General features: G+C 52.6%; 1 protein-coding gene and 2 gene segments (V, D, J or C); 1 reads left to right on the forward strand and 2 right to left on the reverse strand.

Annotated features, from left to right (window-relative positions):
- Positions 1 to 502: 502 nt before the first annotated feature.
- Positions 503 to 49,969, reverse strand: LOC125622444 (uncharacterized). The gene is made up of 18 exons (XM_075118537.1): positions 49,921 to 49,969; positions 46,418 to 46,714; positions 45,639 to 45,956; positions 45,125 to 45,451; positions 44,470 to 44,802; positions 40,152 to 40,285; positions 39,840 to 39,919; positions 29,186 to 29,381; positions 28,393 to 28,529; positions 25,852 to 25,941; positions 22,052 to 22,220; positions 20,704 to 20,821; positions 16,980 to 17,276; positions 16,291 to 16,602; positions 12,917 to 13,243; positions 12,249 to 12,581; positions 8,728 to 8,861; positions 503 to 1,036 (listed from the first exon to the last, which is right to left on the reverse strand). The coding sequence occupies exons 1-18, from the start codon at positions 49,967 to 49,969 to the stop codon at positions 953 to 955; spliced, it is 3,735 nt and encodes a 1,244-aa protein (XP_074974638.1). The 3' UTR covers positions 503 to 952.
- Positions 49,970 to 50,094: 125 nt separating this feature from the next.
- On the forward strand, positions 50,095 to 56,323 carry LOC125629492 (Ig mu chain C region-like). The segment is given in 7 exon segments: positions 50,095 to 50,167; positions 50,819 to 51,130; positions 51,574 to 51,900; positions 52,495 to 52,812; positions 53,966 to 54,301; positions 55,183 to 55,512; positions 55,857 to 56,323. Coding segments are annotated over 7 exon segments (2,089 nt in total).
- An 8,019-nt stretch (positions 56,324 to 64,342) lies between these two features.
- LOC125629518 (immunoglobulin heavy constant gamma 2-like) overlaps positions 64,343 to 70,573 on the reverse strand; it is an 85,683-nt gene continuing 79,452 nt past the window's right edge. Inside the window, 2 exon segments of the C gene segment in view lie at positions 64,343 to 64,956; positions 65,189 to 65,322. Of these exon segments, the coding sequence occupies positions 64,873 to 64,956; positions 65,189 to 65,322 (218 nt within the window).

Consider the following 70,573-nt stretch of genomic DNA (forward strand, 5'->3'; position numbering starts at 1 on the left):
AATTGTGAGATTGATCGAAAATAAAAGGAGTTAAGAATTGGTGGCTGCATTTCAGGGTGGTTTGGGGGATTTAACCAAGGAGAAGGATACCCACTGTATGTCCCAGCCCCCCGGTGTCTCTCTACACATCCGTCCATTCTCAGACACGCACATATCTTTCTTTCTGTCTTTCTTTCTGTCTTTCTTGGCTGATCAGTGGTATTCCCTGCCCCAGAGATCTCCCCTTAGTGCCCCTCAGTCCCAGCTCTCTGGGTTCGTAGCTAGGCCCCCGTCTCCCATTGGGGCCAGTGCAGCGGGCATCCTTCATTTTATTCTCCATGCCGGAAGGCGCCCCCTACAGACACGACATGACCCTCTGGAGGGTGTCCGGGGTCCCTTAAAGTCGGGGGTGGAGGTTGTGAATGAGATGGAGCCTGATTTGTATATTTATTTATTTATTTATTTATGGTCACTCAGTGCACACAACAAAAGTCACACCCACACACACACCACCCATAAAAATCCCAATGAAGAGCTAAATATGCAACATACAGCACGACAGACACAACTCTGGCTATGGTCCTGCCCCAGGGCGGGGGACTGGCTGGCGCAGGGGGTGGGGAAGGGGATATGGGGCCTTTCCGCTCCAGGGGGCGCTGGCTCTGGTCCAGTCCCAGAGCAGGGGGCTGTTGGGCTCGGGAGGGTGGGAAGTGGGACTCGGGTTGTTTCCTCGCTAGGGGCGCTGGTTCCCTGCATGGTACGAGTTGTCTGGTCTCAGCCCAGCTCCCACCAGGGCAGCGTCCCCAGTGGCTGAGGGCGGATTAGGCCATGTGGGGTGAGCTCCTCGCTCCCCCCAGGGGGGTCTCCCAGGGGCACAGCGCTAGCGGGGGGCAGCTGTGGGACTCAGGGTGGTGTCACCAATAGAGCCGGGAGTCCCGGCCCCTTGTCTCCGGGTGGATGGGGGCAGCGGCCCCTACACCACGCGCTGGACAACGTTCTTGTACTCGGGGCCACTCGCCTGCTTCAGCTGCACCATGGCGGAGAACAGCCACTTCACCTGCACGGGGGCAGAGAGAGCAAGGGTGAGAGGGGTCAGGGCTGGGGGAACTGCTCGGTCTGTCTGTCTGTGTCATCCCTTCCTGCTTTTATGTCTGTGTCTCATTCACTCAGTCTCTGTCTTATTCACCTATTCTTCTTTCTCTTTCCTTCTTCTGTTCTTTCTTTCCCTTCCATGCTGCCCTCTGTGATGTTATTGACATGAACTGTGACGGCATGGATCATTGTTGCAACCACTGTTATGTATTTGCAGGAAATGTTGTACGAAGATTGTAGTATGAGGTGTCTATGACAAGGTTATGACTTGCTGGTTGTGATGATCCTGTCTGTGTGTGTGTGTATGATTTTTGTAGTTGAAGTTATGGATATTGGCTTTGGACTTGTATTTCAAAGTGTTTTGATTCTAAGTAGGCTCAGTCAAGCATTTGCTCAGCTTCCTGCGAAAGGACTATTCTCAGTAAGTGGCCAATCAAGAAACACTTAACTGACAATGAATTTGGGAGATGCCAATCCACGTCTGAGCTTTCCTGGAAACGTTCAAACTAACATGTAAACAATAGCATCGGCCTGCAAACTGAGCCATGCATGGACATGTGACTTGCCCATGTGACTCCAGACTCCATCTTGGTGCTGTGAGTTTCCACAGTAAGAAGAAAAGGATAGAGAATATAAAAGGCCCGGAAAACCCCTCCGTTTTGTCTTCAGTCCTGCTTCAGACCTCTGGAGGAACCTTGCTAGAAACTGAAGCTCTGAACAAAGGACTGAATAACCCATCCCCTCTGTGGATGTACTCCAGAGACTGGATTTGAACCTGTATCACTGGTACAAGCCTGGACCAAGAACTTTGCCATTACTCTCTGTGTCATAAATATAAAGGGAAGGGTTCCAACCTTTCTGTATGCAGTAACATAAAATCCCTCCTGGCCAGAGGTACAGAATCACTTACCTGTGAGGGATTAATCAGTGCAATTAACCTAGTTGACACCTGAGCAGAAGGACCAATGGGGAAAGAAGATACTTTCAGATTGTTTGTGCTCTCTTTGTTGTTCCCTCTCAGAACAAAGAGAGAGACGGAGCAGGTAATCCAGCTCCTAAAAAGATCCTGAAATAATATGTCTAAAATTACAGAAATTGTAAGTAATAGCAAGGAAATGCGTTGGATTATTTTTTGTTTTAGCTTGTAAATTTTCCCTATGCTAAGCGATAATTTTATTCCTGTTTTGTGTCTGAAAAGCAGAGTCAGAGGGGAATCCTCTGTGTTTTAAATCTTTTTATTTACCCTGTAAAGTTACCTTCCATCCCAATTTTGCAGGTGTGATTCTTTTACTTTTTTTTAAATAAAATTCTTCTTTTAAGAACCAGATTGATTTTCAGTCCCCTAAAAACCAGGGATTTGGTCTGTGCTCACTTTGGTAACCTATTGGTTGGTATATTATTCTCAAGCCCCCTCCAGGAAAGGGGGTGAAGGGGCTTGGGTGGATATTTTGGGAGGGAGACTAAGGGCTCCAAGTGGCCCCTCCCTGAATGTTTGTTTAAATCACTTGGTAGTGGCCGCGATACTGTCCAAGGACAAGGAAAGGAATTTGTGCCTTTTGGAAGTTTTTAACCTAAGCTGGTGGAGTATAATCTTCGAGGGTCTTTCATGCGGGTCCCCACAGCTGTACCCCAGAGTCCAGAGTGGGGAGGGAACCCTGATACTCTGGCTAGCTGGTTTGGTGCTTTAGAAGTGGAGAAACCCCAGCCTTGGGCTGTGACGGCCCTACTCTGAGCAATTTGTCCTGAATTGAGACTCTCAGAAGTGTCCCGCCAGAGGCAGCGTCGTTACGGTCGTGTAGTCGTGCTGGGATCCACAGAACCAGATCTGTTAAGCTTTGGACCAGAACCCCACACTATCCAAAGTTGAATTTTGGTGTTGAGAGTTTGGCTGGCTAAAGAGCAGTTGCAATGGGTGAGCAAAGAGCGTATGAGGGCTGTGAGAGAAAAGCCCTGGAAGATTTGTGTTCAGAAAAGGGGAAAAGCTTAAAAAAGAAAGCTACAAATGAAGGACTGGGAGATCTGTTCATGGGCAGTGATCAGGAGGCAGGAGCACAGCCCTTACCTGAGGCTACAGAAGCTGCAGAAGCAATTGGAATGCAAAAGGCAGGAAATCATAGAATCATAGAATATCAGGGTTGGAAGGGACCTCAGGAGGTCATCTAGTCCAACCCCCTGCTCAAAAGCAGGACCAATCCCCAATTAAATCATCCCAGCCAGGGCTTTGTCAAGCCTGACCTTAAAAACTTCTAAGGAAGGAGATTCTACCACCTCCCTAGGTAACGCATTCCAGTGTTTCACCACCCTCCTAGTGAAAAAGTTTTTCCTAATATCCAACCTAAACCTCCCCCACTGCAACTTGAGACCATTACTCCTTGTCCTGTCCTCTTCTACCACTGAGAATAGTCTAGAACCATCCTCTCTGGAACCACCTCTCAGGTAGTTGAAAGCAGCTATCAAATCCCCCCTCATTCTTCTCTTCTGCAGACTAAACAATCCCAGTTCCCTCAGCCTCTCCTCAGAAGTCATGTGTTCTAGACCCCTAATCATTTTTGTTGCCCTTTGCTGGACTCTTTCCAGTTTATCCACATCCTTCTTGTAGTGTGGGGCCCAAAACTGGACACAGTACTCCAGATGAGGCCTCACCAATGTCGAATAGAGGGGGACGATCACGTCCCTCGATCTGCTCGCTATGCCCCTACTTATACATCCCAAAATGCCATTGGCCTTCTTGGCAACAAGGGCACACTGCTGACTCATATCCAGCTTCTCGTCCACTATCACCCCTAGGTCCTTTTCTGCAGAACTGCTGCCTAGCCATTCGGTCCCTAGTCTGTAGCTGTGCATTGGGTTGTTCTGTCCTAAGTGCAGGACCCTGCACTTATCCTTATGGAACCTCATCAGATTTCTTTTGGCCCAATCCTCCAATTTGTCTAGGTCCCTCTGTATCCTATCCCTGCCCTCCAGCGTATCTATCACTCCTCCCAGTTTAGTATCATCCGCAAATTTGCTGAGAGTGCAATCCACACCATCCTCCAGATCATTTATGAAGATATTGAACAAAACCGGCCCCAGGACCGACCCCTGGGGCACTCCACTTGACACCGGCTGCCAACTAGACATGGAGCCATTGGTCACTACCCGTTGAGCCCGACAATCTAGCCAACTTTCTACCCACCTTATAGTGCATTCATCCAGCCCGTACTTCTTTAACTTGCTGACAAGAATACTGTGGGAGACCGTGTCAAAAGCTTTGCTAAAGTCAAGAAACAATACATCCACTGCTTTCCCTTCATCCACAGAACCAGTAATCTCATCATAGAAGGCGATTAGATTAGTCAGGCATGACCTTCCCTTGGTGAATCCATGCTGACTGTTCCTGATCACTTTCCTCTCATGTAAGTGCTTCAGGATTGATTCTTTGAGGACCTGCTCCATGATTTTTCCGGGGACTGAAGTGAGGCTGACTGGCCTGTAGTTCCCAGGATCCTCCTTCTTCCCTTTTTTAAAGATTGGCACTACATTAGCCTTTTTCCAGTCATCCGGGACTTCCCCCGTTCGCCACGAGTTTTCAAAGATAATGGCCAATGGCTCTGCAATCACAGCCGCCAATTCCTTCAGCACTCTCGAATGCAACTCATCCGGCCCCATGGACTTGTGCACATCCAGCTTTTCTAAATAGTCCCTAACCACCTCTTTCTCCACAGAGGGCTGGCCATCTATTCCCCATGTTGTGATGCCCAGCGCAGCAGTCTGGGAGCTGACCGTGTTCGTGAAGACAGAGGCAAAAAAAGCATTGAGTACATTAGCTTTTTCCACATCCTCTGTCACTAGGTTGCCTCCCTCATTCATTAAGGGGCCCACACTTTCCTTGGCTTTCTTCTTGTTGCCAACATACCTGAAGAAACCCTTCTTGTTACTCTTAACATCTCTCGCTAGCTGCAGCTCCAGGTGCGATTTGGCCCTCCTGATTTCATTCCTACATGCCCGAGCAGGATTTTTATACTCCTCCCTGGTCATATGTCCAGCCTTCCACTTCTTATAAGCTTCTTTTTTATGCTTAAGATCTGCTAGGATTTCACCGTTAAGCCAAGCTGGTCGCCTGCCATATTTACTATTCTTTCGACACATCGGGATGGTTTGTCCCTGTAACCTCAACAGGGATTCCTTGAAATACAGCCAGCTCTCCTGGACTCCTTTCCCCTTCATGTTAGTCCCCCAGGGGATCCTACCCATCCGTTCCCTGAGGGAGTCGAAGTCTGCTTTCCTGAAGTCCAGGGTCCGTATCCTGCTGCTTACCTTTCTTCCCTGTGTCAGGATCCTGAACTGAACCAACTCATGGTCACTGCCTCCCAGATTCCCATCCACTTTTGCTTCCCCTACTAATTCTTCCCAGTTTGTGAGCAGCAGGTCAAGAAAAGCTCCCCCCTGCTAGTTGGCTCCTCTAGCAATAAATAAAAATAGAAATAAACTGCAACTTGAGCATGAAGAGAAACGAGCAGACAGTCGATGGCTGGAAAAGCAGGAGAACGGCTGAAGTAGAGAAAGAAGCTGCTGAGGGAGAGAGAGAAGCCAAGGAAAGGAATGCTGAACGAGAAAGGGAAGCTGATGAAAGAAAGAAGGAGGCGGATGAGAGCGAGGAAAGGGCTCGTAGGGGGCGCAGGGAGCTGCTGGCTGCCGAGGAGAAGGTTCACCAACTTTAGCTCCAAGGAATGGAAGAGCAAAGAAAGTCCTCGCCCCCTGGTGCGCCGCTTCCTCGCCATAACGAGAGGAACTGGGAAAGGATCTGTCCCATTTACAAAGATCCTGATGGCCTAGAGGAGTTTCTGTCTGTATTCGACCGTCGATGCACTCTTCACGGGATCCCAGATGAGCAGCGAATGCCTGTTCTGCTGACCAGACAGATGGGAAAAGCCAGGGCACAAGGAGAGCAGAAAGGGGCTTTGATTGTGTTACCTACTGACAGTTTGACAACTTGTAGCAAGAAGGAAATAATTCCTAAACTTGTTTGTGTTGAGCCTGACAACTTCCATGTTGCCAGTGAGTGTGAGGAAAGTTGCAGAGGGAAAGAGAGTACCTCTGACCTTTTATCTAGCGAGTCTATGAGTTTGCCTGAAGGGGATTGTGTAGAAATCCGCCTGACGAGCCAAAGGTAATGCAGAAAGTGTCTGTTGTTGCTCAGGAGAGTGTTCCTCTAGAGCCAGCCCTAGGTGTAGAGGGCAGAATTTCTGTGAGGGGTGAATTTTGTTGCTTAGAGAAGCTCCTTGGGAAAGGAATCCTCAGGGTAATCTGTGCAAGGAGTTTGCTGTAGCTGAAGGGTGTGGAAGCGATTGAATCAAGAAAGTTTCAGGTCCTAACAGCCAGAAATTTTCTGTTGTGAATGGATCCACTGACTTTCCCTTTGAAAGATCCCATGTGGATAGCTTTGAGAAGGTCTCAGATGGAGGGAAAGCTGTTAAGAAAGTCGAGCAGCCCAAAAACACCAAGTGGCTGTGCTTGACCAGTTTGCTGGGGAGACGTTGAGAGAGGAATGTCTCTGTGCTGATTCTGTAAGTGAGCCGTCTGTGCTTCAGGGTCTGAGGACAGATTTGGCTACTAATGTTTTAGAGCCGAACAATTTTATGGCCAATGCAACCAGTGAATTCTGTTAAGCAAGAGAAATCAGGGTTTGATCCTTCAGGACAAGGAGGAAAAAGAGAACTTGATTTTGCAAAGGGTAACCCTGAAAGGCCCAAACCCCAGTGGTATTGAGCCAAAGGTGGGCAAAAATGATTGTAGATGGGCACTTGCAATGAATTTGTTGTTCTTGCTACTGGTAATTTTTGTAACGAATGTGTTGCTAGTACCAAGAACTGTAAAAATGTCCAATGTGCCTAATCTTTTGGAAGAGCCCTTGAACCTGTTAAAAGAAATACATGAGAACACACTTTATGTGAAAAGGCCTTGTGATGCCGATGGTTCACCGTTAATGCCTGTAAACTGTATTCGAACTTTTCACAGGGGAAAAGACATTCCAGACCGAATGTGCTGTATGAAAAGGGAAACTGAGGCACACTACCATATTGCTTTCACGGCTAAATGCCACGATTGATATAGTATGGACAACATTAATTTCTACATTCACTGGATATTAATTGGGTTCCAAACATTTGCCAGAGTTTGGATAAATAAAGTAGCTATTTTCTTTAGCTCTTGGCAAAATCACCTCAGACATACTGGAACCATGCTGCAAGAGCAGATCCAACCCACTATTGTTCAAACCACGTTTTCCCTTGAGTTTGTAAAGAGATTCAGTCAGGTCATTGAACATGACTTTGATAAACCATTTCTGTTACACACTGGTACAGCTTCTAACCCAATACTAGCTGTAGTAAGACAGAACCAAGGATTGGGGAGCTCTTGGGATGCAGTCAGTGATGTTTGTGTCATTCCTTCCTGCATCAATTTTGCGTTGGGGATGTGACATTATTGACATAAGCTATCACCGTATAGATCATTGTTGCAACCACTGTTCTATATTTGCAGCAAATAATATACAAAGGTTGTGGAGACAGGGTCTATGACAAGGTTCTGATTTGCTGGTTGTGATGATCCTGTCTGTGTGTGTGTATGATTTTTGTAGTTGAAGTTATGGATATTGGCTCTGGACTTGTTTCTAATGTGTTTTGATTCTAAGTAGCCTCAGTGAAGCATTTGCTCAGCTTCTTGAGAAAGGACAGTTCTCAGTGCCCAATCAAGAAACACTCATTTGACAATGAACTTTGGGAGACGCCAAACCACATCTGAACATTCCTGGGAACCTCCGAACTAACACGTGAACAATGGCGTCGGCCTGCAAACTGAGCCAGGCATGGACATGTGACTTGCCCATGTGACTCCAGACTCCATCTTGCTGCTGTGATTTTCCACAGTAAGAACAAAAGGCTGCTCTTCCACCAGCAGAGACTATAAAAGGCCCTGAAACCCCCCATTTTGTCTTCATAGCTCTGGAGGAACCTTGCCAGAAACTGAAGTGCTGACCCAAGGACTGAAGGACCCGTCCCAGCTGGGGATGTTCTCCAGAGACTGGATTTGAACCTGCCATTTCTTCCATCACCGCTACAAGCCTGATCCAAAAACTTTGCCATGACTGTATGTCATTGATTCCACGTAACCAATTCCAGCTCTCATCTCTATCATTTTCTTTTATGAATAAACCTTTAGATTTTAGATTCTAAAGGATCGGCAACAGCGGGATTTGTGGGTAAGATCTGATTTGTAGATTGACCTGGGTCTGGGGCTTGGTCCTCTGGGACTGTGAGAACTTTTTCTTTTTTACTGGGGTATTAGTTTTCATAACCATTTGTCCCCATAAGGAGGGGCACTAGTGGTGATACTGGGAAACTGGAGTGTCTAAGGGAATTGCTTGTGTGACTTGTGGTTAGCCAGTGCGGTAAAACCAAAGTCCTCTGTGTCTGGCTGGTTTGGTGTGCCTTAGAAGTGGAGAAACCCCAGCCTTGGGCTGTAACTGCCCTTCTCTAAGCAATTTGGCCTTAATTGATACTCTCAGAAGTGTCCCACCAAAGACAGCATCATTACAAGAGGCAGCATCGTTACACCCTCTACTGTGCTAAACTCGTTCATTCTTTCGTTCCTATGGTCGTTCTCTCTCTCTCTCACCTTGAACAGGGTCATGGTGGCGCTGTAGCAGACGCTCAAGAGGAAGAGGGTGATGAAGACCGAGATGGTGGACCAGAGGCCGTCTATCTCCTTGTCTCCATCCTCGCTGCAAAACTCACCTGACACGATCACCTCTGTTGGGGGAGAGAAAGAGACATCAACTCCAACTCAGCCACTGTGAGAGAGAGAGCTCGGACTGTGAGTCCAACACCAACCCGCCTATCCCCTTCTCTCTCCATCCTTCCATTCCTCCACTCATCTATCTCTGGATACATCCACCCATCCCTGACCACAAACCATCCATCATTCCATCCCTAGACACATGCCTCTTTCCATTTATCCATCTCTAGATGTATCCATCCATCTGCCCATCCCCATTCACTCCTCCATCCATCCATGACCACAAACCACCCATCGATCCATCAGTCAATCCTTAGATACCTGCATCCATCCAACCATTCCTAGATACACCCCTCCAGCCATCCACCTTTAGGTACATCCATCCATCCATGACCAAAACTCATCATCCCTAGACACACCCCTCTATCCATCCATCCATTCATGATAGCAACCCCCCCATCCAACCAGCAGTCCACCCCTAAGACGCACCCCTCCATCCATCCACCCACCCCTGCCCGTTGTGATGAAATGAAGGATGCAGAGCCTCCCAGGTCTCATCTCACTCGTCCCATGTGGCCATGGCCCTACACCCTGGCACTGAAGCTTGGCCACGTGTTGAATTTCTCTGTGCCTCAGTTTCTCTGCCTGTGAAAGGTGGCTCAGGATCCCTCTGAGGTGGGTGAGGTGCCGGGATGCTGCCATGGTGCAGGAGCTTCCGAAAGACCAGGATGGATGGATTTCACACGTGTGCCTCTATGACCCTGATCCCAATGTAACTATACACCCAGAAGCCACATCAGATGGAACACAGCCACCTCTGGGCCTGTTTATACAGGACTCTCTTGCCAACCTGGAGTTGCCTCGGCTGTGGGGATTTTGAACACTGTTGTTTTTAAGAACAGAGTCACAAGAATTTTAAGGACGGGATCTAATGTTTCTCTCTGACACATAACAGATGCTGCTCCCTGAAGCACGGTGCCCCCTACTGAGCCCCCTGCCCTAGAGATGTCTGGAGAACAGGTGCATGGATCTGTGTGGGTGCATGTTTGTCTCTCTCTGTGTTGTGTGTGTCTCTGTATGTAGAAACACGACAGCCCAGGTGGGAGGGTCCCTGGGTCATTCCATGTGACAGGTGTGTCCATCTGCCCTGGACTGAGCTCTCTCTCAGCCAAGCTGCACACGCTCTTTCTCTGTGTGCCCTTGCACGGCCCCCAGGATAACAGCCCTAACACTGCCGCTGCAGGCTACCCACTCTGTAATGCCAGGTGCGAGCTCTGTGCTCGGCACTGGTGGGTTTGAGCCCTGCGCTCGCCCATCCAGCCTTGGGGCTGATACACACATAGCGGGGAAGGTGTGTGAGTGAGGGGCTGGGTAGGAGACGGGGCTCATGTGGGGGGCCATAGGGGTATCTGCCTCATCTGTCCCACCCCACTGCCTGGGCCCCCTATGTCACCAGAGCTAGTGAGACTTTAACTGAGTCCCTGCTAAGTGTCCTCTCCAGATAACAGCCCTACTACTGCTGCTACTTTGTGGGGACTGAGTCCCAGCAGCTGATCCTTTCTGTGAGGTGTTTGCCTGACGTTGTCCTATCTCCCCGTCCCCAGCTGCCTCTGAGGGTAAGGGGTGGAGGGAAACCCCTTAGCCTCCTAGCCAGCAGAGGAGGTGGGTGTGGGGGTCACGGTATTTTAATTACCTTCCCACCCTGACTCTGTCTGGAAAATCCCCATGGGGCATCTGCTCCTCTCTGACGTGGACGGGGGTGTAGGGTAAATTCTGATCCTGATACGGTGCCCCTCTGGGTATGCATGGGTTGTAGCCTAGAGGGGATCTTGCCTCAATGAGATGCCAGGGATGGCTTGGCCATCCACCGATATACCTACTCACCCAGCCATCCCACACTCCATCCATCCTTATCTCTAACCATTATCCATATCTTCCACCCATCCATATAGATCTATACCCATCCATTCCCCTACCTCCACATCCATCCACATCCATCATCATCCCTACCCATCTATCCATTCATCCTCACCCATGTCTTCCATCCATCCACGCAACCCCATCCACTTATCTATCATCCCTTTATATATTATCCATCTCCAACCATCCATCACCATATGTCTCTATTAACACACTCAGTCGTCCATCCATCCATTGCCACATTCACCCATCCTCGTCTATCTGTCACTATCTGTACCAGCCCATCCATCCATCTGTCCATCACCATCCATCCACATCGGTACTGATCCATTACCATATGCACCCACCTACCCATTCATTTATCCATCCGTCCCCACCTATCCCCATCTCTAGCCTTCCATCTATCGCAGTCCATCCACGGCCATCCATTTATCCATCCCTTCATCCTTCAGAAGGGGTACCCCTCCTACCTTCACCATAGATTTATCCATCTATCCCCATCCACTTATCCATTGGCACCCCACCCGGGAACCATCCACCCATCATTCCCGCAGTGCAGCAGAGTCTAGTGGGACTGGGTGAGACTCTGAGAACACCTGGGTTCTGTTTCGAGCTCAGTAACGGATGTGACCTTGGGCAGGTCCCTTCCCCTCTTGGTGTCTCTGTCTCTTCTCCCTCCTTCTCCGTTTAGGTGTGAGCCCTTTGACACAGGGACAGTCTCCCACTGTGTCTGTGCCATACCCAGCCCATCAGGGCCCTCTCTGAGTTGGGGGTGGAAGTGCTACTTTAATCCAAATAATAATCTCTCTCTCTCCTTCTCTCTGTGATATCTGTTGGTCTATTAGTCCTTCCCTCTGAAGTATGTAGGTATCCATCTAACCATCTCTCTGAACACTGGGCCTTCCTACTGACCTGGGTTTGGTCATGGGCTCTTTAGTATGTGTGTGTGTAACTGTCCATCTACCCCCCTCTCCATCACTGCTTCTGTGTTGTTTTTGTATCCATGTATGTACCCATCCTTCCTTCCTATGGCACCAACCCGTCCTTCCTTCTATGGCATCAACCCATGTATCTACCAGTCCTTCCTTCCATGGTATCTACCAATCCTTCCTTCGATGGCATCAACCCATGTATCTACCAGTCCTTCCTTCCATGGCGTCAACCCATCCTTCCTTCCATGGCCTTTACCCATGGATCTACCCATCCATCCATGGTGTATATGTATCCACCCATTCAGGATCTGGGAATTGGCATCCCCAGACTTGTAGCATCTCGGCTTCTCCCAGCCTGCAACCTGGGACCTCGTCCACCTTGGGCGACCTGCAGATTTCACCCAGTGACACCACAACAAGGAGACCTGGGGGTGAGCACAGACTAGTTCCGTTTATTCACTTGTCATCATTGCGGGCACAGAGATTATTTACAAGAAGCTGTTCTGGACAATACTAACAGTGGGGCTGGGAGGAGACGTCTTCATTTACCAGAGACTTTGCTGATGCTGCGTTGGGTGAACTTCATCTGCAGGGCTTCGTGGATGACCATGCAGGTGTAGGTGTCCCCGCTGTTCCAGCTGGCCTTGCTGACTTTCAGCTTGCTGTAGAGGAAGAAGTTCGAGTCGCCGGCTCCGTCCTTGATGGGCTGGGTGGTGATGTATTCCATGCTCTCGTCGGGTTTGTGGTTCTTCATCCACTGCACCGAGATGTCCTCAGGGAAGAAGCCCCGCACCAGGCAGGTGAGGCTGACGGAGTCTTCAGAGCTGCTCAGCTCATCGTTGTGGGGGTGCAGGAGGTAGATGCCTGGGCCAGAGCGCCTGCCTTCGGTGCGTGGGGATGGAGGACACAGGGGAGCCATGCACATCACTCAGCTGGGCCACGTGGGGAGAAGGAATGTATGTGTGTGTGTGTGTGGGTGTGGGGATAGAAACATCCCCTCTCTCCTCCAGGATGGAGGGGCTGGGGACTGGGAGCTGGTAGTCCTGGAGAGCAGGATGGGGGATAGGATGGTCTCCATCTCACGTGGGGATGCAAAGGGACCCAAGGCTGGGATCCCAGGTTGTTGGGGGTTGGGGCTTCCCCTTAAGGAGCATCCCTCCCTGCTGGGGGTGGGGATAGGGGAGTCTCTCCCCTTAGGGACCCTGCTCTCCTCCTACCTGGCTTCTTGGAGATGGATTTGATGAGGGGCGAGGGCAGCTCTGAGTGCTCCACTTTGCAGGTGAAGGTCTCTCCGGCATCCCAGTCGCGGGTGAAGATGGGCATGGAGCTGGAGGCGGTGAAGGTGCCATTGAACTGCTCAACGATGTCCAGGCGATCAGAGCTAATGGACTCTGGCTTCTCCCCTGACCAGACCACCCGGAGGCTGGAGTTGCTAGGCAGGTTGACCACCAGGCAGGTGAGCATGGGGCTCTGGGCCACATACAGGGCGGCGGGAGATGGGGGCACGAGGAAGACCTGGATGTTGCTGGGAGATGTTGTTTCTTCTGGGGATGGGAGAGCCCAGGTCAGCCACTAGCCCTGGGTTCCCCTGCCCAAGCCCATCCCAGTCTCCCCCGCAGTCCTCTCCCCCGTCGAGCCCAGCCCGGCCTCCACCTCCCCAGAGGCAGATTTCCAGTAAAACACAGGGTGCCCTGGCACAGGGCCCCCCAATGACAGGGGCCCCAGGGCCAGGCAGATGCGAGGGCAGAAGCTTGGTCTTGCCCAGTGGGAGATTTAGAGTTAGTGGGTGCCTGGGCTCAGTTTCATTTTTGGGGCCCCTCCTTGGGACCCAGCCAAGAAAAAGATCATTCTCTCTTCTCCCCCCCCGCCCCCATTTCTCTCTCTTGTTTTCTTCATCCTCCTCCTGTAATTAATAGGAAGTAAATGAAAACAAAAGGAGGTACCTTGACTGTTGTTGTCGTCAAACTTATTTTCCCACAGACCACTTGAAAATCGCTGGGGGTCTCGGCAGACATGTAATGATCTTTCCAAATATTGCGTGTACCGTTCGCTAACGATTGTAAAGCGCTTCGGATAAGAGCCCTTTGTAGAAAAATGTTAGAAAAGGTGGGGTGAGGGGTGTGGCCAGGAGTTAGGGTGAGGGAGGGGGCTCAGGCAGGGGGTGCAGGGTCTGGGAGGGAGTTAGGGTGGGGGAGGGGGCTCAGGGCTGGGGCAGGAGGTTGAGGTGTGGAGCGCTTAGCTGAGGCAGGTCTGTTTGGTGCTCGGGGTGCAGGTGGGGATGTGGGGGGGTGCAGGAATCAGGGAGGGCAGGGGGTTTGAGGGCTGTGAGGGGGCGCAGGAGTCAGGGCTGGGGGTGCAAGGTCTGGGAGGTAGTTAGGGTGCAGAAGTGGGCTGGGGCTTGGGGCAGGAGGTTGGGGTGTGGAGCACTTACTGGGGGCAGCTCTCGTTTGGTGCAAGGGGTGCCGGTGGGAATGTGGGGGGGGGGGTGCAGGAGTTCCTGTTTGATGCTCAGTTCAGGGCTGGGTGTGTGTGGGGGGGAGTGCAGGAGTCAGGGAAGGCAGGGGGCTGCGAGTGTGTGAGGGGGGTGAAGGGGTCAGGGCTGGGGGTGCAGGGTCTGGGAGGTACTTAGGGCATGGGAGGGGGCTCAGGGCTGGGGCAGGAGATCGGGGCATAGAGCGGTCACCTGGGCCAGCTCCGTTTGGAGCGAGGGGTGCAGGTGGGGATGTGGGGGGGGGGTGCAGGAGGTCTTGTTTGGTGATCGGGGGGATCCGGGGTGGTGCAGGTGTCACGTCAGGGGCTGGGGGGCTGGGAGCGTGTGAGGGGGTGCAGGAGTCAGGGCAGGGGGCTGGGGTCGTGGGGGTGCTCCCAGCCCCCTGCCCCGAGCGGCTCACAAGAAGGGGCGGAGGGGGTGGCATGTGTAGGGGGAGGGCCTGGGCCCTGCCTTTGCTCCGCCGCTTCCCCCGGCGCCCTGCTGCCCCACTCCTCCCTCTCCCTTCAGGAGTGCAGGCCAACAGCTGTTCGGCGGCGGGGGAGGGGCAGGGAACAGGTGGGGGAGGGGGAGCTTGGCTGCCGGTGGGGGCGGAGCCTGCAGCGGGAGCCCCTGGAGCCAGCGGGACCAGATGCAGATTTACAGTAAAACACAGGGGTCCCCACACTCCCCTACACACACCCCTGCCCCCCAGCCCCTTGCCATGAGCCGCTCAGGGCAGGGGGCTGGCGTGACTTAGGGCAGGGGGCTGGGAGCACCCCTAAGACCCCTGCCCTGACTCCTGCACCCCCCCATCCTCACCGCCACCCTGAGCACCAAACAGGAGCTCTTGCACCCCCCACATTCCCCCCTCCACCCCTTGCACCAGATGGAGCTGCCCCAAGTAAGCGCTCTGCACCCCAACCTCCTGCCCCAGCCCTGAGCCCCTCCCGTGCCCTAACTCCCCCCAGACCCCGCACCCCCAACCCTGAGCCCCCTCCCGCACCCTAACTCTCTCCCAGACCCTGCACCCCCAACTCTGAGCCCCCTCCCACACCCCAACTCCCTCCCAGACCCCACACCCCCCTGCCTGACCCCCTCCCGCACCCTAATTCCCTCCCAGACCCTGCATCCCATCTGAGCCCCCTCGCGCACCCTAACTCCCTCCCAGACCCCGCACCCCCCACCCTGAGCACCCTCCCGCACCCTAACTCCCTCCCAGACCCCGCACCCCCAACCCTGAGACCCCTCCCGCACCCTAACTCCCTCCCAGACACCACACCCCCCACCCTGAGCCCCGTCCCGCACCCTAATTCCCTCTGAGACCCCGCACCCCATCTGAGCCCCCTCCCGCACCCCAACTCCCTCCCAGTCCCTGCATCCCCAACCCTGAGCCCCCTCCCACACCCTAACTCTCTCCCAGACCCTGCACCCCCCACCCTGAGCCCCCTCCCACACCCTAACTCCCTCCCAGACCCTGCACCCCCCACGCTGAGCCCCCTCCCGCTCCCTAAATCCCTCCGAGACCCTGCACCCCCAACCCTGAGCCCCCTCCCGCACCCTAACTCCCTCCCAGACCCTGCACCCTCAACCCTGAGCCCCCTCCCGCACCCTAAATCCCTCCCAGACCCCGCACCCTCTGCCTGAGCCCCTCCCGCACCCTAACTCCTTCCCAGACCCCACACCCCCAACCCTGAGCCCCTCCCGCACCCTAACTCCTGGCCTCTCCCCTCACCGCACCTTTTCTTACATTTTTTTACAAAGGGCTCTTATCCGAAGTGCTTTACAATCGTTAGCGAATGGTACACACAATATTTGGAAAGATCATTACGTGTCCGCCAAGACCCCCAGCGATTTTCAAGTGGTCTGTGGAAAAATAAGTTTGACGACAACACCAGTCAAGGTACCTCCCTTTATTTTCATTTACTTGCTATTACTTACAGGAGGAGGAGGAAGAAAACAAGAATGAGAAACAGGGGTGGAGTGGAGAAGAGAGAATGATCTTTTTCTTGGCTGGGTCCCAAGGGGGGCCCCCAAAGATGACGCTGATCACAGGGCTCCACTCCCTCTACATCCGCCACGGCCCCGTCTCTTCCGAGGCAGCCTAGTGCGAGTGACCGTCACCTTTGCACTTGTGGGCATGGTCCTGGATTTTGATTCCGGTGTCTGGGTGCGACACCTGGCAGATGTACGTCTTGCCCTCCTGCCACTCGTCCTGGGAGACACTGGCCTTGCTGCGGGTGCTGAAGGTGCCATCAGCGTCCTTCTTGGCAGGGTCGGTGACACCATCAAGTGGCTCAGACTGGCCTTCCACCAGCCATTGCACCTCGGAAGGCTCGCGGGAGAAGCCGGAGATGAGGCACACCAGCTGCACGGTGCCTGGCTTGTGGGTGCAGGAGTGGAGGACTTCCACCTTGGGTTCAGAGTGCTGGCCCTCTGGGAGAAGGGTGGCAGGGGTTACTTTTTGTACAGACCCCTGCTGAGCCCCTCCGCCTTGCTCCCCGCAGCAGGGTGCCCCCGACAGAGCCCCCCGCTCCCCGTGGCACGGCGCCCCTGATGGAGCCCCCCGCTCCCCGTGGCACAGCGCCCCCTTTGGAGCCCTCTGTCCCTTTCCCTGCACTGCAGCACCCGTCACTTCTCTCGGCGTGGTGTCTCTCTCTCTCTGTCCATCCACCCACCACAGCGACTCCCTCGGCTCACAGCGCCGGCAGGCTCCCATCCTCTCTCCCTGCCACAGTCACCGGATCAGGGACCTGAGAGACCCCCAGCCCCTCCCCTTCCCCGCCCCCCGGGCTGCGTCGCATCGTCCCTACTTGGGATTTCCTTGGAGATGCTGGAGCTGGTGGGCCGGTGTTGTACGTTGCAGCTATAGGTGTTAGACTCCCAGCTGCTGGCCGGGACGGTGACCTGGCTGCTGAGCGCGTAGAGGCCGCTGGAAGGTTGCAGCAGGGAGGGATAGGTCTTCACGCCCGAGGGGGCGACGCTTGGGCTCCACGTCACGGTGACCGGCTCGGGGAAGTATCCTTTGGCCAGGCAGCCGAAGGTGACCTGGGGGGTGTCGTCGCCGATGCAGGAGGTCAGGGGGAAGACAGACGGGGCCGTGGGGCTAGCTGCAAAGGGAGAGAGAGCGAGGCCATGAGACGCAGCCCCTACCCCGCTCCATGCAGCACGGGGGCCCTAGCGTGGCACTGGGCCCAGCACTCAATGCCGGGGGAGAGCGTCCCCTAACGGAGCCCCACTCTCTCCATTCAGCACAGCAGACAGCTTGTGGTGTGACTGTTGCAAGGTCTGTGTGTAAGTGGGTGCCTGAGAGAGGCTGCCCCCCGTCTTCCCGGTTGTGTCACAGAGTGACCAGGATCAGGGCCCCCAAATCACTTAGCGCTAAACAGACCCTGTCTGTGGTCGGGGGCCCCATTACACGGGTGCTGCAGAGAGACACAATGACAGACAGTCCCTACCCCAAAGAACTTACAGGCCAAATAGGCAAGGTAAAGGAAGGGTCAGAGGGGAAACTGAGGCAGAGGGCGAGGAAGGGACCTGGTTACAGCAGGTCAGTGGCACAGCAGGATACAAAACCCAGGAATTAGGTGCTAAAGTGCTCAAGTGGCAGAGAAATTCTCCTTGGAGAAATCACAGCGTCTGCAGCTAGAAAACAACCCAAGTTTTTGACCAAGGAACTGAAATTGGGGGACACTTCTGGGCTCTCGGAAGAAGTGTGGTACCAGAAACGTTTGGGTCTTCCGGTCTCCAGCTGAAGACATGCAGATGTTAGACCAGCAATTTTAGCTTGGGTACGAATATTAAATGTTATATTCTCATGAGGCTCCTAGGTTCACTGCTAACATCATCAGTGCCTACTGGCCAATTAGCAATTCTGTCGCTCAAACACACGTTATTAGAGTCCTGGGAACTGACTTGAGACACTGCTAGGAAAGACTGGGACTGTCCAAATCAACCTGGGACATTTGGGCCCTTTGGGTTAGAGTTCGGGTTATCATTATACATAGGGGAGGAGGATTAAGGGTTAGGGTTAGGTGCTGGGGTTAAGGGCTAGAGGTTGCTGTGATAGAATTAAGGGTGATGGTTTAATGGTGGGTCAAATACCTTTCTACTCTCAAGTTCAATATTTGATGTGTTGTGATTGGATTTCTAGCCAATTTTGAAGCCATTCAACCATCAGATTCCTACCGGTTCTGCTGCCATTTCCCAGAGAGAGTTAGTGAGACTCTGGGGTCCTATCCCAAGGGGCAGTTTGCCACGATGACTCATAATTCTGATGCTGGGATGCTTGATACCCAACTGGAGACACGGAAACCCTAGTGCTCAGAGGGTGAAGGTGGGGAGGTTAGGGTTACAGCTGGGGTTAAGGTTAGGGTCATAATTGGTCATTCGTACTTGTATCACAGTGTCATACTAGAAAACCTAATCTAGGATCAGGGACCCATCGCGCCAGGAGCTTTACAGAGACTTAAGGATGAGGACTTTACTGATCCCAGGACCATTGCAGCCTAAGCAATCTAAAGTCAGGGTTGGGGGGATCAGGTTGGGACGTTAGGGTTAGGGGTTGGGTTTGACGAGCGGGTCAGAGTTGAGGGTCAGAGTTAGGGAGTAGGGGCTAGAGAGCTGGGGTTCAGGATGAGGATAGGACTATAGGGAAAGGGCGAGGATTAGGGTGTTGGGGTTAAGGAGTTGGTGCCTCTGTCCACTGGGGTTAGGGTCCTGGTTAGGGAGTTAGGACAGAGTTGGGGGTCTAAGTAGTTGGGTTTAAGGTTTGGTTTAGGGTCATAGTTCTGTGGTTAGGGTAAAAATGCTTCCCTCCCCCAAACCTAGTAGTCGCCTGGTTTTCACGCCCCCTCGCTCACGACATTTCTAGCCAGATTCCCACTCAAGAAACACTCATATTCTAACCAATTTGGATGAAGATTTTGCTGGACACTTTCCTAAACTCTATAGGAGAAATCTCCCAAGAATTCCAGTGGCCTCACTTTCTAGAAGCCCAAACTTGAGGCACCTTGGGGAGCAGTTACCGGGGTCTGCATCTCCAGTGGGCTTTAGCCCGAGACGTCAGAGCTCGTCCCCCCTGGAAAGGAAGCCCAACGCGTCTCCAGCTGAGTGCGCCGCAAAAACGGAGCCAGTTCAACTCAAAGGCCAAATCAGGAGCCTGAACTCTGAGCTGTTGCCCAAAGAGGGGCATGCAAAGGGAAATTTATGCCTCAGTTTAGAAAGTTTTTGGTAGCAAATATTTGCGACTGGGCTAAAGAGAGGAGACAACAAAAACCCCTTAGAAACAACTCAGCTGTTCCCCCAAACCTCTAGTTTCAGCCCCCCAACCCTGAGCGCCCCATGTCTGCTTATGTCCCTGAGTCCTGACCCCCAGCCTCCTGCTAGCCCAGCCCTGGGCTCCCCCCAGACCTGCCGGTGCCCCTCACTCCCAACACACAGCCCCCTGATATCTCAGCTCTGCCCCCCCAGCTCTGCTGGTGCCCCCTCACTCCCAACCTGCAGCCCCTGCTAGCCCAGCCCTGCCCCCCACAGCTCTGTCTGTGCCCCTCACTCCCGACCCGCAGCCCCCTGCTAGCCCAGCCCTGGGCTCCCCCCAGCCCTGCCTGTGCCCCTCACTCCCATCCCACAGCTGCCTGCTATCGCAGCCCTGGCTCCCCCCAGCTCTGCTGGTGCCCCATCTCCCAACCTGTAGCCCCTATTAGCCTGGCCCTGGGCTGTCCCCACTCTGCTGATGGCCCTCACTCCCGACTCACAGCACCTGCTAGACCAGCCCTGGCCTCCCCCCAACTCTTCCGTTGGCTCTCACTCCCGACCTGCAGCCCCTGCTAGCCCAGCCCTGCCCCGCAGCCCTGCCTGTGCCCCTCACTCCTGACCTGGAGCCCCTGCTAGCCCAGCCCTGCCCCCTGCTAGCCCAGCCCTGCCCCCCACCCAGCTCTGCTGGTTCCCCTCACTCCTGACCTGGAGACCCTGCTAGCCCAGCCCTACCCCCCAGCCGTGCATGTGCCCCTCACTCCTGACCCGCAGCCCCCTGCTAGCCCAGCCCTGGATCCCGCCCAGCCCTGGCTCCCACCCATCTCTGCGGGTGCCCCTCGCACCTGACCAGCAGCCCCTTCTAGCCCAGCTCGGGGCTCCCCTACCCAGCTCTGCCTGTGCCCCTCACTCCCGACCCACAGCCCCCTGCTAGCCCAGCCCTCGGCTATCCCCAGTTCTGCCTGTGACCCTCACTCCCGACCCACAGCACCTGCTAGCTCAGCCCTGCCCGCCCCCCCCCCCAGCTCTGCTAGTGCGCCTCAATCGTAACCTGCAGCCCCTGCTGGCCCAGCCCTGGGCTCGCTCCCTACAGTTCTTTCAAAACTGTTATCCCAGCTTATAGGTGGAGAGTGAGATAAGCACCTCTGTTCCCCTGTTTCTGCAGGGGGCGGGGGGCACAGTCTGGCCTCCCCAGCTTATCCCCATTTATCTCTGATAGGGTTAAAACACCCTCTGCACTCATGTGAGAAGCCAACAGCAGCCACTTTCCTGTAATTTACTCACCATGTTGGGTCGTGGTCCGGCACTGTAGACCGGGGGGTTCTGTCCGGGAGTCCAGCTCTGCTCTGTGGCTGTCGCGTAGCTCTTCTGAGGTATCTTTGCCTGTCAGACATCCCCTCTCCTCCCCCCGCAGAGGGTAGTCAAGATAATTATAGATTGAAAACAAGAGATGATACCCACTGGGGAGCTTTCACTGTTACAGCTGGTGAGAAGGTGTGAAAATTGGACAGGTGGGTGAGCCCAGGGGGCTAAAACCGGGGTGAAAAAACAACATTGGTGTGACTTTCACTTGTGGAAACTTCCCCTTTTCAGCCCACGTTGTTTGTTTGTTTGTTGGTCGGTTTTCCCCAGAGATTCAGCCAGGAAGGTCCCAAAGCTCAGAAAAGATTGAGGCCTCCTGGGGGCTCTTTTTGAGAACCTGCCGTGCGGGAGGGTGAAGAAGACAACTTTAGGGCTGTCCTGGAACTGGGGATAGAACCCAGGAGTCCTGACTCTCAACCACCCAGGATGGATAGATTGATAGTGGGTGTATTTGGGGATAGATAGATGTCCTGTACCTAGGTGCACACAAGTATCATGTCTCCTTCTCGCCACTATTCTTTCTTTTAACGTCTGCTGGCAGTTTGTCTTTATTATACAAAGGGTCTCTTCTGGTCCTTGCTCCTGTGAAGGTGGTGAGAAGTAGTTGGGTGGTTCCTCGCACCATGACTGGTGGTGGAATGTCCACTGCAATTTGACCTGTTTAGAACTCATCAATTCGTGGAGTTTTAGGGCAGAAGAAGGGATCACCGTGATCGGCATGTCCCCCAGCGATTCCTGGCCCAAGCCCCCACTTTCTGGTCGAGCAGAGCAGTTAGAAAGAGAGGCCAAAGCTGGCTTTAAGGACTCTGTGTCATGGAGAGTCCACCAGAATCCAGAAATAAGGACTGTAACCACCAAAATACTGTAAAATTGGGAAAGCCAGCTGGGAGTGAATATTTCATCCTCAGTGAACTTCCCCTGGACTTGTCAGTGTCCCAGAGAGGCAGATTGAAGAGCCCAGAATCTGAGGTGTATGGTTTGAAAGATCTGTTTGCACAGAAGGGCAGGGACCGGAGGAGAAAGCGCGCGTGTTGAGTTATCTCATCCATCCATGACTCATGGAGGGCTCTTCCCTAGCTTTAATGAATGGTCTTGTCATCAAACAGAGGAAGGGACTTCGGGAGCTGGCTTCGGTTCCCAGATCTCCCACAGGCTCCCCCTGTCACCTTGGGGAAGCCACGTCATCTCTCCAGGCCTCAGTTTCCCCATCTGTTCAACAACAGTACTGATGCTCACTTCACACTGGAGAGCTGAGGAGGGCTGGACTCACATTGTGAGGCGCGTGGGGAATATTTCTGCCTTCTAAAGGACCAGAGTCTCCTCTCAGCATCACTTGCACAAAACCAGAGCTAGTCCTCTGGAGTTGCTCCAGGTTTACACTGGAGCAGCCGAGGTCAGAATCCCATTTCTCGTGTTTTTCGTCCATCGCTCCGACACCACTTCACAATGGAAAGTTAAAGGGCGAGAGAAGGTCTGCGACAGGCCCACGGTCCCACAGCAGCTGGGAATAGAACCTCAGAGTCCTGACTCCTTTCCCAGTGAATTGGCCACTGGGCCAGGCAGCCATCAGGCCACAGAGGGAGGTGGATGGACGGATGTAGGTAGATCAGTGGCCGGTTTTCAGAGTTTCCCCTTTTGATGGTTTCTCTCATATTCTCTTTCTTTTTCCAGAGACCCGCACAGCCCCCTCCGTCTTCCCCCTGGTTCCCTGCTGCAGCAAGACCGGCAATGTGCCCCCGGACACCAGCTTGGCCTGCCTCGTAACTGGCTATTTGCCATCACCAGTGGACATCAAGTGGAATTCTGGCCAAGTGACCAAGGGGGTCAAAACTTTCCCAGAGGTGACGATGAGCAATGGGCTCCACACCCAGAGCAGCCTGCTGATCCCCTCCGACAGTTCCCGGCAGGGCGACCCCTACCAGTGCGACGTGACGCATCAAGGCACAGGGAAGACAGTGTCCGGGAAGTTCCCTCAGGAATGTAAGACATGCGGCGGGGGGAGGAGGGGGCAGCCAGGCTGAGATTTTCAAAGCGCCTAGAGGGTCTGGGAGCCAGTTAATCTTAATCCACATCCCGTAGGTGCCTTTGGAAAAATCTCACCCTGCAAGAGTGGGGAAAGTTTGGCCCCGTGTTGAAACACACTGAGCCCTGGTGCTTTGTCATTGCAGAACTCCCGCCCCCAGCGCCCCTCTCCGTGGGCCCTGGAATGAGGCAAACCTCAGGGTGAAATGCACCCCTGGGCAGAGACCTATGTTCCACGAAGGGGGAGATTTTTCAGCCCTGCCTGAAGGATTTAGAAACCCATTTCCCATGGGAATGTGGCATATAAATCCCTTAGGCACCTTGGGAAATCTTAGACACGCAGCTGGTCTGAAAAGGCACCTAAGCCTCATGCTGCCCTTCTGTACAGGGGAAATCTTCGGCTCACTGCCTTACTCCCTCACCCTCACCCAAACCCAAACCCAAACCCAGACCCAGACTCCTCCCACTGGGGGGGTAGAACAAAGCCCATTTGCTGCTTCAGTCCAAAGGCCAGGTTTGTTCACACACAAGGACTCAAAGCAAAACCAGTGGAACTCAGAGCACAGGCTCCCAGCCACCCGGGGCCCCCCCAGCGTTCAGCCGGCTGGATGGGGAGCACACGCCCCCTTTCCCACTAGGTCCCCTTTCCCGCATGGTTCCTAGCCCTCCTGCCTGGTCCGCATCTAGAGATTTCCCCCTCAGGTGCTTTCCTCAGCACTGAGCCAGAAGCTTTCCCTTATATAGACTGCAGCAAGCAGCCCCATGAAACTCCAATTCCCAGCAACCACTGGCCCTAACGGGGCTACACCCCCTTACAAGCTAGCACTCGCTTACACCTCTTTGTCATGGAGCTGTGTGTGTTTCTTGCACTCCGGCTGTTCTCGGGCATCTTTTGAAATGGATACAACCCCAGAGCAGCAAACCTAGGCATTCTGGGGTCAGAACTTGAACGGGTGTAAATCGACTGATCTCCACAGAAGTCAGTTGCCCTGTGTCGAGGAAAAGAAGTTGCCCTGTGTCGAGGAAAAGAAGTTCAACCAAACACAGCTCCAGTTCCAGCTTTGTCCCTGCTGTTTACCAGGGAGAACACACTCCAGCAGCATGTGCAGAAAGAATGTATGGAGGCATTCAGTATTTGCCTAAATGATTTAAGGGCCCTGTTTCCATTTGTTTTAATCCCTTACATGGCTGTGAAGTTAATCCCTAGAGGCTGAATAAAGTACGCAGTGTAAACACAGCACAACAAGGTGGGGTTTTTGCCAGTGCTGGGAGGACTGTAGAGTTAGCACTCTCTCGGGAAGGGGAGTGGGGATCTACAGAGAGTGACGATGGACTGTATTTTCCCCTCTCTCTGCTCTCAGTGTGTGGTTCAGCAATGCCACCCCAGGTTCACCTCCTGGTCCCCACCTGCGAGGACAGCGCCACAGAGAGCCAGCTGGAGCTGGTTTGCCTCCTCCTGAGCTTCAGACCCGGGAAAGCCGACGTGAAATGGCTGGTGAATGGAAAGGAGAGGAGCCCCCCCACCCCAGCCTTTTCCTCTGCAATGGGCACAGATGGCTTCTACATGGGACAGAGCCGCATGACCGTCACCAGGCAGAGCTGGGAGATGGGGGACGTCTACACCTGTCAAGTGACCCACCCAGCAGTGGGAACAGAGCTCTCCATGCACAACGCCAGCAAGTGCTTGGGTGAGGGGCTACGCCTGTGCATGGTGGGGAGGTGGGGTGGAGAGTTACTCAGAAACCAGCCCTGCCTAAGGGTAGGTGGGACTGCACCTAGACCCCAGTGTGATGGGAGACATAGGAGTACCATAGAGAAATTGATACTGTAGGTGGATGGGAAGAGAAAGAGATATAATGGGGGGATGGATGGATGGATGGGGTGGATACTACCAGTGTTCTGATGGGGATGGATGGATGGATAGATTTGATTAGATTAGATTTCAATAGTCTTTTTCTGCCTTTCCACATTATTTATGCTGGTCAATGACATCTCTTTGAATTTCTCAGCCTGCCTCAGAAGTTCACTTGACCCAACCATCTACTTAACCAAACCCTCCTATGAAGACATCATCAAAAATTCTGGTCATGTTACCTGTTTAGTTTTGGGTTATGACTTAGCAGCCAGCAGAATCGCATGCAAAGTGGATGGGCAAGTCAGTCCTGCGGCGAAGACAGAAACTCTCAAGAAGAACAGCAATGGGACCACCAGCCTGGTCAGTTCTCACCCTGTGTCACTGGCCCAATGGGGACAAGGCACCATATTTACCTGCAAAGTGACCACACTCTGTTCTGGAGAACTAACCCAGGACATAACCATGAGCAATACAGGTGAGTAGCCTTGGCATCTCAAAGGGAAAGGCAAACTCCAGTCATTATTAATTGGGATTAGAGGGTGAAACTCACCCCGCACAAGTCCTAGGCAGCCTCTAAGTCCCAGTTAACCCCCCGAGAAGTAGGACTTTAGCGGAGCCCAGGCCCTCAGCAGAGGGGTGTATTGCAGGTATAATTATTATTTCTCCTATGAATCTTTCATTCTCTATCTCTCATTAATTTCCACTTGCACAGTTTCCCCAGTATTCCCTGCTTTATCATTAATTTCCTGATTCTCCAAGAATTTCACTCCCTCTGCTCCCTGGGATCCAGCGATGTGGCTTGTTAGGGACTCTGGTCTGATGTGCATATGTACTTCTTACCTCTGGAAATCAGGCTGGTGCTTGTCGCTGGCATCTAGTCTTTCAGGGATATTTCTGATGAGAATCTCTAAGTCTCCAGTGGAGTTAGGTGCCCAAATCCCATTGAAATACCCAAGGTGTCCAAGTCCCTTAGCCAGCCTTTGAAAAATCTCAGTTGTGTTGAATTTTGCTGTGAGTGTTTGAAGGAGGGAAGAGGCTCCATCTGAGTGAGCAAATGGGTTGGTGACCCAATGTCATGATGATGTATGGTGGAGACTTGGGGTGAAGAGGAGATAATGTGGTTCAAGGTTTGGGGTGAGGGTTTAGATTTGAGACACAGGACTCGCTCAAAGCCCCCTGCCCATCTGCGTTACTGTAAAACCAAGCTGAGGGTAACAATTAGGATGATGATCTCGAAGGGGATGAAGATGATGTCGATGACAATGAAGAAGGAAATGAAGATGCTGAAGGAGAAAAAAAGAAAGAACGTTAGAATGCTGGAGAAGATGAAGATAAGGAGGAAGGAAGTGATTACAAAAACAAGGGAGGGGAAGAAGACGAATATGATGTTGTTAAGTTGTTGCCGTTGAAGGTTGAGGATCTGGAAGTTCACTGTGCATTCTGCGGGGAAGGCTTTGGAGTTCATTTGAGTCTTTGGGTGAAGATCCAGGCTCTTTGAGTTTCAAGGGAGATGATGCTCAAGGGTTGGGTTTTTATTTTGCCTGGTTTTTAGCTTCACACGTACCCTGAACAACTGCCCTCCCTGGCCCATTCACACAGTGATAGCTGCTGGATCTAAGTCCGTAACTTAGACAGACAAACCAAATCTTATTCTTCTCTTGCCCCTCTTCCTTTTCATTTAGGCATCAGTAAGAAGGAGCCCACAGTCACTGTCTCCCAAGCCTACCACGAAGACATCTCCGGGAACAGAGTCTCCTTGACTCTCATCTGCGAAGCTAGTGGCTTCTACCCTGAAGAGATCAGCATGTCATGGTTGAAGAACAACTCCCCGGAACTCAAGCCCAGTTACAACAATGGCCCTGTGTCAGGAAGTGGCACTTTCTCTGCCTACAGCGTCCTGAAGGTTGAGCCAAGTCAAGAACAAGGAAATTACACCTGTGTGGTGCATCACCCGGCCATGGAAGAGCCCAAGAGGGTTGTGGAAAAGGTGTCCCTCGGTAAGTGGGTTCTCAGAGGCAGGTATTAATTTGGGGATGTCCACATGTGTTCTTATCCCGTCCAGCCAATGGCATAAACAACCGCATGACTCCACGTGAACTCTGGTGGGGGGAGGGGGCGTGGCAATGAAGGATTTCTTTCTCCGTTATGATGTCATCTTTGGTGAAACCAAGATTTATTGCAACCTGAGCTGGGTGGGAACCTCCCCTCCACTCCAGTGCAGGAGAGTTTCCTGTATTCCCAAAGCATTATCCAGTCCGAAATGCCCCAAGTAATGGGGATCCCACCCCACCCCTGGAGGAGATGATTCTGCAGCTTCATAGACCCCATCACCACTAACGGAAATGCAGGAAAACTGTCCTAAGTGCAAGAGGGAATTTAAGGGCGGGTGCAGAATGTAATCTCATTGGGCTGTGATTTGGCCAAGACATTGGGATGGACACTCTTGCTCTTGGGGAAAGTTCACGGAAGACTTTCATGGCAGGGAGGTGGTTCACTGAAAAATTTCTTTCCTTCTTAACCATGGATCCCCCTGGGAGTTGTTTGCTCCACACTTGGACATGGATTCCCAAGGTGGTTGATTCACAATTTTGTCCTTATTGTCCCTTTTTATTCCTCAAATTTGTTGCTGACACATTAGGAATGTCTTTATGGATCTGCAGCCATGACAGGCACCCAATTAAAATCTGTTCTCAAGGAAAAGATGAGCTGGGGTGGGGCAGATTCCATATCGGATTCAGAAGCTGACGAATTCATGCAAACAAAGGAGAGAAACCCCTCAGCTCCATTGCCCCACAGTGGGGCTTGGACGTCCATATGAATTTGGAATCCCAGCTCCAGCAGCATCCACTTTAGAAACTAATCTCATGAGTGACACCATGCATATTCTTCACACAACATTCAATAGAGGACATTGTCCCCGGGTGCCAGGATTCCCGTCAGTCTGGGCTTCCCTGCTGAGATTTCTAAAGTGATTCGAGGTCTCCCCTCCTCCATCGGCTTGCGGTGGGAGTTGCGGGACTCATGACCTGAGGAACCTCGGCAGGCCATGGGTGTGCAATATAAATGGCCCTTCTGCCTGTGCAGGGGGTAGGGTTTAGGGAACACAAGTTCCGTCCTGAGCCGTGGGTGCAGTGTGGGGTCTAGTGGTTAGGGCAGGAGGATCTGGGTGCCAGTCATGACCGTGGGCAGGTCATTTGTCCTTTGTACCAGCTGCCATCTCTGGGAAAGAGGAATAACTGTATTGAGCTCAGGTGGGTCATCAAGCTCATGAATTTCTGTCTGGAAGGACCCTGAGTTGAGCAACCAGGGCAGGTCTGTCCCTGGCCATGTTTTCTGCAATGGGGCTTTCTCCCAACAAAGCCGGAGACCTTCAGATTTGCTCCTGACACCGAGAGACCCAAATAAGCATAATTGGACCCAGGAATCCCAATCTCTCTGTTGGTTGGAAAATCTCAGCCATTTTCTCCGCTGCTCCATAAGATGAGGGTCCCGCCCCTTCTACCAGGGAACCCAGTGGCCTATTTCCACCTCCAATGACCCTCAGCCCCTTTCCCAAACAGCCCCTGGGCTTTGCGCCCCTGAGAGAGAGGCACTCAGTTACCACCTCGTGCCTGTTGAAATATTTGCTCAGCCCAGCCCTCAACGCTGCCTCCTGCCCCCCACCAGGTGTCAGCAACTGTAATCGACACCCTCTGGAGGTCTCTCTCCTTCCCCCTTCCCTGGAGGACCTCTACATAGGGCAGAACGCCACCATCAGTTGTTTGGTGAGCAGCATGGAGACCCCCGGAAGCCTGGAGGTCTCCTGGAACCGGGGTAGTGGGGGCCCGTTGGCCGTGGTCTCCAGGGAGGCAGTGCTGCAGGAAGATGGCACCTACAGTGCAACCAGCATCCTGCGGGTGTGCGTGGAGGAGTGGCAGGCGGGGGAGGAGTTCACCTGCACCGTGAAGCACCAAGACATCCCGTCGGCCATTGTCAAGAGCATCCGCAAGAGACACAGTAAGAACTCAGCCTTTCCCCTGTAGGGGGCGCCAGCTGCCATCCGGCTGCAGGCTTGGGAGAGTGGCTGGCTCAGGATGTGGGGAATGGGAGACGGGACCTTCTGTCTCTAGCTGTGAACCGGCTTGAGGTCTTTGGGACTGGGAGTCGCAAATTTGTGGTTGGGATGAAACAGGCAAATTTATGAGACAGAAGGGGACAGAGTCAGGACTCCTGGGTTCTTTTTCTGTCTCTGGGAGGGGAGTGGGTTGTCGTGGGTTAGAATAGGGAGACTGGAAGCCATGAGTCCTGAGTTCTAGCCACTTTTCAGGGAAGGTATTTGGATCTAGTGGGTTAGTGTGGTCTGAACTCCTGGATTGTATCCATGGGTCTGGGTGGGGAGTGGGGGGTCTCGTGGGATATAGCAGGGCGATGAGGGTGGAGGATGGTAGCCAGGACTCCTGCATTCTAATCCTTCACATTAACCCTTTGCTGTTTCTCATGGCAGTGGTTTCCCTCCGGGCCCCTTCTGTCTACATCTCCCCTCCTCACGCTGAGGAGCTGGCTCTCCGGGAATCGGCCACCATCACCTGCCTGGCCTCCGGCTTCCGGCCCAGAGACATCTTGGTGACATGGACCCAGCAGGACCGGCCCGTGCCCCAGGAAGCCTACACCAACATCGGCCCCGTCCGGGAGGCTGGGAAGGAGGAGCGCTACTTCATCTACAGCAAGCTCAATGTCTTGGCATCTGAATGGGAACGGGGGAACACGTACGCCTGCGTGGTGGGGCACGAGGGTCTGCCCATGACCTTCATCCACCGGAGCGTGGACAAAGCCTCCGGTAAACCCACCGCCGTCAATGTTTCTGTGATCTTGTCCGATACTGACATCACCTGCTACTGAGGAGCAGAGCCGCGTGGGCTCCTCACGACATATCTGAGATGGCCAGAGAACCTCGTGGGCTCTGGGATTCCTCTTAGCCTGTGTGTAAAGCTGTGGGAGCTCTGGTGTACAGAGCGTGGCTGTGTGTGGAATATGCCCAAATAAAAATGCAGCATGCTAGAGTTTGTGATGAAGGGTGTGTCTTCTGGCGGAGACTGTCTCTGTGTCTCATCCACCCTTCCTCCCACAATATCTAGATGTATCCCCCCACCTTTCTTTCTTTCTTTCTTTCTTTCTTTCTTTCTTTCTTTCTTTCTTTCTTTCTTTATGGATTGTCTACGTCAATTCATCCTTCCACAGTATCTATCCATCCATCCTACCTTCTGCAGTACCTGTTTCCTTGATTGCACAATGTCCGTCCATCCATGCATGCAAAATTATGCAATATCCTCTCTGCATCCATCCATCCATCCTCATGCAGTGTCATGTTTCTACCTGCCCATCCCTCTGCAGTGAGTTGCTATCTATCCATTATTATTCATGATATTGCAGCTCCTACATCTCCTGACTGATGTCAGGGCCCCATTGCATGGGCCTGTACGAACACACGCAGAGCAAATGTCCTGGAACCAAGGAGCTGATATTTTGGCACAAAGGGATTAAAATTGGGAAGCTAAAAGGGAACGAGACACCCAACTCCCATTCAATTGTGAGTTTATTTCACTGGCACCTAATTTCCTAAGAGTCCTTTAAAGTCCCCAGCCCAAGTGGCTTGTCTCGGGTCACACTGCAGGTCAGTGGGAGAGGTGGGAATAGAGCCCTGATCCCCCATCTCCAAGACTTGTTTCGTAACTATTGCACCTGTCTCACAATGTAGCCCTAGCCACTCTGGCGTGAGATCCCTTAGGAGATGCGTCCTCACTTGACCACATAAGGTTAGAGGCAGAGCGCCCAGGAATTTGGTGTTATGTCTTCAGGGAGATAGGCAGGAGGGTGAGACTGAGTTAGGAGCCTTCATTCCTCCCAGCTCTGTCCCTGGATGTATAAACATGGGGGTGGTGTGCAGGGGAAGTGATTTCACCTCTGTGTACGGGGTTAGGGAGACCAAAACCGGAATACAGCATTCAGTTCTGGAGTCAACACAGAGTGACAGTCAGAAAAGGTAACAATGGTAGGAACCATTAGGAAAGGGACAGATATTAAGGCAGTAAATCTTATAATGCCACTGTATAAATCTATGGTATGCCCACAGCTTGAATACTGCATGAAATTCTGGTCGCCCCATCTCAAGAAAGATGTATTAGAAATGGAGAAGGTACAGAGAAAAGGGACAACATTGATCACGGGGATGGAACAGCTTCCGACTGAGGAGAGACTAGACAGGCTGGGACTTTTCATCTTAGAAAAGAAATGACTAAGGGGGATATGACAGAGGTCTATAAAATCATGGCGGGTGTGGAGAAAGTAAATCAGGAAGTGTTATTTTCCCCTTCACATAATACAAGAACCTGGGGTCACCCAATGAAATTAAATGGCAGCTGGTTTCAAACAAACACAAGAAAGAACTTCTTCACACAACAGAGTCAACATGTGGAAGTAGTTGTCAGGGGATGTTGTGATGGCCCAAAATATAAGTGGGTTGAAAAAGGAAATTAGATAAGTTCCTGGAGGATAAGTCTGCTAAAGTGAATCCATGAGCACAGAGCGGTGTGGCCTAGTGCCCATGGTGAATATATCAGCCCTGAAGTGCAGGACTTTGTTTTCTTGGGGCTAGAGTCAATATGGCAGCCCTTGAGTGTAGGGGAGTGTGGCCTAGCCACCAAAGTGAATAGAGAGGACCTCAAATGCAGGGCAGTGTGGTAATGGCCAAACCCAGGGGCTGTCACCGGAGGGGATGAGGCAAGGGCAGTGGGACACGGGCTCACCTGAGCGCTCATCTAGTCCAGTCCCCTGCACTCATGGCAGGACTAAGTATTATCTAGACCACCCATGACAGGTGTTTGTCTCACCTGCTCTTAAAAATCTCCAGTGATGGAGATTCCACAACCGCGCTAGTCAATTTATGCCAGTGCTTAACCACCCTGACAGGAAGTTTTTTCTAGTGTCCAACCGACACCTCTCTTGCTGCAATTTAAGCCCATTGCTAATTGTCCTACCCTATGAGGTTAAGGAGAGCAATTTTTCTCCCTCCTCCTTGTAAGAACCTTTTATGTTCTTGAAAGCTGTTATCATGTCCCCTCTCAACCTTCTCTTTTCCAGCCTAAACAATCCCAATTTTTAATCCTCCCTGAAAGCTCATGTTTTCTAGACTTCTAATCATTTTTGTTGCTCTTCTCTGACTTTCTCCAATTTGTCCACATCTTTCCTGAAATATGGCACCCAGAACCGGACAGAATACTCCAGTTGAGGCCTAATCAGCACGGAGTAGAGCGGAAGATTGTTCCTTCCCAAGTGGAGTACTTTTCATTTGTCCTTATTGAATTTCATCCTTTTTACTTAGAATCATAGAATCATAGAATATCAGGGTTGGAAGGGACCTCAGGAGGTCATCTAGTCCAACCCCCTGCTCAAAAGCAGGACCCATCCCCAATTAAATCATCCCAGCCAGGGCTTTGTCAAGCCTGACCTTAAAAACTTCTAAGGAAGGAGATTCCACCACCTCCCTAGGCAACGCATTCCAGTGTTTCACCACCCTCCTAGTGAAAAAGTTTTTCCTAATATCCAACCTAAACCTCCCCCACTGCAACTTGAGACCATTACTCCTTGTCCTGTCCTCTTCCACCACTGAGAATAGTCTAGAACCATCCTCTCTGGAACCACCTCTCAGGTAGTTGAAAGCAGCTATCAAATCCCCCCTCATTCTTCTCTTCCGCAGACTAAACAATCCCAGTTCCCTCAGCCTCTCCTCAGAAGTCATGTGTTCCAGACCCCTAATCATTTTTGTTGCCCTTCGCTGGACTCTTTCCAATTTATCCACATCCTTCTTGTAGTGTGGGGCCCAAAACTGGACACAGTACTCCAGATGAGGCCTCACCAATGTCGAATAGAGGGGGACGATCACGTCCCTCGATCTGCTTGCTATGCCCCTACTTATACATCCCAAAATGCCATTGGCCTTCTTGGCAACAAGGGCACACTGCTGACTCATATCCAGCTTCTCGTCCACTGTCACCCCTAGGTCCTTTTCCGCAGAACTGCTGCCTAGCCATTCGGTCCCTAGTCTGTAGCTGTGCATTGGGTTGTTCTGTCCTAAGTGCAGGACCCTGCACTTATCCTTATTGAACCTCATCAGATTTCTTTTGGCCCAATCCTCCAATTTGTCTAGGTCCCTCTGTATCCTATCCCTGCCCTCCAGCGTATCTACCACTCCTCCCAGTTTAGTATCATCCGCAAATTTGCTGAGAGTGCAATCCACACCATCCTCCAGATCATTTATGAAGATATTGAACAAAACCGGCCCCAGGACCGACCCCTGGGGCACTCCACTTGACACCGGCTGCCAACTAGACATGGAGCCATTGGTCATTACCCGTTGAGCCCGACAATCTAGCCAACTTTCTACCCACCTTATAGTGCATTCATCCAGCCCGTACTTCTTTAACTTGCTGACAAGAATACTGTGGGAGACACTGTTAAAAGCTTTGCTAAAGTCAAGAAACAATACATCCACTGCTTTCCCTTCATCCACAGAACCAGTAATCTCATCATAGAAGGCGATTAGATTAGTCAGGCATGACCTTCCCTTGGTGAATCCATGCTGACTGTTCCTGATCACTTTCCTCTCATGTAAGTGCTTCAGGATTGATTCTTTGAGGACCTGCTCCATGATTTTTCCGGGGACTGAGGTGATGCTGACTGGCCTGTAGTTCCCAGGATCCTCCTTCTTCCCTTTTTTAAAGATTGGCACTACATTAGCCTTTTTCCAGTCATCCGGGACTTCCCCCGTTCGCCACGAGTTTTCAAAGATAATGGCCAATGGCTCTGCAATCACAGCCGCCAATTCCTTCAGCACTCTCGGATGCAACTCGTCCGGCCCCATGGACTTGTGCACGTCCAGCTTTTCTAAATAGTCCCTAACCACCTCTTTCTCCACAGAGGGCTGGCCATCTATTCCCCATGTTGTGATGCCCAGCGCAGCAGTCTGGGAGCTGACCTTGTTCGTGAAGACAGAGGCCAAAAAAGCATTGAGTACATTAGCTTTTTCCACATCCTCTGTCACTAGGTTGCCTCCCTCATTCATTAAGGGGCCCACACTTTCCTTGGCTTTCTTCTTATTTAGGCTTAAATAGAGACTGGGAGTGGCTAAGTCATTATGCAAGGTAGCCTGTTTCTTCTTGTTTTTTCCTACCCCCCCCCCCCAGATGTTCTAGTTTAACTTGGATTTAAACTTGGAGAGTGGTCAGTTTAGATGAGCTATTACCAGCAGGAGAGTGAGTTTGTGTGTGTATGGGGGTGGGGGGGATGTGAGAAAACCTTGATCTATGCAGGAAATAGCCCTACTTGATTATGTAAAGAGTTGTCACTTTGGATGGGCTAGCACCAGCAGGAGAGTGAATTTGTGTGGGGGGTGGAGGGTGAGAAAACCTGGATTTGTGCTGGAAATGGCCCACCTGTTGATCACTTTAGATAAGCTATTACCAGCAGGACAGTGGGGTGGGAGGAGGTATTGTTTCATATTCTCTGTGTGTATATAAAGTCTGCTGCAGTTTCCACGGTAAACATCTGATGAAGTGAGCTGTAGCTCACGAAAGCTCATGCTCAAATAAATTGGTTAGTCTCTAAGGTGCCACAAGTACTCCTTTTCTTTTAACATACCTGAAGAAACCCTTCTTGTTACTCTTAACATCTCTCGCTAGCTGCAGCTTCAGGTGCGATTTGGCCCTCCTAATTTCATTCCTACATGCCCGAGCAATATTTTTATACTCCTCCCTGGTCATATGTCCAGCCTTCCACTTCTTGTAAGCCTCTTTTTTATGCTTAAGATCCGCTAGGATTTCACCGTTAAGCCAAGCTGGTCGCCTGCCATATTTACTATTCTTTCGACACATCGGGATGGTTTGTCCCTGTAACCTCAACAGGGATTCCTTGAAATACAGCCAGCTCTCCTGGACTCCTTTCCCCTTCATGTTAGTCCCCCAGGGGATCCTACCCATCCGTTCCCTGAGGGAGTCGAAGTCTGCTTTCCTGAAGTCCAGGGTCCATATCCTGCTGCTTACCTTTCTTCCCTGTGTCAGGATCCTGAACTCAACCAACTCATGGTCACTGCCTCCCAGATTCCCATCCACTTTTGCTTCCCCCACTAATTCTTCCCAGTTTGTGAGCAGCAGGTCAAGAAAAGCTCCCCCCCAGTTGGCTCCTCTAGCACTTGCGCCAGGAAATTGTCCCCTACGCTTTCCAAAAACGTCCTGGATTGTCTATGCACCGCTGTATTACTCTCCCAGCATATATCAGGAAAATTAAAGTCACCCATGAGAACCAGGGCGTGCGATCTAGTAGCTTCTGCAAGTTGCTGGAAGAAAGCCTCATCCACCTCATCCCCCTGGTCCAGTGGTCTATAGCAGACTCCCACCACTACTTCACTCTCGTTGCTCACACTTCTAAACTTAATCCAGAGACACTCAGGTTTTTCTGCAGTTTCGTACCGGAGCTCTGAGCAGTCATACTGCTCCCTTACATACAGTGCTACTCCCCCACCTTTTCTGCCCTGCCTGTCCTTCCTGAACTTCAGAACATTTCTCCACTTTGTCCAGATCATTTTGAATTTTAATCCTAACCTCCAAAGCACTTGCAACCCCTCCCAGCTTGGTATCGTCCACAAACTTTATAAGTGTGTTCTCTATGCCATTATCTAAATCATTGATGTCATGTTAGATGAAGATATTGAACAGAACTGGTCCCAGAACTGATCCCTGTGGGACCCCACTCATTATTCCCTTCCATCATGACTGTGAACCACTGATAACTACATTCTGGGAACGGTTTTGCAACCAGTTATACACCCACCTCATTGTAGTTCCATCTAGTCTGCATTTACCTAGTTTTTTTATGAGAAGGTCCCATGAGACTGTACCAAAAGCCTTCCTAAAGTCAAGATATACCATGTCTATCGCTTCTGCCCTATCCACAAGGCTTGTTCCCCATCAAAAAAAGCTATCAGGTTGGTTTGACACGATTTGTTCTTGACAAATGCATGCTGTTACTTATCACCTTATTTTCTTCTACATGTTTGCAAATTGATTGCTTAATTATTTGCTCCATTATCTTTCTGGGTACAGAAGTTAAGCTGATTGGTCTGTCATTCCCCAGGTTGTCCTTATTTCCATTTTTATAGATGGGCACTAGATTTGCCCTTTTCCAGTCTTCTGCAATCTCCTCCAACTTCCATGACTTTTGAAAGATAATGGCTAATGGCTCTGATATCTCCTCAGTCAGTTCCTCGAGTATTTTAGGATGTGTTTCATCCGGCCCTGGTGACTTGAAGACATCTAACATGACTAAGTAATTTTTAACTTGTTCTTTCCCTATTTTAGCCTCTGATCCTACCTCATTTTCACTGGCATTCACTACGTTAGACGTCCAATCGGCACCAACCTTGTTGGTGAAAACGGAAACACAGAGGTCATTAAGCACCTCTGCCATTTCCGCATTGTCTGTTATTGCTTTCCTCCCCTGATTGCAACATGCTGACCTTAGACGGGTGGGAGATACCACTCCCTCCACCTCCCTGGGTCACTTGCTACCTGGCTTCCTGAAGCTGCAGTCCATATCACGTTGGGGTCTGCGAACTCCTCGGAGCAGGTATTTCCCTGGGACTCCGACTGCAGCTGGTCAGCTGAAGGCAAGAGGTCCCAGGTCTGTGTCTCGAGATGTCCACCTTCCACAGGCAAGGGCTGTAATGGCTCCTGGGTTGGAGCCTCGACCAAGTGTCCTTCCTCCTTGGCGGTCAGTGCAGAGTGAGCTGGCCTGCTCTTCTTCCTACCAGCACAGCATTTGGAGCTTGCTTAGCATGGTGTGAGGTGAAGGACTTCCTCCACCCCTAGGTTGTGATTAACCCTTTCCTGGCTAGTGCGGGTATGCACACCCTGCCACAGGCACAAAATCTGGAAGGGCAGCATTGGAATGAACTGGCATTGGCTGGGAAGATGCCGCTGTGTGCATGGCCTCATTGAGCTATGAATTGGCAGGTCTCAGCCCAGCTCTGTTGCTGGCCTGGGGAGGGGAATCGCATGCTCGGGGTGGCTGGGGTGTGTAAAGGAGCCAAAGGGAGTGAAATTTAATGGAAGTTGGGGCTGAAATCCCTGAGGCTGCTGTGAGAATTGCAGCCTGTGACGGGGGGGTCTCCCCCTGCAGCCTGCCCGGTCTCCCCTGGCAGGGACCCTCTGTCTCTGGCCCTGGATGGGGATCTCCTGCCCAGAGCCCAGATCGGAGCTCCCCGCTGTGCCCACTCAGCTCCCTGGGTTAACGAAGAGGCCTCTCTAACCGGCACGTTTGTCTCATCCCCAGCTCCTCACTGCCTAGTGGAGGACCAAGGCATCCCTGTTGAAGGAGGAGAGGAGGAATCTGACGGTCTCTGGACACCTGTTGCCTTCATTGCTCTCTTCCTGCTCAGCCTGTTGTACAGCACCGGCGTCACGCTGCTTAAGGTAAGAGCAACAGCTACCTTCATGGTCCCGCGTCACCGCTGAGAGCAACAACCCGTGCTCAAGAATCGATCCCACGCCATCAGCATGCAGCCAGCCGCCATCACCATCACCATCACCACCCATAGTCAGTGATTGTCAGAGGCCAGAGCCAAGGGCGAGAGCCACAGTCAGGAATTGGAGCCCAGGGTTAGGCGCATGGCTGGACCCAGACGGGAAGAAGGCAGGAGCTGGGCTGGACCCAGATGGGAAGAAGGCAGGTGCAGGGCTGGAACAAGCAGTCACAGCTGCTATCGCAGCCCTGGGGAAATTCTTTGGGCAGCTGCTTAACTTCTGCTGGGCTCATGAACCGGGCTGCTGACTCCGCCAAGCAATCAGGGGGGAGCCAATCAGGCAGCCGGCTCCAGGCCAGGTGCGCACGTCAGGTTGCCTGGGACTGGCTCTGCTGCCAGCCCTGATTCCTGACAGTGACCAGCGATCAATGAGAGAGAATCAGGAGCGATTACTTATTAATAATCCACCACCCGTCATCACTAATGAATGTGCTGCCATCAAGGTTAATGCACCAGTGATCAATACATGAGAATCAACAGTCTATTATCAATTCCAATTATTTATCACTGAGAAATCAATAATCACGGATTGGCTATCCCTGGTCAGTACCTAGTGATCTGTACTTAATGCTGAATAGCCATTAATCTGCAATTAATTATCAATAATCAACACTCACAGATCAGTAATTAATGTTAAAGAATCGAGGATCAAGCATCAATAAGCTGCTAATAATTATCAATTGATAAGAATCACTTGTCAATAATCAGGAATTAATGATCAATGACCAAAAATGAATGATCCCTAATTAAGAAGCAAGAGGAAATGTTCCAAGAGCAAGGCTCAATGAGCGTCAATCAATAAGCACTCAGCTGTGATCACTAAGGATCAGTGGTCGGGCCCAGAAGCACAAAGGGCCAGAGGTGCCCGTGAAGCCGGTTCTGTGCCGGGCCGCGTTGCAATGGGGCTGGTACCAGAAGCAGGGAGAATCGGCGGAGGCAGCTGCGGCTCCCCAGGGACTTGGTGTGCGGCACCCGCTGGGCAGTGGCCGTTCCCTGAGGCGGTTTGACAAGGCTGGTGTCTCTGTCTGGAAGATGAGCTGCAGCTGAACCCAGACATCCTGGCAGGACGCAGGCATGGCTGGGCGAGGCTAGATGGTCCCAAGGGTCCCTTCTGGCCTTGCTCTCCCAGCCGAGGATGCTGCCCGTGAGCGGCACCGGCTGAACCCCTCTGCTCTCTGTGTCCCACAGGTGCGGTGAGTGCCCGGCTCCGGGCTCCTAGGAGGGGACAGCACTGCTTCGTCCTCTTCATTCCCTCCCTCCATCTTCAGCCCTCCCGGGCTCCGGCCCCCTCTCCGGACACCGGGAGGCACCATGTTCCACGGCAGCGCGGAGGGCGTGACAACGGCTGCTGAAGGGTCTGAGCTCCGCAGAACCCAGAGCAGGGAGGGCAGAATCTTTCTCCGGACATCCCAGTGGGGCAGCCCACGCTGGAGCTTGAGCTCAGCCCCGTGCCCCTCAATCCTCCACCCCCATCCCACGGCAGGGACTGGATTTCCTTGTGTGTCTGTGTGTGCAGGGCTGTAGTGTCCTGAGGGCTGGTCAACGTGGACTCTGGCGAGGGAGAAGAGTCTCATTTGATCCATCGTTTAACTTGCAACTTACACGGGAATTGTGAGATTGATCGAAAATAAAAGAAGTTAAGAATTGGTGGCTGCATTTCAGGGTGGTTTGGGGGATTTAACCAAGGAGAACGGTACCCACTGTATGTCCCAGCCCCGTCTACGCATCTATCTATCTATCCCAGCTCTATCTACGCATCCGTCCATTCTCAGACATGCACAAAACTCTCTTTCTTTCTTTCTTGGCTGATCAGTGGTATTCCCTGCCCCAGAGATCTCCCCTTAGTGCCCCTCAGTCCCAGCTCTCTGGGTTCGTAGCTAGGCCCCCATCTCCCATTGGGGCCAGTGCAGCGGGCATCCTTCATTTTATTCTCCATGCCGGGAGGCGCCCCCTACAGACACGACATGACCCTCTGGAGGGTGTCCGGGGTCCCTGAAAGTCGGGGATGGAGCTTGTGAATGAGATGGAGCCTGATTTGTATATTTATTTATTTATTTATTTATTGTCACTCAGTGCACACAACAAAAGTCACACCCACACACACACCACACACAAAAATCCCAATGAAGAGCTAAATATGCAACATACAGCACGACAGACACAACTCTGGCTATGGTCCTGCCCCAGGGCGGGGGGCTGGCTGGCGCAGGGGGTGGGGAAGGGGATATGGGGCCTTTCCGCTCTAGGGGGTGCTGGCTCTGATCCAGTCCTAGAGCAGGGGGCTGTTGGGCTCAGGAAGGTGGGAAGTGGGACTCGGGTTGTTTCCTCTCTAGGGGCGCTGGTTCCCTGCATGGTACGAGTTGTCCGGTCTCAGCCCAGCTCCCAGCGGGGCAGCGTCCCCAGTGGCTGAGGGCGGATTAGGCCATGTGGGGTGAGCTCCTCGCTCCCCCAGGGGGTCTCCCAGAGGCACAGCAGTGGTGGGGGGCAGCTGTGGGACTCAGGGTGGTGTCACCAATAGAGCCGGGAGTCCCGGCCCCTTGTCTCCGGGCGGATGGGGGCAGCGGCCCCTACACCACGCGCTGGACAGCGTTCTTGTACTCGGGGCCCCTCGCACGCCTCAGCTGCACCACGGTGGAGAACAGCCACTTCACCTGCAGGGCGGCAGAGGGAGCAGGGGTGAGAGGGGTCAGCGCTGGGGGAGCTGCTCGGTCTGTCTGTCTGTGTCATCCCTTCCTACTTTTATGTCTGCGTCTCATTCACTCAGTCTCTCTTATTCACCTATTTGTCTTTCTCTTTCCTTCTTCTGTTCTTTCTTTCCCTTCCAAGCTGCCCTCTACTGAGCTAAACTCGTTCATTCCTTCGTTCCTATGTTCTCTCTCTCACCTTGAACAGGGTCACGGTGGCACTGTAGCAGACGCTCAAGAGGAAGAGGGTTATAAAGACTGAGAGGCTGGACCAGAGGCCATCAAGCTCTTCATCTCCGTCATCGCTGCAAAACTCACCCGACATGATCATCTCTGTTGGGGGGAGAGAAAGAGACATCAACTCCGACTCAGCCACTGTGACAGAGAGAGCTCGGACTCTGCATCCAACATCAACCCGCCTATCCCCTTCTCATCCTTCCATCCCTCCACCATTCCCTCTCTAGACATATCCAGCCATCCTAAACCACACACCCCTCCACCCATCCATCTCTAGACCGACCCCGCCATCCATCCATCCATCCATCCCTAGCGATGTCCTGCCCACCTATCTGTGTTAAGATACAACCATCCATCCATCCCTCCATACACTCCCATACAGCCCTCACCCGACCCATCCATGACCACACACCCCTCCCCCATCCATCTCTAGATACAACCATCCATCCATCCCCACCCACCCCCTACCTATCCATCTCTAGATACAACCATCCGTCCATCTCTAGATGCAACCATCCATCCATGACCACACACCCCTCCACCCATCCATCTCTAGAAACAACCATCCATCCATCCATCCCCACCCACCCCTCTAGCCATCCATTTCCAGATACAACCATCCATCCATCTTTAGATGCAACCATCCATTCATGACCACTCACCCCTCCACCCATCCATCTCTAGATACAACCATCCATCCATCCCCACCCACCCTCTACCTATCCATCTCTAGATACAACCATCCGTCCATCTCTAGATGCAACCATCCATCCATGACCACACACCCCGCCACCCATTCATCTCTAGAAACAACCATCCATCCATCCATCCATCCCCACCCACCCCTCCACCCATCCATCCATGACCACACATGCCTCCACCCATCCATCCCTATACACAACTGTCCATTCATCCAACCATGCATTCCACACATCTTCACTCACTCTCTCCGTTTGCACACATTCTCCATCCCTCCATTCCCACAAGCGAGGTGGCTCAGGATCCCTCAGAATGTGTGTGAGGTGCTGGGATGCAGCAGCGATGGGGGAGCCCCCTAAAGACCAGGATGGATGGATTTCATGTGTGTTCCTCTATGACGCTGATCCCAATGTACCTAACACTCAGGAGTTGCTTCAGATGGAACACAGCCGCCTCTGGGGCTGTTTATTTAGGGCTCCCTTGGGTGGCACTGGGATGGTGGCATCTGGTGGCTGTTCATAGGGGGCTCTCTCGGCCGGCACAGAGATGTGGCCCCCTTTGGTGTGGGACACAGGGGCTGTTTAGATAGGGACCCCTTGTCCAAATGCCAAGCTGTAGCTGACATGGGGGCTGCGGAACAGTGTCGCTTTGAGGAACAGAGCCATGAGTAATTTAATGGTGGGGAGGCTCAGGATCTCTCAGAGGAAAGATGGTGCCCCCTGCAGGATGGCGCCCCCTAGCACAGCAGTGGGGGCATTGAGGTCAGCTCTGACTGTGGGGGGAGAACCCTCCATACTGAGTCCACTGCCATGCTCCCTGCAGGTGTGCATGGCTTCTGGATGACGCAGGTCTCATTCCCTATGTAAAGGGGGATCCAAGGATTTGGTTGGAGTTGGTAGCTGCTTCTTAGAGACGGGTGAGATATCCCCATATAAACTGACCCCCGCATACCCCACCCAAGAGTCAGACATGTCTCAGTGCTCGGTGAGGGGTCCGTGTATAAACAGCCCCCATGTTCCATCCCAGAGGGGAAGCAACTCAGCACGGGGTGAGGGATTCCTGTAACACCTGTCCCAGAGATGGCTGCCTCTTAGAGCTGGCTGAGAGTGGAGGGAGACCAGGCTGTGTGGCTGCTTCTGGGTGCATGTTTGTGTCTCTCTGTGTTGTGTGTCTCTGTGTGTACAAACATCACCGCCCAGGCGGGAGGGTCTCTGGGTCATGCCATGTTACATGTGTGTCCATCTGTACCAGATTGAGCTCTCTCTCTCTCTCTCTCTCAGCAACCACTGCAGTCTCCTACTTTGTGTGCCCCTCCCTGCTAGCAACTGCACGGCCCCAGGAGAACAGCCCTCACACTGCTGCTGCTGGCTACGCACCCTTTAGCACCATGCGTGGAGCTCTGTCCTCGGCACTGGTGTGTTCGAGCCCTGCGCTCGCCCATCCAGCCCTGGGGCCGACACACACACACACATGTGCGTGTATGTGTGTGGGTGCCCTGTTGGGGCTAGGTAGGAGACAGAGCTCGTGTGTGGGGCCATAGAGGAGTCTGCCTCCTGTGTCCCACCCCACTGCCTGGGCCCCCTATGTCACCGGAGCTCGTGAGACTTTAGCTGAGCCCTTGCTTAGTGTCTGCTTCAGATAACAGCCCTACTGCTGGTGCTGCTTTGCGAGCACTGGGTGCCAGGAGCTGATCCCTGGTGCGGGGTGTTTGCTGTCTGTTGTTCTACCACCCCCTCCCCAGTTTCCACAGAGGGTCGGGGGTGGAGGGAGACCCCTTAGCCTCCTAGCCAGTGGGGGAGGTGTGTTTAGGGGTCGGGGAATTTGAATTGCCCTCCCTCCACTGATTCTGTCTGGAAACTCTCCCTGCTCCTCTCTGGGGTGGGATGGGATGTGGAGTAAATGCTGACCCTGACACAATGCCCCTCTGGGCATACAAAGGTTCTAGCTTAGAGGACCTTGCCTCAGTGGGATCCTAGGGATTGCTTAGCCATCCATCCATCCTTCTTCATCCATAACCATCATCTACCCATCCCTCCTGATCTGTACCATCCATCCATCCTTGCTCATCCCTCACCATCCATCCACCCTCATCTGTATCTTCCATCCACCCACACTGATCTGTACCCATCCATCCATTCTTGTTCCTAACCATCCATCCATCCAATGTCCTGTCTGTCTGTCCATCCATCCTCATCCCTCACCATCCATCTCTGCAACCCCTTGCACTTATCTATATATCCCTTTCAGTATTCATCCACCCCTATCCCTCCATCACCATTGGTACCCATTGACACTAATCCATTCATTGCCATCCATCCTTTCCCAAATATATGTAGTCAGCCATTATCATATTTACCCATCCTTTCATCTCCATCTATCACTCATTCACTATGGAAAACAACCCATTCATCCATCCACCTGCCCATCCCCATCGGTACCAGTCCAGTGCCATATGTAACTACCAATCCATTGACATTCATTTATACATCCATTCATCCCCATCTCCTCCTGTCCATCTATGACAGTCCATCTATTTATCCATCCATCAATCCTTCAGAAAGTGTACCCATCCAACATTCACCATCCATCCATCTATACCCCCACACGCACCCCTCTATCCATCCGTCCACCCATCTGCGGATCCCCATACACTTTTTCTATCCCTCGGCATCTGTTTATCCATTGGCATCCACCCTCTTTGAGTCATCCAACCATCATTCCCTGAGTGCAGTGCAGTCTAGTTGCAGGCACACTGGGTGGGCCATTCAGGACACCTGGATTCTGTTTCTAGCTCTGTCATTGACATGCTCGGTGATTTTGGGCAGGTCCCTTCCACTCTTGGTACCTCTGTTTCTCCTCCTCCTCTTTCTGTATTTAGGTTGTGAGAAGGACTGTCTCCCACTGTCTGTGCCGTGCCCATCCCAACAGGGTCCTGGTCTCAGTTGGGGGTATAGGAGTTAATTTAATCCAAATAATGATCTTTCTATTTCTCTCCTCCTCCTTGTGATATCTCTTGGTGATATCTCCTGCCCCCTGAAGTATGTATCCGTCTAATCATCTCTTTGAACACCTGGCCTTCCAACTGAGATTGGCTTGAATTTGTCTGTTCCTCTGCAGTATGTCCGTGTGTATATGTGTAACTGTGCATCTACCCCCCTCTCCATCACTGTTTCCATGCTGTGTCTGTACTCATGCATGCATTCATCCTTCCTTAAATGGCATGGACCCACATATCTACCTATCCTTCCTTCCATGGCATCTACTCACCTTTCCTTTCATGGAATCTACCCATGTATCTATGTATCCATCCATGGTGTATATGTATCCACCCATACAGGATCTGGGTATTAGCACCCCCAGCCTTATAGCATCTCGGTTTCTCCCAGCCTGCAACTTGGGACCTCGTCCACCTTGAGTGACCTGCAGTTTTCACCCAGTGACACCACAACAAGGAGACCTGGGGGTGAGCTCAGACTAGTTCCGTTTATTCACTTGTCGTCACTGAGGGCACACAGATTATTTACAGGAAGCTGTACTGGACAATGCTACCAGTGGGGCTGGGAGGAGACGTCTTCATTTACCAGAGACTTTGCTGATGCTGCGTTGGGTGAACTTCATCTGCAGGGCTTCGTGGATGACCATGCAGGTGTAGGTGTCCCCGCTGTTCCAGCTGGCCTTGCTGACTTTCAGCTTGCTGTAGAGGAAGAAGTTCGAGTCGCCATCTTTGTCCTTCATGGGCGGAGTGGTGATGTTGTCAGTCTCCTTTTCACCTTCATGGTTCTTCATCCACTGCACCGAGATGTCCTCGGGGAAGAAGCCCCGCACCAGGCAGGTGAGGCTGACGGAGTCTTCTTTGCTCCTTAGCTCCTCGTTGTGGGGGCGCAGGAGGTAGACACCCGGGGTGGAGTGCTTTCCTTCGGTGGATGGGGATGGAGGACACAGATGAGCCAAGCACATTACTCATCTGGGGCACATGGGGATAAGGATGGGGTGTGTGTGTGTGTGTGTGTAGGATGGTAGGAACATCCCCTCTCTCCTTCAGGATGGAGGGGCTAGGGACTGGGAGCTGGTATCTCTGGAGCACAATTTGAGGGTGTGGATTTGGGGATGGAAAGGGACTCAGGGGCCAGGATCCCAGGTTGTTGGGGGTTGGGGCTTCCTCTTAAGGAGCATCCCCCCCTGTTGGGGGTGGGGATAGGGGAGTCTTTCCCCTTAGGGACCCTGAGCTCCTCTTACCTGGCTTCTTGGAGATGGATTTGATGAGGGGCGAGGGTAGCTCTGAGTGCTCCACTTTGCAGGTAAAGGTCTCTCCATCCTCCCAGTCGCGGGTGAAGATGGGCATGGAGCTGGAGGCAGTGAAGGTGCCGTTGAACTGGTCACCGATGTCCAGCTGATCAGGGCTAATGGACTCTGGCTTCTCCCGGGACCAGACCACCCGGAGGCCGGAGTCGCTCGGCAGGTTGACCACCAGGCAGGTGAGCATGGGTCTCCGGGTCACGTACAGGGCGGTGGGGGATGGGGGCACCAGGAAGACTTGGATGTCGCTGGAAGATGTTGTTTCTTCTGGGGATGGGAGAGCCTGGGTCAGCCACTACGCTGGGTCTCCCCTGCCCAAGCCCATCCTGGTCTCCTCTCATGCCCTGTCTCCTAAAAAGCCCATCCCAGTCTCCCCCCACCACTCCTCTCCCACCTCGAGCCCAGCCCGGTGCCCCCTCCCCTTCCTAGGCAGCCTGGCCCCGCTCAGTGTCACCTCTGCACTTGTGGGCATGGTCCTGCTTTTTGCTTCCGGTGCCCGGGTGGTACACCTGGCAGGTGTACGTCTTGCCCTCCAGCCACTCGTCCTGGGAGACACTGGCATTGCTGCGGGTCCTGAAGGTTCGGCTGTTGGCATCCTTCTTGGCAGAGTCGGTGTCACCAGAAAGTTGCCCGGGCTTGCCGTCCACCAGCCATTCCACTGTCAAAGGCTCAGGGTAGAAGCCGGAGATGAAGCACACCAGCTGGATGGCACCTGGCTTGCTGTTGCAGGAGGAGTGGAGGACGTGCACCTCGGGTTCAATGGGGATGGGCTCTGGGAGAAGGGTGGCAGGGGTTAGTTGTTGTACAGACCCCTCCTGGGCCGCCCTCACTCCCTGCAGCACAGTGCCCCCTACTGAGCCCCAGCACCCTGTTGTCCACAGCATGGCGCCCCTTACTGAGCCCCTGACTCCCTGCAGCACTGGGCTCCCTACTGAGCCCTCTGCCCCTTTCCCTGCATTGCAGCACCCATCGCTTCTCTTTGCATGGTCTCTCTTTTTGTCCCTCCACCCTTTGGTGCGTGGTCTCTCTCTTTCCATACCCAACACTATCTACCTGTCCCCATTCACTCCCATCTCTCTGTGGTGTCTCTCTCTCTCCATCTCTCCTCCCACAGTGGTGACTCCCTCGGCTCACAGCACTGGCAGGCTCCCATCCTCTCTCCCTGCACCAGTCACCAGATCAGGGAGCTGAGAGACCCCCAACCCCTGCCCTTCCCCCCTAGGCTGTCCCTACTTGGGATTTCCTTGGAGATGCTGGAGCTGGTGGGCCGGTGTTGTACGTTGCAGCTATAGGTGTTAGACTCCCAGCTGCTGGCCGGGACGGTGACCTGGCTGCTGAGCGCGTAGAGGCCGCTGGAAGGTTGCAGCAGGGAGGGATAGGTCTTCACGCCCGAGGGGGCGACGCTTGGGCTCCACGTCACGGTGACCGGCTCGGGGAAGTATCCTTTGGCCAGGCAGCCGAAGGTGACCTGGGGGGTGTCGTCGCCGGTGCAGGAGGTCAGGGGGAAGACAGACGGGGCCGTGGGGCTAGCTGCAAAGGGAGAGAGAGCGAGGCCATGAGACGCAGCCCCTACCCCGCTCCATGCAGCACGGGGGCCCTAGCGTGGCACTGGGCCCAGCACTCAATGCCGGGGGAGAGCGTCCCCTAACGGAGCCCCACTCTCTCCATTCAGCACAGCAGACAGCTTGTGGTGTGACTGTTGACAACTGCAAGTTCTTGTTAATGTCTGTGTGTAAGTGGGTGCCTGAGATTGGAACCCCCCGTCTTTGAGGTTGAGTCACAGAGTGACCAGGAGCAGGGTCCCCAATTTAACTTGTGTTGCACAGACCCTGTTGTACTAGTGATTTTAGCTTGGGTAAATGTTATATTCTCATTAGGTTCCTAGGCAGTAACATCTTTGGCCCCTACTGGCTCGTAAGCATTTCTATGGCTCAAACGCACATTGTTAGATATCCCCAATGAGTTCCCAGGACATTACAAGAAAGACTGGGGCTGTTCAAGTCAACCCAGGATATATGGGCCCTTTGGGTTAGAGTTCGGGTTATCATTATACATAGGGGAGGAGGATTAAGGGTTAGGGTTAGGTGCTGGGGTTAAGGGCTAGAGGTTACTGTGATAGAATTAAGGGTGATGGTTTAATGGTTTGGGTCAAATACCTTTCCACTCTCAAGTTCAATATTTGTTGTGTTATGATTGGATTTCTAGCCAATTTTGTAGTCATTCAACCATCAGATTCCTACCGGGTCTGATGCCATTTCTCAGAGGGAGTTAGTGAAACTCTTGGTTCCTAACCCAAGGGACTAATTTGCAAGTTCTGATAGTTCTTGTTTTGGGATGCTTGATACTAGACTGGAGATATCAAAACTCTGGTGCTTAGAGGGTCAAGGTGGGGAGGTTAGGGTTAGAGCTGGGGTTATGGTTAGGGGTATAATTAGTCGTTAGTACTTGTATCACAGCAGTCTAGAAAACCCAATCTAGGATCAGGGACCCATTGCACCGGGAGCTTTACAGAGAAATAAGAATGAGGACTCTACTGATCCCAGGACCATTGCAGCCTAAGCGATCTAAAGTCAGGGTTGGGGGGATAAGGTTGGGACGTTAGGGTTAGGGGTTGGGTTTGACGAGAGGGTCAGAGTTGAGGGTCAGAGTTAGGGAGTAGGGGCTAGAGAGCCAGGGTTCAGGATGAGGATAGGACTATAGGGAAAGGGCGAGGATTAGGGTGTTGGGGTTAAGGAGTTGGTGCCTCTGTCCACTGGGGTTAGGGTCCTGGTTAGGGAGTTAGGACAGAGTTGGGTGTCTAAGTAGTTGGGTTTAAGGTTTGGTTTAGGGTCAGAGTTCTGGGGTTAGAGTAAAAATCCTTCCTTCCCCCAAACTCAGTAGTCGACTGGTTTTCACGTCCCCTCGCGCACAACCTTTCTAGCCAGATTCCCACTCAAGAAACACTCATATTCTAACCAATTTGGACGAAGATTTTGCTGGACACTTTCCTAAACTCTACAGGAGAAATCTCCCAAGAATTTCAGTGGCCTCACTTTCTAGAAGCCCAAACTTGAGGTGCATTGGGGAGCAGTTACCGGGGTCTGCATCTCCAGTGGGCTTTAGCCGGAGACCTCAGAGCTCATCCCCCCTGGAAAGGAAGCCCGACGCGTCACCAGCTGAATGCGCCGCAAAAACGGAGCCAACTCAACTGAAAGGCCAAATTAGGAGCCTGAACTCTGAGCTGTTGCCTGAACAGGGGCTGCCAGTTACGTCCAGCCCCAGGCAGCCAAGCTGACATCTAGCTGTGCTGGGAACTCCCCACGCTCGGCCCTCAGCATGGAGCATGAGCACAGAGCTGGTGGAGGGAGGCTGGGACGGCTCAGAGAGACATGTTCCCACACTCGGTGAGTTTAGGGTTTTACCTCTGACAAGGGACATGCTAAAGGGAAATTTATGCCTCAGTTTAGAAAGTTTTTGGTTGCAGATATTTGCGACTGGGCTAAAGAGAGGAGACAACAAAAGCCCCTTAGAAACAATTCAGCTGTTCCCCCAAACCTCTAGTTTCAGCCCCCCAACCCTGAGCACCCCATGTCTGCTTATGTCCCTGAGTCCTGACCCCCAGCCTCCTGCTAGCCCAGCCCTGCCCCCCACAACTCTGCCAGTGCCCCTCACTGCTGACCTGCAGCCCCTGCTAGCCCAGCCCTGGGCTCCCCCCAGCCCTGCCTGTGCCCCTCACTCCCATCCCACAGCCGCCTGCTATTGCAGCCCTGGCCTCCCCCCAATTCTTCTGGTGCCCCTCACTCCCAACCTGCAGCCCCTGCTAGCCCAGCCCTGCCCCCCTGAGCCCTGCCGGTGCCCCTCACTCCTGACCTGCAGCCCCGGCTAGCCCAGCTCTGGGCTCCCTCTACAGCTCTGCTGGTTCCCCTCACTCCCGACCCACAGCCCCTGCCAGCACAGCCCTGGGCTCCCCCACAGCCCTGCCGGTGCCCCTCACTCCTGATGTGCAGCCCCTGCTAGCCCAGCTCTGGACCCCTTTCAAAGCTGTTATCCCAGCTTATAGGTGGAGTGTGAGATAAGCACCTCTGTTCCCCTGTCTCTGTGGGGGGCGGGGGGCACAGCGCTGCCTGTGTTACCCATCCCGACCTCCCCAGCATATCCAGGCTCTGCAGGGGAGCCATGTTCTGCACCCTGCCCTGGTTTTGGGTCCACACAGGGGGATGTACCCCACTGCCCTTCATAAGTGAGAACAGAGCACAACAGTCCTGGCTCCCAGTCCCCACGCTCTAAGTCACTAGACCCCACAGCCCTCCCAGAGCTGAGGAGAGAACCCAGGAGTCCTGGCTTCCAGCCCCCACTGCTCTACCCACTTGTCTCAGCTCCCCTCCCAGAGCTGGGGATAGAACCCAGGAGTCCTGGCTTCCAGCACCATAGAGTCATAGAATCATAGAATATCAGGGTTGGAAGGGACCTCAGAGGTCATCTAGTCCAACCCCCTGCTCAAAGCAGGACCAATCCCCAATTTTTGCCCCATCCCTAAATGGCCCCCTCAAGGATTGAACTCTGAACCCTGGGTTTAGCAGGCCAATGCTCAAACCACTGAGCTATCCCTCCCCCCACACCACTCCCGTTCTAACCACCAGACCCCACTGCCCTCCCAGAGTTGGGGAGAGAACCCAGGAGTCCTGCTCCCCTCTCTTCAAAGTTTTCTTCCCTAAAGGTGCTCACTCTGATAGGGTTAAAACACCCCCTGTACTCACCCCAATAGCAGCCGCTTTCCTCTAATTTACTCACCAAATTATCAGCCATGGTGGGTTGCAGCCCGGCCCTGGAGACCGGGGGTTCTGTCCATGTGTCCCACTGTGGTCTGTGTCATTTGGATTGTTCATCTGAGGTTTCTTTGCCTGTCGGACATCCCCTCTTCTTCCCCCACAATGGTCATCAAAGATAATTATAGGTTGTTATCTACCAGTGACGCCCACTCAGGAGCTTTTAGTGTTGAAGCTGGTGAGAAGGTGTGAAATTGGATTGGATGGGGCGAGTGCTGTTGTGAAAAAACAACTTTCACTTGTCTCAACTTCCCCTTTTTGGCCCATATTGGTTGTTTGTTGGTTTTCACCAGAGATTCAGTCATGAAGCCTGCAGAGCGCAGAAAAGATTGAAGTCTCTGGTGTGTGTGTGTGGGGTGTCTTTTAGAGAACCTGCCATGGGGGGCGTGTGTGTGAAAAAACAGACTTTACTGCTGTCCTGGAGCTGGGGATAGAACCCAGGAGTTCTGGCTCCCAGCCCCGCCATTCTAAGCCACAAGACCCCACTCCTCTCGTAGGTCTGGGGATAGACTGATCCTGGAAAGGGAAGGATAGTGAGATAATAGCTATTCAAATGTTTCCTTGCAGCACATCTCTCTGTATGCATCACAAGCTCTTCAAGGAGTGAGTGATCTAGTGGGTTTGTGTGTGTATGGGGGTTGGGAGCCAGGGCTCCTGGGTTCTCTCCAGGACTCTGGGAAGGAGTGGGGTCTGGTGGAATAGAGAGGGGAGCTGGCTGACAGCCAGGGCTCCTGGCTCTGTAGAGCCCCCTATGAGGTTGGAGTCCCACCATTCTTTGGGTTTAGGATTCTCAGTTCTTAACGTCCTGACTTGCCTTTCTCTCTGACAGAGCTCCCACAACCCCCCTCTGTGTTCCCTTTGTTCCCCTGTTGTGACGACATTGCTGGGAGCTCCACTTGTGAGGTGACTGTAGCCTGCCTCGTGACTGGCTATTTCCCGGAGCCCGTGGACATCAAGTGGAATTCTGGCACAGTGACCAATGGGATCAAGACCTTCCCAGCCGCGGCACAGAGCAGTGGCAGGGCCTTCACCCTCATCAGCCAGCTCACCGTCCCTGCCTGGGACCTGGTGAACAACACCTACCAGTGCAGTGTGGAGCACACTCCCTCCCATAAAAAGATAGATGTGGAGATCACGAATGGTGAGCTACATTGGGATGCCAGAGAATGAAGAAAAGACTGAGGCAGAAGTGTGCAATAAAGTGTCAGAGGGAGTGGGGCAACAGAATGACAGAGTCCATGGAAGGGAGGATAGAGAAGAAAAGGGATGGATGTATGGATGGAGAGTGAAGAGGGAAAGATGTAGGGAGTGAAAGAGAGAGGGATGGATGGTATGGAGAGTGGGCTAGGTGGGTGGAGAGATGGAGATACAGAAGTATGGATGGATACAAGGAGGGATGGCTGGAGCAATGACCTAGGCAGAGTGATAGATCGATGAAATGGTGCAGAGGGAAGGAAGGAGGGAAAGGTAAAACTTTCCTCTCTCAGTTGTCATTCAGGACTTGAGCACATTGTCCTCAGAGCTGTACAAATGCAATTGATTCATGCCTCTGACCTGGTATCCATTTTCTCTCTTTGCTCCCAGTATGTGAGGCTCTCATACATCCTGAGGTTCGCCTCCTAGGCCCCTCCTGTGAGCGCAACACCTTGGAGAAGCAGCTGGAGGTGGTTTGCCTCCGCCTAAGATTCAGCCCCGGTGCAGCCAAAGTGGAATGGCTGGTGAATGGCGAGAAGGGGAACCTTCCCACCACGGACTTGTCCATTTGGAAGGGCACAGACGGCTCCTACATGGGCCAGAGCCGAGTGAACGTCACCAAGGAGAGCTGGGAGAAGGAGGACGTCTACACCTGTAAAGTGACCCACCCAGCGAGGGGAACGGAGCACTTCATGCACAACACCAGCAAGTGCTTGGGTGAGGGGCTATGGCCATGCATGGCGGGGTGGGATGAAGGGTTACTCAAAAACCAGCCTTACCTAAGGGTAGGTGGGACTGTGCCCAGATCCCAGGGTGATGGGTGACATAGAAATACAATAGTGAGATGGATTCTGGGAGTGGGTGGGGAGAGGGATGGATGGATGTAGTGATAGATATGGTGGTTGGATAGATAGATCCTGTGGCTAGAAGGATGAATGACTGGAAGGAAAGATGGATATGATGGTTGGATAGAAAGATAGGTATGATGGATGGATGGAGTGAGAAAGGGGATGTATATATGTGAATAATTATTAATAAATAGATGGAGCCATAGATGTTGCACAGGAAAGTGTAGATGGAGAGGCAGAAAGGGATTGTTAGATAGCTAGAAAGAGGCTTTTTTTTCAATAGTTTCTCTCTTCCTTCCTTCTAACATCCCATGAAATTGAGGGATCACAAAATTAGGGGAATGACAGTATCTCTCGAATCTTCTGTAACACCCATCACTGTAGTATCCTTCATGGCCCAGGGAATTCATGGAGTCTTCTGCTCTTCTTTCCCTATTGAGATGAGTCCTTTGTATTTCCTCAGCCTGTCTCGGTAACTCAGTGGCTCCATCCGTCTTTGTCACCGAGCCGTCCTACGATGACCTGATTGGGGAGACAGCCCGTGTGATGTGCTTGGTGCTGGGCTATATCTTGGTAGATGTTCAGGTGGCTTGGGAAGTGGATGGGAAAGCCAGCTCTGAGGTGGAGACAGGAGCCCCGGAACAAGCCAATGGGACTCAGAGCATCACCAGCACCCACAAAATAACCTTGGAGCAATGGAAGAGCAGGACCAACTTCACTTGCAAAGTGAAACTTCCTTGTTTTGGAGAAGTCACCCAGGATATGCCACTCATGGACACGAGTGAGTATGTCTGTGTTTAAGTCCTGACTCCCTTTGCAAACTCAGCCAAAATCACTTTACTCTTGCTCTGTGCCTGAGCCTGTAAAGTGGGGATAAGGCTCCTTGGTTTCTTTCAGCCAGTGTCTGTTTCTGGAACGGAGCTCTCTTTCACGTCCGTACATCACCTAGCGGGAGGGGGTTGCAGTCTTGGTTTGAGCCAGTAGACCCCACCACAATAATAGTAATGGTGAATGTTTTCAGACCAGCTTTGGCCATGGAAAATGAAGCCCTTGCAATTCACTAGAATCCATTAGGGTGGTGAGGAAATAGAGGAGGATCCATAAAAGTTAGATTCATTGAGTCTGAGGCCAGAAGGGATCATTCGGTCATCTAGTCAGACCTCATGTTTCCCTGGCCAGAGTATTTCACCTATTTACCCCTTTATCAAGTCCAGTAACATGTCTTTGACTAAAGCTTCATCTAGAGACACATCCCGTTTTGATTGGAACCCCTCAAGGGATGGAGAATTCACCACTTCCCTTGATAGTTTGTTCTGATGGTTTTCTTCCAATATTGTTGCCTTACAACGAATTTGAATGTGACTGGTTTCACTTTCCGGCCATTGGTTCCTGTTCTGCCTTTTCTGCTAGATTAAAGAACTTTTTAGTACCCGACAGTTTCTCTCTGGGAAGGTATTCACACACTAATCAAGTCACTTCTTCAGTTTGCCCTGAACTGAACTAATATAACTCCTTAAATCTCTCATTTACATCTGTTGAATCATCATTGAGGCTCTTCTTTGAGCCCTTTTCAATTTTTCAAACCACAGAGTTGTGAAATGGGTGCAAAGAAATCTAGAGATTTTAATAAATGTTGGGTTGCTTTCATTTGCTTTCTGGTTGGTGAGCCGGGAAGCTAAAGGGAGTGGGTGGGGATCATGTTTTCAAACTTTTCTTTGCAGTCAGTGGGGACAGACCCTTCCTTTTTTGATTAAATGAAAGCTGAGATTCCCTGGCCATCGCATGAGCTGTGGATTTAAGGAAAAACAGCAAATACCATAATAAATATGGCCAAGGTTGGTCACCCCTCACATGTTCGACTGAGGGACTCAGTGGAGACATAGTCCATCTCCGGGAGAGAAATTAGCTTCATATCACATCTCTGTCCCTTCCAGCCTACCCTGCCCATGAGCCTACTGTCTCAGCCAGTGTCTCCTGCCCGGACCCAGAGGAAACTCCAAGGAAGAGAGATTCCCACACGTTCCTCTGCGACGTCACTGGATTCTTCCCAGCAGACATCAGTTTCCGCTGGGAGCACAACGGCTCCATAGTTCCTGCCTCCCAGTACAGCAGTGGCCCCATCGTCAGATCTGGCCAGGCCTACTCCGCTCAGAGGATCTTGAGAGTCCCCAGGCCCAAGGGGGAAGGAGAAGCAGGGCCCCAGTATTTCTGCCTGGTGTGGCACATGACGCTGAATGAAACCTTGAAGGTCAAGGTGAAGGCAGGGAATTGTGAGTTGAAGCTTCCAAAGGGCGATGAGAGGGTTGTTCATCCCAATATGGTCAAGGCCCCATTACCCCCAGGGGCGAGTGAGGGAGCTAGCACCAGTTCAGGCTTCAGTGCTGGGGTTTCCAAAGGGATTCACGCTCTCAACTCCCACATCGGCTTGCAGTGAGAGTTGTGGTCTCAACCCCTGAGGGACCTTGGGAGACCAGCAGCCAGAATATCACTGCGGTAAAATATAAACAGCACCTTGTGCCTGTGTAGTGGGGAGGGGTTTCGGGGATGCAAGTTGTATCCTGAGCTCTGGATGTGGGATCTAGTACTTCCAGCAGGGGGCTGAGAGCCAGGACTCCTGGGTTCTATCCCCAGCTCTGGGAGGGGAGTAGTGTCTAGTGATTACAGCATGGGGGAAAGGAGTCAGGAATTACCATGGGCAGGTCATTTCTCCTCTCTGTGTCCCAGCTGCCATCTCTGTCATCTTCATTGAGCTCATGAATTTCAGGCTGGAAGGACCCTGAGTTGAGCAAACATGGCAGGTCTGTCCCCTGCCATGTTTTCCACAATGGGGCTTTCTCCCATCGGAGCCAGAGACCTTCAGATCTGCTCATGGGACCCAGAGACCCAAATAATAATAATTGGACCCAGGAATCCCAATCCCTGGGTGTGTTGGAAAACCTCAGCCGTCGTTCCCGACACCACATGAGATGAGGGTCCTTCCCCTTCCATCAGGGAACCCAGTGCCCTATTTCCCACCCCAATGACCCTCGGCCCCTTCCCAAAACAGCCTCTGGGCTTTGCACCCCTGAGACAGAGGCACTTAGTTATCAGCTGGTGCCTCTTGAGTATTCACCCATCTCAGGCCTCAACGCTGCCTCCTGCCCCCAACCAGGTGACGGAAACTGTAATCAACATCCTCTGGAGGTCTTTCTCCTTCCCCCTTCCCTGGAGGATCTCTACATAGGGCAGAACGCCACCATCAGTTGTTTGGTGAGTAGCATGGAGACCCGCGGAAGCCTGGAGGTCTCCTGGAACTGGGGTAGCGGTGGCTCATTGGCCATGGTCTCCAGGGAGCCGGTGCTGCAGGAAAATGGCACCTACAGTGCAACCATCATCCTGCGGGTGTGCGTGGAGGAGTGGCAGGCGGGGGAGGAGTTCACCTGCACAGTGAAGCACCAAGACATCCCGTCGGCCATTGTCAAGAGCATCCACAAGAGTCATGGTAAGAACCCTCCTTTCCCCCGTAGGGGCTGCTAGCTCCAAGCTGGCTGGCTCAGGGTGTGGGGAATGGGACCCAGGTCCTTTCGTCTCCAGGGGTGCTAGCTCTGATCTGGCGTCAGGTCAGTGAGACTAGGCATTACACATTTGTGGGTGGGATGAAATGTGCAAATCTATGAGACAGAAGGGGACGGAGCGTCCGGACTCCTGGTTTCTTTTTCCAGCTCTGGGAGCAGAGTGAGGGGTGGGGTCCAGTGGGTTATAGCAGGGGGGTTGCGTGGGGGATGGCAGCCAGGACTCCTGGTTCTCATCCCCCACCATTAACCCTTTGGTGTTTCCTTGTTGCAGCGGTCTCTCCCCGTAACCCTTCTGTCTACATCTTCCCTCCTCACGCTGAGGAGCTGGCTCTCCGGGAATCGGCCACCATCACCTGCCTGGCCTCCGGCTTCCGGCCCAGAGACATCTTGGTGACATGGACCCAGCAGGACCGACCCGTGCCCCAGGAAGCCTACACCAACATCGGCCCCGTCCGGGAGGCCGGGAAGGAGGAGCGCTACTTCATCTACAGCAAGCTCAATGTCTTGGCATCTGAATGGGGACGGGGGGACACGTACGCCTGCGTGGTGGGGCATGAGGGTCTGCCCATGACCTTCGTCCAGCGGAGCGTGGACAAAGCCTCCGGTAAACCCACCGCCGTCAATGTCTGTGATCTTGTCCGATACCGACGTCACCTGCTACTGAGGAGCAAAGCCGCGTGGGCTCCTCACGGCATATCTGAGATGGCCAGGGAACCTCGTGGGGTCTGGGATTCCTCTTAGCTTGTGTGTAAAGCTGTGGGAGCTCTGGTGTACAGAGCGTGGGCTGTGTGTGGAATATGCCCAAATAAAAATGCAGCATGCCAGAGTTTGTGTTCAATGGGATGTCTTCTTCTAGCAGGGGCCATCTCGATGTCTTATCCACCAGCCCAGCCTCCCTCCTACATCATCTCTATCCATTCACCACCCTTCTTTCTGAAGTATCTCTTACTATCCATCCAGTCTCCTTATGCATTATTTTATGCATTATCTAGATCTATTCATCAAAGCTTCCTTCTGCAGGATCTATCCATCCATCCTATCCTCTGCCATACCTTTGTCTGTTTTTCCCTCTTTACTAGCTGTCCATTTTCCTGCCCACGTGCAGTCTCTCTCTCTGCACTATGTCTGTTTATCCATCTTTCCCTTGGCAATATTTGACTTTGTCTGTTCTCCCTTTTGCAATCCCTGTCCATCCGTCCAACATCTGCAGTGTCATCTGTCTACCTTTGCGTCTACAACATCCATCCATCCGTCCGAAATTATGCAATATCCCCTATGCATCCCTCCATCCTCATGCAGTGTCATGAGTCTGGCTGCCCATCCCTCGGCAGTGACTTGCTATTGTTCATGATATTGCAGCTCCTAGATGTCCTGACCAAGGTTCGGGCCCCATTGTGATGGGTGCTGCATGAACACACAGAGCAAACATCCTTAATGCAAGGTGCTCACAGTCTCATCACAGAGAGGCTGGGAGGGGGTATTTTGGCACAAAAGGATTATATCTGGGATGCTCGAAGGGGTGAGACACCAATCTCCCCCTGGAATTATGAGTTTATTTCAGTGGCAACTAATTGCCTAAGAGTCCTTTAAAGACCCCAGCCCAAGTGGCTTGTCTCTGGTCACACTGCAGGTCAGTGGGAGAGGTGGGAATAGAGCCCTGACCCCCCATCTCCAAGACTTGTGTCTTAACCATTGCACCTGTCCAGCAATGTAGCCCTAGCCACTCTGGTGTCAGAACCCCTAGCAGATGCTTCCTCACCTGACCACATAAGGTGGAGGCAGAGCCTCCAGGAACCTGGTGTTATGTCTGCAGGGAGCTAGGCGGCAGGGTGAGACTGAGTTAGGAGCCTTCATTCCCCCCACCAGCTCTGTCCCCATTGTCCCTGGATGTGTGAACAGGTGGGTGGTGATCAGGGGAAGTGATTTCACTTCTGAGTACGGCACTGGGGAGACCGACACTGGAATACAGCATGCAGTTCTGGGGTCAATGTGCAGGAATGGTCAGAAGCGCTAACAGAATGTTAGGCTCCATTAGGAAAGGGACAGATAATAAGACAGTAAGTACCATATTGCCTCTGTATAAATCCACGGTATGTCCACAGCTTGAATACTGCATGGAGTTCTGGTCGCCCCATCGCAAAAGAGATATAATAGAAATGGAAAAGGTACAGAGAAGAGCAACAGGGCTACAGAGCAGCTTCCATGTGGAGAGATTAAAAAGGCTGGCACTGTTCATCTAAGGAGACAGCTAGGGGGGATTTGAGAGAGGTCTATACAATCATGGCGGGGGATGAGAAAGTGAATCAGGATGTGTTATTTCCTCCTTCACATAACACAAGAGCCAGGGGTCACTCAATGAAATTAAATGGCCACAGGTTTTAAGCAAACACAAGGAAGTACTTCTTCACACAACACAGAGTCAACCTGTGGATGTTGTGAAGTCCAAAAGCATAACTGGGTTCAGCAAAGAATTAGATAAATTCATGGAGAATAGGTCCACCAGTGGCTATTAGCCAAGATGGTCAGTGATGCACCCCTATGTTCTTGGTGTCCCTAAGCCTCTTACGGTCAGATGCTGGGACTGTATGAAAGTGGATTAATCACTCGATAATTGCCTCATTCTGGCCATTCCATCTGATGCATCTGGTATCAGCCACTGTTGGAAGACAGGCTACTGGGGTAGATGGATGACTGGTCCGATGCAGTACCGCCATTGTTATGTCAACATATTCAAAAAGAAGTTTGAAAAATCGGAGAGAGTGCAAAAGAGAACTAGAAAAATGATTAGAGGGCTGGAGAAAATACCTTCCAGTGAGAGATGGGAGGAGCCGAATCGGTTGAGCTTATGAAAGAGACATTCAAGAGATGGCTTCATTGATATGTATAAGTACCTCCATGGAGAGTGACCGGGGTCCCTGGTGGGCCATGCTGAGATGGCCCAAGTAGGGCATATTGCAAAGAATAGGGCAGACAATCCCCCAAACTGGTGGTTATTCTGATAGATTCACCAAACTAACAACAAAACAGCTTCTACAATGCCTTTCTGATTACCCAGAATCCAGAAATACAGTTCCCTTAAAGCAACCCAGCCTTGAGCTCCCACCCAGACAGCCAAGTCAAATATGATGAGGATTACGGAAAATCTTGTTAATCATATAAAAGTTCTGCCAATCCCAAGGGATCGGAGACATTGCCCATCAGGTCAATGAATATTTCAGATCTTACCCAAATAGATGCTTACAGCCAATTCTTATTAACTAAACTATAATTTATTAAAAAAGAAGAGAGAGAGAGAGAGAGAGAGAGAGACTTCTGGTTAAAAAGTACAGGTAGGAATAGAGTTCTTAGGTCAGTTTCATAGCAGAGATGGTTAGCTTCAGAGTTGCAACGAGTCCCTTCTAGAATCAGTTTATCAGGTTATAGTTCAATGTCCATGGCCAATATCAGGGTGATCCAGAATAGAACTGGAGGCCTCTGTCTTATGACTCAAACTTCCCCTGATGAAGCTTAAGCAGATCTGAGATGAAAGGATCAGGGCCCAAGAATTTTTATAGACCCCTGGCAGGCTACTGTCAGCCTCTTGACAGCAGGTATTCCTTGGGTGAAGGATAGTGTCTTTGAAGTAACTTCCTATTTCCTAAGCATCAGCAGTAACTAGCTACCTGGATTAACATAAAGCAATTGCCTATCTCCCACCATGTGCAGGTACTTTGCTGTATATTCTATGATTCTATATACTTCAAAGAGAATTTAAGACAGTGATATCACTATATTCACAGTTCATTTAAATGTCAATATCTCCTTTTGATTTCTGAATCAGCAGAGTACAGTGATAGACAGGAACTGTTTGGTTACATTGTCAACCTCTAACAATATATATGTAAACACACAACACCCAAAGGCGCCGACTCCGTGGGTGCTCCGGGGCTGGAGCACCCACAGGGAAAAATTAGCGGGTGCTCTGCACCAAGCAGCAGCCAAGCTCCCCCGTCCTCGTCTCCTTCTCCCACTCCCCCGAGCGCGCCATGTCCCCGCTCCTCCCCCTCCCTCCCAGCTTCCTGCTCCCCCCTGCTGCCTAACAGCTGTTTGGCGGCACTTAGGACTTTCCGGGAGGAGGGGGAGGAGTGGGGACGCCGTGCGCTCAGGGGTGGAAGCGGAGAAGAGGCAGGGCAGGGGTGGGGACTTGGGGGAAGGGGGTGGAATGGGGTGGGAAGAGGGCCGGGCTGGGGTGAGAAAAGGCAGGGTGGGGCTGGGACTTTGGTCAAGGGGTGGAATGGGGGTGGGGCAAGGGCAGTGCAGGGGTGGGAAGAGGCGGGGCAGGGGTGGGGCCAGGGGCAGAGCACCCACCGGGCAGAGGGGAAGTCGGTGCCGATGACAACATCACAAACATTATCTACTACTATGTCTCTAAAGAGAAATCTGGGGCACAGCTGGGGAACCATTGAAAGACTTGCCAGAAACAGTCAGGAGTGGAGGAGCTTCATCACAGCCCTAAATGTCAGAGGCGTAATGGGAACTGACTAACTATGTCTCTGAAGGTTGAATCTGGGTTAAGTAGCCTACTAGTTGTGTAACCCTTTCTGGCCCTGTGTCACAGCGAGAAAACACTAGGCACTAAAGGTGTCTAACTTAGTATAGAAAGGCTTAAGAGGTGCCAATGGCTGGAAGTTAAATGCAGAGAGAACAAATTAATAATAAGGCACAACATATGGAAGGAAACCTTTGGAACTAACTTCCAGTGGAAGTGGTGAAGTCTCCATCTCTTGAGATTTGTACATCCAGCCTGGGGTCCCTTCTGGAAGATATGCGGCCATCAAAGACAAGTCATTGGGCTCCATAGTGGGCTAGCTGGGTGAGATTCTCTGGCCTGTGGCATACAGGAGGTCAGACTTGATGCTGTAATGGTTCCTTCTGGCCTTAAGATCTACAAATGCACCAGTCAAGGTTTCAGAGCTAGGAAGGTCATGTCAATTATCCACCACCGAACTCTATGGCCCAGGTCATAGAGTGCGTTGGTGGGAGAATTAAGTTTTCAGCCTGTACATCCGGAGAGCTGTGGTCTTCCACTGTGGCTGTAAACCAAACCCAGAGGGAATCATTGTCTCTGGGCCACGATGTTTCAATAACTGTAGTTTCCCAGATAAAGCGGAGTGGGACTGTAATCCTGATGTCCCTTTGAGTGCCCAGGTGTGTACAAAATTAAGGAGGCTCCAGGCCATTTCCCAGGCGATGTTCATGCCATTGACAAGACACATGGACAGGCTCAGGGAATGCTGGGCTGTGAGTCCTTCCAGCTCTTGGGAACGGGTTCCCAATGGAGCCCAGGCTGGTGGTGGGTGAAAGGGGCTCTGACTGAACGGTATCCCATGTGGGATGAGTTGGGAGAGGTCTTTACTCAGTCCCCATGACACAACCACATAGACGGCTGAAGGAATTAGAAATGGGCCATGGAGACGTCTGCCTACAGGGACAGAGGTCACTGCTGTGTGATGGTGGCAGAGTCGCCCCAAGGGAGAAGTCAGTTGGGGGCCATCACGTCTGTTCCAGTGTCTGACAATATGGGGCAGCTCAGGGTGTTGCTGATGGGCTGGCCATGCCTTTGCCCCCTTTTCGTAGGGCTTGAGGGTGGGCTGGTCAGGTGTTGCCCAAATGTGGCGATGGGCTACAGATCTTTCCCCTTCTAGGAACATGGGTTGAAATGGAGTCCAAGCGGGTAGTGGCTTAAAAGTTGTTCCCATCAGATGGCCCCGTTATTAGGTGTATTCCAGTTGTGTGTAGAGGTCTCCACTGAGTTTGGGACCCCAATGTGCTAGGAGCTGCACAACCAGAAGAGCTTAATATCCAAACAGAGAAAGGGTGTGAAGGGAAACTGAGGCACAGAGAGGGGAGGTGAATTTCCTGAGGTTCTGCAGTGTCAATGACAGAGCTGGAAATAGACCCCTGGGGGTCCTGAGTCCCATCCTAGTGCTCTGTTCACTGCCCGTGGGATGATACGAGTTCAGGGAGGTCTCAGAAGAGCTCTGTGGGTAAATTCCCCAGGTCCCCAGAATAGGGATCGGGGGGAATTGGTGCTTCTGCTGCCCGGGAACTGGTCCCAGCACGGCTCAAGCTGGCATTGGCTGGGAAGATGCCGCTGTTGGATGGGTGTGCGTGGCCCCATTGAGCTATGCATTGGCAGGTCTCAGCCCAGCTCTGTTGCTGGCCTGGGGAGGGGAATCGCATGCTCGAGGTGGCTGAGGTGTGTAAAGGAGCCAAAGGGCGTGAAATTTAATGGAAGTTGGGGCTGAAATCCCTAGGCTGCTGTGAGAATTGCAGCCTGTGACAGGGGTCTCCCCCTGCAGCCTGCCCGGTCTCCCCTGGCAGGGAGCCCTCTGTCTCTGGCCCTGGACGGGGATCTCCTGCCCAGAGCCCAGATCGGAGCTCCCCGCTGTGCCCACTCAGCTCCCTGGGTTAACGAAGAGGCCTCTCTAACCGGCACGTTTGTCTCATCCCCAGCGCCTCACTGCCTAGTGGAGGACCAAGGCATCTCTGTTGAAGGAGGAGAGGAGGAATCTGACGGTCTCTGGACACCTGTTGCCTTCATTGCTCTCTTCCTGCTCAGCCTGTTGTACAGCGCCGGCGTCACGCTGCTTAAGGTAAGAGCAACAGCTGCCTTCATGGTCCCGCATCACCGCTGAGAGCAACAACCCATGCTCAAGAATCGATCCCACGCCATCAGCATGCAGCCAGCCGCCATCACCATCACCATCACCACCCATAGTCAGTGATTGTCAGAGGCCAGAGCCAAGGGCGAGAGCCACAGTCAGGAATTGGAGCCCAGGGTTAGGCGCATGGCTGGACCCAGACGGGAAGAAGGCAGGAGCTGGGCTGGACCCAGATGGGAAGAAGGCAGGTGCAGGGCTGGAACAAGCAGTCACAGCTGCTATCGCAGCCCTGGGGAAATTCTTTGGGCAGCTGCTTAACTTCTGCTGGGCTCATGAACCGGGCTGCTGACTCCGCCAAGCAATCAGGGGGGAGCCAATCAGGCAGCCGGCTCCAGGCCAGGTGCGCACGTCAGGTTGCCTGGGACTGGCTCTGCTGCCAGCCCTGATTCCTGACAGTGACCAGCGATCAATGAGAGAGAATCAGGAGCGATTACTTATTAATAATCCACCACCCGTCATCACTAATGAATGTGCTGCCATCAAGGTTAATGCACCAGTGATCAATACATGAGAATCAACAGTCTATTATCAATTCCAATTATTTATCACTGAGAAATCAATAATCACGGATTGGCTATCCCTGGTCAGTACCTAGTGATCTGTACTTAATGCTGAATAGCCATTAATCTGCAATTAATTATCAATAATCAACACTCACAGATCAGTAATTAATGTTAAAGAATCGAGGATCAAGCATCAATAAGCTGCTAATAATTATCAATTGATAAGAATCACTTGTCAATAATGAGGAATTAATGATCAATGACCAAAAATGAATGATCCCTAATTAAGAAGCAAGAGGAAATGTTCCAAGAGCAAGGCTCAATGAGCGTCAATCAATAAGCACTCAGCTGTGATCACTAAGGATCAGTGGTCGGGCCCAGAAGCACAAAGGGCCAGAGGTGCCCGTGAAGCCGGTTCTGTGCCGGGCCGCGTTGCAATGGGGCTGGTACCAGAAGCAGGGAGAATCGGTGGAGGCAGCTGCGGCTCCCCAGGGACTTGGTGTGCGGCACCCGCTGGGCAGTGGCCGTTCCCTGAGGCGGTTTGACAAGGCTCGTGTCTCTGTCTGGAAGATGAGCTCCAGCTCAACCCAGACATCCTGGCAGGACACAGGCGTGCCTGGGCGAGGCTAGATGGTCCCAAGGGTCCCTTCTGGCCTTGCTCTCCCAGCCGAGGATGCTGCCCGTGAGCGGCACCGGCTGAACCCCTCTGCTCTCTGTGTCCCACAGGCGCGGTGAGTGCCCGGCTCCGGGCTCCTAGGAGGGGACAGCACTGCTTCGTCCTCTTCATTCCCTCCCTCCATCTTCAGCCCTCCCGGGCTCCGGCCCCCTCTCCGGACACCGGGAGGCACCATGTTCCACGGCAGCGCGGAGGGCGTGACAACGGCCGCTGAAGGGTCTGAGCTCCGCAGAACCCAGAGCAGGGAGGGCAGAGTCCTTCCCCGGACGTCCCCGTGGGGCAGCCCACGCTGGAGCTTGAGCTCAGCCCCGTGCCCCTCAATCCTCCACCCCCATCCCACGGCAGGGACTGGATTTCCTTGTGTGTCTGTGTGTGCAGGGCTGTAGTGTCCTGAGGGCTGGTCAACGTGGACTCTGGCGAGGGAGAAGAGTCTCATTTGATCCATCGTTTAACTTGCAACTTACACGGGAATTGTGAGATTGATCGAAAATAAAAGGAGTTAAGAATTGGTGGCTGCATTTCAGGGTGGTTTGGGGGATTTAACCAAGGAGAACGGTACCCACTGTATGTCCCAGCCCCCCGGTGTCTCTCTACACATCCGTCCATTCTCAGACACGCACATATCTTTCTTTCTTTCTTTCTTGGCTGATCAGTGGTATTCCCTGCCCCAGAGATCTCCCCTTAGTGCCCCTCAGTCCCAGCTCTCTGGGTTCGTAGCTAGGCCCCCGTCTCCCATTGGGGCCAGTGCAGCGGGCATCCTTCATTTTATTCTCCATGCCGGGAGGCGCCCCCTACAGACACGACATGACCCTCTGGAGGGTGTCCGGGGTCCCTGAAAGTCGGGGATGGAGCTTGTGAATGAGATGGAGCCTGATTTGTATATTTATTTATTTATTTATTGTCACTCAGTGCACACAACAAAAGTCACACCCACACACACACCACACACAAAAATCCCAATGAAGAGCTAAATATGCAACATACAGCACGACAGACACAACTCTGGCTATGGTCCTGCCCCAGGGCGGGGGGCTGGCTGGCGCAGGGGGTGAGGAAGGGGATATGGGGCCTTTCCGCTCTAGGGGGTGCTGGCTCTGATCCAGTCCCAGAGCAGGGGGCTGTTGGGCTCAGGAGGGTGGGAAGTGGGACTCGGGTTGTTTCCTCTCTAGGGGTGCTGGTTCCCTGCATGGTACGAGTTGTCCGGTCTCAGCCCAGCTCCCAGTGGGGCAGCGTCCCCAGTGGCTGAGGGCGGATTAGGCCATGTGGGATGAGCTCCTCGCTTCCCCCAGGGGGTCTCCCAGAGGCACAGCAGTGGTGGGGGGCAGCTGTGGGACTCAGGGTGGTGTCACCAATAGAGCCGGGAGTCCCGGCCCCTTGTCTCCGGGCGGACGGGGGCAGCGGCCCCTACACCACGCGCTGGACAGCGTTCTTGTACTCGGGGCCCCTCGCACGCCTCAGCTGCACCACGGTGGAGAACAGCCACTTCACCTGCAGGGGGGCAGAGGGAGCAGGGGTGAGAGGGGTCAGCGCTGGGGGAGCTGCTCGGTCTGTCTGTCTGTGTCATCCCTTCCTGCTTTTATGTCTGCGTCTCATTCACTCAGTCTCTCTTATTCACCTATTCTTCTTTCTCTTTCCTTCTTCTGTTCTTTCTTTCCCTTCCAAGCTGCCCTCTACTGAGCTAAAATCGTTCATTCCTTCGTTCCTATGTTCTCTCTCTCACCTTGAACAGGGTCACGGTGGCACTGTAGCAGACGCTCAAGAGGAAGAGGGTTATAAAGACTGAGAGGCTGGACCAGAGGCCATCAAGCTCTTCATCTCCGTCATCGCTGCAAAACTCACCCGACATGATCATCTCTGTTTGGGGGAGAGAAAGAGACATCAACTCCGACTCAGCCACTGTGACAGAGAGAGCTCGGACTCTGCATCCAACATCAACCCGCCTATCCCCTTCTCATCCTTCCATCCCTCCACCATTCCCTCTCTAGACATATCCAGCCATCCTAAACCACACACCCCTCCACCCATCCATCTCTAGACCGACCCTGCCATCCATCCATCCATCCATCCATCCCTAGCGATGTCCTGCCCACCTATCTGTGTTAAGATACAACCATCCATCCATCCCTCCATACACTCCCATACAGCCCTCACCCGACCCATCCATGACCACACACCCCTCCCCCATCCATCTCTAGATACAACCATCCATCCATCCCCACCCACCCCCTACCTATCCATCTCTAGATGCAACCACCCGTCCATCTCTAGATGCAACCATCCATCCATGACCACACACCCCGCCACCCATCCATCTCTAGAAACAACCATCCATCCATCCATCCATCCATCCCCACCCACCCCTCTAGCCATCCATTTCCAGATACAACCATCCATCCATCTTTAGATGCAACCATCCATTCATGACCACTCACCCCTCCACCCATCCATCTCTAGATACAACCATCCATCCATCCCCACCCACCCTCTACCTATCCATATCTAGATGCAACCATCCATCCATCCCCACCCACCCCCTACCTATCCATCTCTAGATACAACCAACCGTCCATCTCTAGATGTGACCATCCATCCATGACCACACACCCCGCCACCCATCCATCTCTAGAAACAAACATCCATCCATCCATCCATCCCCACCCACCCCTCCCCTCCACCCATCCATCTCCAGATACAACCATCCATCCATCTTTAGGTGCAACCATCCATCCATCCCCACACACCCCTCCACCCACCGATCCATGACCACACACGCCTCCACCCATCCATCCCTATACACAACTGTCCATTCATCCAACCATCCATTCCACACATCTTCACTCACTCTCTCCATTTTCACACATTCTCCATCCCTCCATTCCCACAAGCGAGATGGCTCAGGATCCCTCAGAATGTGTGTGAGGTGCTGGGATGCAGCAGCGATGGGGGAGCCCCCTAAAGACCAGGATGGATGGATTTCATGTGTGTTCCTCTATGACGCTGATCCCAATGTACCTAACACTCAGGAGTTGCTTCAGATGGAACACAGCCGCCTCTGGGGCTGTTTATTTAGGGCTCCCTTGGGTGGCACTGGGATGGTGGCATCTGGTGGCTGTTCATAGGGGGCTCTCTCGGCCGGCACAGAGATGTGGCCCCCTTTGGTGTGGGACACAGGGGCTGTTTAGATAGGGACCCCTTGTCCAAATGCCAAGCTGTAGCTGACATGGGGGCTGCGGAACAGTGTCGCTTTGAGGAACAGAGCCAAGAGTAATTTAACGGTGGGGAGGCTCAGGATCTCTCAGAGGAAAGATGGTGCCCCCTGCAGGATGGCGCTCCCTAGCACAGCAGTGGGGGCATTGAGGTCAGCTCTGACTGTGGGGGGAGAACCCTCCATACTGAGTCCACTGCCATGCTCCCTGCAGGTGTGCATGGCTTCTGGATGACGCAGGTCTCATTCCCTACGTAAAGGGGGATCCAAGGATTTGGTTGGAGTTGGAAGCTGCTTCTTAGAGACGGGTGAGATATCCCCATATAAACTGACCCCCGCATACCCCACCCAAGAGTCAGACATGTCTCAGTGCTCGGTGAGGGGTCCGTGTATAAACAGCCCCCATGTTCCATCCCAGAGGGGAAGCAACTCAGCACAGGGTGAGGGATTCCTGTAACACCTGTCCCAGAGACGGCTGCCTCTTAGAGCTGGCTGAGAGTGGAGGGAGACCAGGCTGTGTGGCTGCTTCTGGGTGCATGTTTGTGTCTCTCTGTGTTGTGTGTCTCTGTGTGTGTACAAACATCACCGCCCAGGCGGGAGGGTCTCTGGGTCATGCTGTGTTACATGTGTGTCCATCTGTACCAGATTGAGCTCTCTCTCTCTCTCTCTCTCAGCAACCACTGCAGTCTCCTACTTTGTGTGCCCCTCCCTGCTAGCAACTGCACGGCCCCAGGAGAACAGCCCTCACACTGCTGCTGCTGGCTACGCACCCTTTAGCACCATGCGTGGAGCTCTGTCCTCGGCACTGGTGTGTTCGAGCCCTGCGCTCGCCCATCCAGCCCTGGGGCCGACACACACACACACATGTGCGTGTATGTGTGTGGGTGCCCTGTTGGGGCTAGGTAGGAGACAGGGCTCGTGTGTGGGGCCATAGAGGAGTCTGCCTCCTGTGTCCCACCCCACTGCCTGGGCCCCCTATGTCACCGGAGCTCGTGAGACTTTAGCTGAGCCCTTGCTTAGTGTCTGCTTCAGATAACAGCCCTACTGCTGGTGCTGCTTTGCGAGCACTGGGTGCCAGGAGCTGATCCCTGGTGCGGGGTGTTTGCTGTCTGTTGTTCTACCACCCCCTCCCCAGTTTCCACAGAGGGTCGGGGGTGGAGGGAGACCCCTTAGCCTCCTAGCCAGCGGGGGAGGTGTGTTTAGGGGTCGGGGAATTTGAATTGCCCTCCCTCCACTGATTCTGTCTGGAAACTCTCCCTGCTCCTCTCTGGGGTGGGATGGGATGTGGGGTAAATGCTGACCCTGACACAATGCCCCTCTGGGCATGCACAGGTTCTAGCCTAGAGGACCTTCCTCAGTGGGATCCTAGGGATTGCTTAGCCATCCATCCATCCTTCCTCATCCATAACCATCATCTACCCATCCCTCCTGATCTGTACCATCCATCCATCCTTGCTCATCCCTCACCATCCATCCACCCTCATCTGTATCTTCCATCCACCCACACTGATCTGTACCCATCCATCCATTCTTGTTCCTAACCATCCATCCATCCAATGTCCTGTCTGTCTGTCCATCCATCCTCATGCTACTCTGGGCATCACAAAATGGGGAAGAGATGGCCAGCCCTCTGTGGAGATAGAGGTGGTTAGGGACTATTTAGAAAAGCTGGACGTGCACAAGTCCATGGGGCCGGACGAGTTGCATCCGAGAGTGCTGAAGGAATTGGCGGCTGTGATTGCAGAGCCATTGGCCATTATCTTTGAAAACTCCTGGCGAACCGGGGAAGTCCCGGATGACTGGAAAAAGGCTAATGTAGTGCCAATCTTTAAAAAAGGGAAGAAGGAGGATCCTGGGAACTACAGGCCAGTCAGCCTCACTTCAGTCCCTGGAAAAATCATGGAGCAGGTCCTCAAAGAATCAATCCTGAAGCACTTGCATGAGAGGAAAGTGATCAGGAACAGCCAGCATGGATTCACCAAGGGAAGGTCATGCCTGACTAATCTAATCGCCTTTTATGATGAGATTACTGGTTCTGTGGATGAAGGGAAAGCAGTGGATGTATTGTTTCTTGACTTTAGCAAAGCTTTTGACACGGTCTCCCACAGTATTCTTGTCAGCAAGTTAAGGAAGTATGGGCTGGATGAATGCACTACAAGGTGGGTAGAAAGCTGGCTAGATTGTCGGGCTCAACGGGTAGTGATCAATGGCTCCATATCTAGTTGGCAGCCGGTATCAAGTGGAGTACCCCAAGGGTCGGTCCTGGGGCCGGTTTTGTTCAATATCTTCATAAATGATCTGGAGGATGGTGTGGATTGCACTCTCAGCAAATTTGCGGATGATACTAAACTGGGAGGAGTGGTAGATACACTGGAGGGGAGGGATAGGATACAGAAAGACCTAGACAAATTGGAGGATTGGGCCAAAAGAAATCTGATGAGGTTCAATAAGGATAAGTGCAGGGTCCTGCACTTAGGACGGAAGAACCCAATGCACAGCTACAGACTAGGGACCGAATGGCTAGGCAGCAGTTCTGCGGAAAAGGACCTAGGGGTGACAGTGGACGAAAAGCTGGATATGAGTCAGCAGTGTGCCCTTGTTGCCAAGAAGGCCAATGGCATTTTGGGATGTATAAGTAGGGGCATAGCGAGCAGATCGAGGGACGTGATCATTCCCTGCTATTCGACATTGGTGAGGCCTCATCTGGAGGACTGTGTCCAGTTTTGGGCCCCACACTTCAAGAAGGATGTGGATAAATTGGAGAGAGTCCAGCGAAGGGCAACAAAAATGATTAAGGGACTGGAACACATGAGTTATGAGGAGAGGCTGAGGGAGCTGGGATTGTTTAGCCTGCAGAAGAGAAGAATGAGGGGGGATTTGATAGCTGCTTTCAACTACCTGAAAGGGGGTTCCAAAGAGGATGGCTCTAGACTGTTCTCAATGGTAGCAGATGACAGAACGAGGAGTAATGGTCTCAAGTTGCAGTGGGGGAGGTTTAGATTGGATATTAGGAAAAACTTTTTCACTAAGAGGGTGGTGAAACACTGGAATGCGTTACCTAGGGAGGTGGTAGAATCTCCTTCCTTAGAGGTTTTTAAGGTCAGGCTTGACAAAGCCCTGGCTGGGATGATTTAACTGGGATTTGGTCCTGCTTCGAGCAGGGGGTTGGACTAGATGACCTTCTGGGGTCCCTTCCAACCCTGATATTCTATGATTCTATGATTCATCCCTCACCATCCATCCCTGCAACCCCATGCATTTATCTATCTATCCCTTTCAGTATTCATCCACCCCTATCCCTCCATCACCATTGGTACCCATTGACACTAATCCATTCATTGCCATCCATCCTTTCCCAAATATATGTAGTCAGCCATTATCATATTTACCCATCCTTTCATCTCCATCTATCACTCATTCACTATGGGTAACAACCCATTCATCCATCCACCTGCCCATCCCCATCGGTACCAGTCCAGTGCCATATGTAACTACCAATCCATTGACATTCATTTATACATCCATTCATCCCCATCTCCTCCTGTCCATCTATGACAGTCCATCTATTTATCCATCCATCAATCCTTCAGAAAGTGTACCCATCCAACATTCACCATCCATCCATCTATACCCCCACACGCACCCCTCTATCCATCCGTCCACCCATCTGCGGATCCCCATACACTTTTTCTATCCCTCGGCATCTGTTTATCCATTGGCATCCACCCTCTTTGAGCCATCCAACCATCATTCCCTGAGTGCAGTGCAGTCTAGTTGCAGGCACACTGGGTGGGCCATTCAGGACACCTGGATTCTGTTTCTAGCTCTGTCATTGACATGCTCGGTGATTTTGGGCAGGTCCCTTCCACTCTTGGTACCTCTGTTTCTCCTCCTCCTCTT

This window comes from Caretta caretta, chromosome 13 (genome assembly GCF_965140235.1).
Source record: "Caretta caretta isolate rCarCar2 chromosome 13, rCarCar1.hap1, whole genome shotgun sequence".
Taxonomy (NCBI): Eukaryota; Metazoa; Chordata; order Testudines; family Cheloniidae; genus Caretta; species Caretta caretta.

Excerpts from the sequence above, each read along its gene's own strand:
- LOC125622444 (XM_075118537.1), bottom strand. The coding sequence starts at position 49,969 with ATGGCTGATAATTTGGTGAGTAAATTAGAGGAAAGCGGCTGCTATTGG. Across the intron at positions 40,286-44,469 it reads CAGCATCAGCAAAGTCTCTG|AGATGATCATGTCGGGTGAG; the intron begins GTAAATGAAGAC and ends TCCCCCCAACAG. Across the intron at positions 22,221-25,851 it reads ACCCTCAGCTTGGTTTTACA|TGGTGTCGGAGCGATGGACG; the intron begins GTAACGCAGATG and ends TCCATTGTGAAG.